Below are 72,089 nucleotides of genomic sequence, written 5' to 3' on the forward strand. Positions count from 1 at the left end.
CGTATGTACAATGCACCCATTTAAATGTGCATTCCAGTGTTTTTTATTCATAGATTTTTGTAGCTCACCATAATCTGTTTTAGAACATTTTGAGCACCTTAAAAAAAACTGTACAAATTAGAAGTTATCTCCCATTCCTCCATCTATACTCAACTATAGAAAATATTATTCTAATTTCCATCTCTATAGTTTTTATTTTTCTGGATATTTCATATAAATACAATCATACAATAAAAGTCTTTCTAGACTGTCTCCTTTACAGGTTTAATATTAGTATGTACCAGTACTTCATTCATTTTGATAGCTGCTTAATATTCTAATATATGAATATACAATATTTTATTTATCTGTTCATCAGTTAAAGGACATTTGAGCTGTTTCCAGCTTTGGCAATTCCAGATAACACTGCCATGAAAATTCATATGCAAGTTGTTGGGCAAATAAATGTTTTCATTTCCCTTGGATATAACCTAGGAGTTAAATGACTGGGTCAATGGTAACTAAAGGCTTAATGTTTTGAAGTAGTGCTAAACTGTTTTCCAAAGTGGCTTCACCATTTTACCTTACTTCAAGCTAATTTAGGAATTTTATTACTGAAAACATTATAGGTAAGGTCACAGAAAAGGAACCGCCAGAAGCTGGAAGTTAATGGAATCCTGAAGAGAAGGGAAAAGCCAGGAAAAGCCATCACCTGCATTGCCATGTTACACAAAGCCAAGGACCAAGGATCACCAACAGCCAGCCTCAGAAAACCACAGTCTTCTGGGAGAAATCATTGTCTTGATGACACCTTAATTTTGTTCTCCAAATAAATCCCCAGTGATCAAGCCAACCCATTGCACATATCTGTTTTGGCAGCCAGGAACTACCTGTCAACCCTACATTGTCTTAATTCCAGTAGTTTTGTGGTAAGTTTTGAAATTGAGAAGTTGAGAATACTCCAACTGTGTACATCTTTTTCAAGATGTTTTAGCTATTTTTGGTCCCTTACAGTTCCATATGAATGTTCAGGTTAGTTGTCAATGTTGCCAAAGAAGCTGGATGGGATTTTGATAGCGAGTACAATGAATCTGTAGGTCAAGTTGGGGATGATCGATATATTAACTATACTAAGTCTTCCTTATCATAAACCTGGGATATCTTTATGTTTATATAGATCTTTTTAAATTTCTTTCAATGATCTTTTTACTTTTCAGAGAATATATTTTGCACTTATTTCTTTAAGTTTACTTGCAAATACTTCATTCTTTTGAGGCCATCATAAATGTATTTTTAAAATTTCATTATTATTATTGTTACTCTATAAAAACACAATTGAACTGTATGTATTTATTTTGTATCTTATAAGCTTACTGAGTTTTAAAGAATCATAAAATGCAGAGTTTCTAAAACATATGAATTATAATGCCCAGTATACAATTTAAAATTTACAGAAGATAAACAATAAATATGACCAATCATCAAAAGGAAAGAGCATCCGATAGAAATAGACTCTGTAATGACCCAGACATCATTTAGCTGGCTAAAATCAAGGTGTTGATTAGGGTTACAATCTCCTCTGAGACTTACAGGTCCCCTACCAAACTTCCTGGTTGTTAGTAAAATTCAGTCCCTTGACGGAGATCCCAGTTTTCTTGCTAGCCATTGGTCAGAAGTTTTCTCAGCTCTGATATATCTTTTGCAGGTACTCACCACATGGTCCACTCCACAATGTGTCAGTTTACTTCTTCAAGGCTGACAGGAGGGCATATCTTTTGCTTTGTTTCTAAGATTTTCCCCTCCCTCTACCGTCTAGATTTTCTTTTAAAATTCTCCCTGATTAGATCAGAGCTACACAGGATAAATTCCCTTTGATTAATTTTAAATCAACTGATTAGGTACTTTAATTACATTTGAATTTTTTCATCTATGTCAAATAGCATAATCTAATCACAGGAGTAATCTTCAGTTATACTCACAGAGTATGCCTAAACTCAAGGGGAGAGAATTGTAGAGATCATACTATTAGAAGGCAGGAATTTCAAGAGTCGTCATAGAACACTGGTTACTACATCCAATATATTATACAGGAAAAAATATTGGTGAAAGATGAACAGAATCACAATGACCTGTTGGAAACTTTGTTGGACTAAAAAAATGTGTAATTGGAATATCAGAAGAATAGGAGAAAGAGAGAATGGGGGAGAAGTACATATTGGGATATTGACCAAAAATCTTCCAAATTTGATAGAATATATAGATGTGTAGATCAAAGAAGACTAGAAATGAGATATGTAATGATAAGAGTGTATGAAATAAAAATTCTTTATTATCAAATGAAATGATTGTTTTTGAAGAAAATACCAAGGGATCTATAAAACAACTATTAGAATTAAAAAGCAAATATAGAAAAGCCACAAGATATAAGATTAATTCTAAAAATCAATCGCATTTTATGTAGAAGTAGCAAATAATTGGAAAATGATATTATCAGTAATTCCATTTATTATAACATCCAAAACCAGGATATTTTGAGAAAAAAAGCAACAAAAACTATAAAAGTCCTCTAAACCGAAAATTATACTATAGTCCTGAAATAAAATTAAAGAAACCCTAAACAGATAGAAATGAATACAATGATCATGGACTAGAAAGCTCAGTATTGTTAAGGTGCTAATTTTTACCAAATTGACGTAATGATTCCACACTATTGCAAAGAAAAGAAGAGAATTTCAATAAATATTTTGTACACATTAATTCTAAAATTTACATAGAAAAAATAAAGAAAAAAAAGTAAGAAACAACTCAATCCTTGTAATGATTTTACCAAATTGACATAATGATTCAACACTATCGCAAAGAAAAGAAGAGAATTTCAATAAATATTTTGTACACATTAATTCTAAAATTTACATGGAAAAAATAAAGAAAAAAAACAAGAAATAACTCAATCCTTGTAATGAAAAACAAAGTTACAGGACTGATTCCAGGGTTTACTATAAAGAGGCAGTAATAACTCCATGTTATATTGGAGGCAAACATATCTATAGTACAAAATAGTCAGTCTAGAAAGAGAATCAACTGATTTTTAACATAAATGTCAAAACAATATTAAGGAAATTCAATAGAGAATGAAAAGAAATTTTAATCAATTATGTTGGGTAAGTACTTTGAGGAAAATTATAGCTCAACCTCCTGCTTAATACATCCAATAATTTATAGATGAGTCATAAATCTCAAATAAGAAGTATTTGTAAAGTTCCTTTGGGGAAATGACAAGAAAGGAGGAAAATTCAACTTCCCCATTTGGAGAATTCCTGAGAGTCTCTCAAACAGTGAGGACAACCAAAACAAGAGATCAAGCCCTCAATCTTGGGGTTTGGTCATATGAAACTTATCCCTACAAAGGTAAAGGAATAAAAAATTTAAAAAAATCTAAATCTAAAAGAAAAAGTTATAAATTTCCTAAAGTAAATCATAAGAGAATATTTTCATGAAATGTTAGATGCATAATGATTTCTTTTAGAAGACATAAAAAGCATTAAGCTTAAATGAAAAGAATAAGAAATTGGACTTGCACAAAATCAAAAAGTTCTGGTCATCAAGAGACACAATTAGAAAACAGAGAGGTAAAACACAAAAGGAATAAGGTGCTCTCAATAAGCATATCTAGCATAAGACTTGTATCCAGAATATATAAATAATTTCTGTAAATCAGTAATAAAGGCAAATGAGTCAATAAAACTGGAAAACACTTTCAAGAAAAAAGAAGATTTACAAATGAGTAATGACCATATAAAATCACCCAACATCCTTTGTCACCAAAGAAAATGCAAATTAAAGCACAGTGAGATACCATTCCATGCTTACTAAACTGGACAAACTTACGAAGAATGAAAATGCCAGGTTTTGATGAGGATGCAGGCAATGTAACAATTGCTTTGGGAAATGATGTTTGCCAATTTCTTATAAAGTTATATGTAGAGCATCCATATAATCCAACCATTCCGTTACTCAGTATTTGTCCCCTCTAAATGAAAACCTTTGTCCACAAAAATGCTTACACAAGAATATTCACAGCGACGTTATTCATGATAGCCCAAACATTTGGAATCAAGGCAATGTCCACCCTGAATAGGCTGACTAAAGAAACTGTGGTATATTCATAAAATGGGATACAGCTCAGCAATAAAAAAGAAGGAATTGACTATTTTGAACTATAGATATTGTACTGTAGATAATGATGCAAGTAACAAAATGGATGAGTCTTGTAAACATTAAATTGTGCAAAATGCATCATAATAAAAGATGAAAACTATATGAGTTCATCCATTTAAAGTTCAAGAAGAGGCAAAACTAATCCACAGTGATAGAAGTAAGAAATCTATTTGCCATTGGATGGCAGGGATTGACTGGAAAGGAGCACAGAGGACTGTCTTTGTTCTTGGAAATTCTGTATATCTTGACCGTGGTTTTGATCACAAGGATGTACAGGTGTGGATTTTAAATAAATCAATAAGCAAACAAAGTAAAATAAATAGTAAATAAATTTCCATTGAAAAGCAATGAGAACAAAAAATCCTACATATGCGTTAAGAAGAAACAAAAGGAAACACTGGGTAAATATGGACTTTGCAAAATTAAGTTATAAAATCTTTAAGAAACCATTCTAACAGGCTTATGCAGTTTTCTATATGATTCATTATTGAGAAGCATTACAGAGTTGTTCCCTGGAAAAGGGAGATCTTATCTCTGTGTCTGTATTCTAATTGCAAGATAAATTAGAAGAAACTACCTACCTACTTGTGTTATATTGCTTACCACATAATTGATCAGAGTGGGCTGAATGGTAAGAAAGGGCAAATTAAGCTCTCAAGAACATTTTTATCATCACTTAACAAAATTATATCCATCCCTCGTAACTAAAATGGCATAAATACCCAGATTTAAGGCTTGAACAATAAGGTCAAATCTTCTTGCTATTTTTCAAGGTCTTAGGAAAACTATGCTATCATGGTCAGATTCGTGTGTCAACTTGGCCAAGTGGTGGTTGGGCAAATGCTGGCTTGTCTGTTGCGATGAGGACATTTCATAGAATTAAGTCATGATCATGTCAGCTGCATCAACAGCTGATTCCATTTGTAATCAGCCAAAAGGGTGTGTCTTCTGCAATGAGTGATGCTTAATTTAATCACTGAAAACCTTATAAGGAGGATTCAGAAGAAACAGATTCTTCCTGTTTCGGCTGGTGAACCTCTCCTGTGGAGTTCATCCAAACCCTCCATCAGAATCGTCGGCTTCACAGTCTGCTCTGCAGATTTTGGACTCTGCATTCCCATGGTCACCTGAGACACTTTTATAAATTTTATATTTGCGAGTGTTCCCTGTTGATTCTGTTTCTCTAGAGAACCCTAACTAATGCATATGCTGAGTGAAATATCTTGAAATATCTCGTGTTACATAATAGAGTCCAATGTTCCTTCCCCACACTGTAGATCCCACTGCTGCTACTCAAAGAGGAACTTGACGAGTGACTGCAGCTGAGTACTTTCAACTTTAAGGAGTTCACCACTCTGTATCTCTTTTCTTTTTTTTTATTTTTTAATTTTTAAAATATTTTTAAAAAATACCAAAAACACCAAACAAACGCAGACATTCTTATTTTGATCATTCCATTCTACATATATAATCAACAATTCACAATATCATCACACAGTTGCATATTCATCATCATGATCATTTCTTGGAACATTTGCATCTATTCAGGAAAAGAAATAAAATGAAAACAGAAAAGAAATGTATACATACCATACTCCCTACCCCACCCTTTCATTGATCACTAGCATTTCAAACTAAATTTATTTTAACATTTGTTCCCCCTAGTATCTCTTTTCTACCCTTGAGAACTTTGTTGGGGAGGCTCTATCTCCCCAAGAGGCAGCATTGTGTTTCATAAAATTTCCACTGATGAGGTTCTTTTTCCATTTTGCCTAAATCTAGTGATTTGTCTATCCTTCAAATCAATCCTTTATATCCAACAATCTCGAAATCTTATAAACTCACTGATTATTTTCGCACCATGTGCTAATGGGATAATAAAACAGATTAAAAGTCACTAATTAGAAGCTAAACCAGTTTTCTAATGTTCACAATGTCTCAAGACATTTTATAATTTAATATTTCAATACATAATTACATTTTAGGGCAATATATGTTTGCACATAGATTAATTAATGATAGTTTTTCAATGCAGAGTATGTGTTCCCTTCTGTAGTCTTATACTGTCTGATTGCATGGGTAAATATGCCTAATTCTAAGCTGTTGTAAGATCTCAATCGGATTTTACTGGCAATACAGTTGATGTGTTGCCTTCATCTTTCTATTCTGTTGTATTCCTAACTAAGTGAGAGAAAAAGATTTGTATTTCTATAGAGCTCTCTTTTTTACCTCATAAATTACAAAAGTTTCCAGATATCCCAGAAAAGAGCTGATGTATGTTGAATAATGTCTCTTGCAAACCCTCCCCCAAAATATGTCCAGGTTCTAATATCCAGAACATCAAAATGTGATCTTATTTGAAATATGGGTTTTTGCAGATGTAATTATGGTAAAGATTATGGTAAATTTGCATTATCTTAATTTTGAAAAGGACAGAAGTTCACCAGCACTAAACAAAGCAAGATAATGGAACAAACTTGTTTTATACCTTTGAGAGTGCTATTAGACAAAGAAATTGAAAATTCCAGGAAGACATGGTAACACATTTATTCTGATGCCTATTCTACAAAAAAAGAGTATTGAGTACAAAGGATACACCAAACATTGAAAATTATCACTAATATCACCCATATTTGGAGAGGTATGGATAAGGGAGGGCATGAGTAGGAAACTTATAGAAAATTCTCCAGAGTAGATACCCCCCATACAAAATCATAAAATCATGAGATGAGCAGAAGAACTGACTGCTACCAAGGCTTACCACATTAAAGAATTCAGATGGTGAGGAGGAGTGGAAGCTCCCAAAAGCATAAAAGCCATGGTTTTATAAACTGAGCCCAGTTGCAGAATTTTAATAGGCTATCAGAAGAGAGAACAGACTCTGAGTTCCTATATGAAATCTGCTCAAGAAAAATGTATTTAAAGTCCTAAAGGAAAAAATAATAATACATGAATGTCATGCTAGTGATACTACATTTGTCAGTCCATCCATTTATCCATCTGTCCATCATTCTGTCTTTCTGTCCATTCATTGCCCATTCATTCATCCCTTCATCAGGCCATCCATTCTTTAACGGATACTTAAGTAGATATTCACTATGATACCTAGCAAAGTTTCACTATGTACTCAGTAAATATTCACTATGTACTTGGAACTCTCTCTGCTCACCTCCCTATCTCTATCTTTCACCCCCTAGGAAACAGTTAAGTGTATGAAGCAAAACACACAGTCCTCAGCATGTGACCCTGAATGGAAAAAATATATACCTAAATTAAGGAGGAAAAGATATCAAAGGTATGTTCTCAGAGTAATTAAAGAAGGTCTCATCAGACCTGCCCTAACAAGATAATACAGCCCTTTTCAAAAGAAATAACAAAGCATATAATGCAATGATGAAAATACCCTGTAGAGGAGACAACATAACATAAGAAACAGAAAAAAGAATATTGGGTTGATTCATACTATAGGAGGTCTTAAAAAAAAAGGAACTTTTGATCAAAAACCATTCAAAGAGGAGAGGATGAACCAACAATCTGTAATCAAATGACAATACACAGTTTAAGGAAGAAAATTACAGAACTAACAAATGGTTTCAAAGAAAGAAATAAAATAAATATTCCTGGAATTTATATTATTGATATGTTGCAGGGAAGTGATAAGTAAGATAATCAGCAAAAGCTAGAATTAAAATGAATAAAAAGCTTAATTGAGATTTGACCACATAATCTTTCAGCATCAGTTGTCTATGGAATAAGAAAATATGATTTAAGATTATTACACACTGAAGAGCCTTCAATGGATGTAATTCATCCATTTATTCATGCTAAAAAATCTGTACTGAGTGCTAAAATGTGCTAGAGGGCGGGCCGCGGTGGCTCAGCGGGCAAAGTGCTTGCCTGCTATGCCGGAGGACCTCGGTTCGATTCCCGGCCCCAGCCCATGTAACAAAAACGGAGAAACAGAATACAATAAAACAAGAAAATGTTTAAAAAATGTTTCCCTTTCTTCCTTCCTTCCTTCCTTCTATCCTTCCTTCCTTCTCTCTGTCTTTAAAAAAAAAAAAAAAAAAAAAAAAATGTTAAAATGTGCTAGAAATTTTACAGATGCTATACATCAGACAAAGTTTCTGGCCTCAAAGAGTTAATATACTAAGGTCAAGGAAACGCAAATAAATTAATAAATAGTATGATGTCAAGTAGTAAATAAGTAATATAAAGGAGAGCCAAAGTAGATTAAAGAATTTCATGGAAAAATGAAGGAGAAAACAATAAACAACAACACAATCTTGGTAAAGAACAAAATCGGAGAACCCAATATACCTAATCCAGGTTTTACTATAAAGAGGTAGTAACAACTCCATGTTCTATTAGAATAAAAGAAGGTATGGGGGGGGCGTTGTTTTTTGCATTGTTTTCTGCAAACATAACATTTGAGTAGAAACCTAAATGAAATAATGGAGAACATGGAACACATATTTGAGGGGAGAGAATTCCAGTCACAGAAACAGCATCTCTCTCTTCATTTTCTGGAACTCCCATAATGTATATACTGGTATGTGTGATGGTGTCTCAAAGGTGTCTTAAGCTATTTTCACTATTTATAATTCTTTTCTCTTTCTATTCATCAGCCTGACTCATTTCAAGTACCTTGTCATTGAGTTCACTGATTCTTCTGCCAGATCCAGTCTGCTCTTGAAATGGGAATTTTTCATTTCAGTTATTGTGGTCTTCGACTCCAGTAGTTCTGCTTGGTTCCTTTTTAACATTTTTATCTCTAGTAAAATTTTCTTGTTGCTCATTCATTGTTTTCCTGATATCCTTTAGCTCTTTCCCTGAATTTTCCTTCATCTCCTTAAGCATCTTTAAGATCCTTTTTTAAAAGTCTTTGTTGGTATGTCTACATTCTCATCTTTGTTCATTTTTTTTTCTGGATTTTTATCCTCTTCCTTTGGATGGGCCATCATTTCCTGTTTTTTTGTTTTTGTTATACCTTTTAGCTGCATACTGTACATTTCAATATTTTAAGCTGTTAATTCTGTGATTTATTCCCTGCTGCAAAGTCTGTTTCTTGACTTTGTAGCCAGCTATTGATAAGATAGATTGTCTTTTGTTTTAGCCGTCCTATCAAGAAAGTCTGCCCATAGGGATGCAGCATGAAAGGTCCTCCCCATTTTTTCTGGGCCTCTGCCTTGTCCTGTCCTGGGTTTGTGCTTTTTAGTTGTTTTTGTGTCCCTCTATTTACACGAGTTTGAATACCCTATTTCCCAAAAGACAAACCTTCATCTCTTAAGGTATTTTAATCAGGCAAGTCCTTACCCCACACTGTCTGCCTCTAAAATTTCTTGCACTCATTCAGTAGTCTCAAGATGATTCTACCTAGAGGGCAGATTCTGGGAGACAGGGCATGCCAGAGAGGAATTTTCCAAGTTGGTCTTTCCCAGATGAAGCAGAGCCAGAGACTCATGATGGGATGCAGGCTGATTTCAAACTGCCTTGGGGAAGGTTCCTGAAGGACTCCAGGAGCTTCTTCTGTGGCTCCCCAAGCAGAGCTTTCTTGACATGGTTAGTAGATGCAGCCCTTGAACTGGTCCCCTGCAGCTCAGAGGAAGCACAACATCTTTGAGTCTTTTGCGCAGCTACCTTTGTTGGAGGTGGGCTGGAACAATGGACACCTTAGACCTGGGCCTCCAGCAGTCTGAAGTTTGGTTTTGGGGAAGAGGATTTTTACATTGCTTTCTGTTGCCAATGAGCTAGCAGGGACTGGACCCCATGATGGCCTATAGTGAGAGTGGGAGATAGAATCCAGTAGCCACTGCACAGAGAGAGCAAATTGCTCTGTACCGTTATTTACTAACCTCTCCCTCCCACTCTTCCCTGGATGCTATACAGTCTTCCACTGACCTCTGGAGTTTCAAAATGGTTGTTTCATCAGCTCCTGCCTGTTTAAAGTTGTTCTGGTGGAAGGACTGAGTCCTGTAGCTTCCTACTCCTCCATCATCCCACAATCCTCCTGTTTATTCATTTTTATCATATCATAGTTTTCTGTTGAGTGTTTATAGCACTAATTTATTATCCTTTTTAAATAGACATTTAGATTGTTTCCAGTTTATTATTATCATTATTATTATTTTACAAACATTGAAACAGTCAACAGTGCTGTATATATTTTGCAGATACAAGAGAATTTCTCTAAGCCAATGATTCCTGAAATGTGATCCACAGATCCCTGGGGGACCCAAAGCCCTTTCAGTGGACCTGTGCACTCAAAATCATTTTCACAATAATAGTAAAAGATTATTTGCCATTTTCACTATATTGAAATTTGCATCAATAATGCAAAGCCAATTATCAGTAAACTGCTGGCTGCTTAGCAAAAATCAATGCTGTAGACCTTTATTTTAGTAGTCATTTTACTTTTCACAACCACAATTTCACCATAAAGGGAAAAAAAGCCAAATTTCACTTATTGATGCCCTTGATGAAACAAAAAATAATTTTTTAAATTTCATGAAAACTTAACTCTTGAATATAGAATAGCTTTCTGCTATTATGTGTGTTATAATATGTGAAGCACACAAAAAGAACTTCTGATGCATATCTTAGTACGATAGTTCTCAAGTTCGTTTACCTAGTTTAGAAATTAGCAGCCCCATGCAGTGTTATGTCAAGTATATGAAACAGGTGGTTGCTTCTACTTCCCTTATTCTTTAGCCATATTCTTATCATTTGGCAGCATTCTTTATTAGGTAAATAGCTGTCCTAAGTATGTCAAATCAAAAGAATTGTCATAGTCAATTGACTATGGCATATTGAGCTAATTCTATAGATTCAACTCCTTTACCAAGTCTGCAAATTTGAGAGAAAATTCAGTTCTGAAGACCAGGTCTCTCTGTTTCTGGAGTACTTCTTTTCACAAAACCATGAAAATTAAGTTCAGTATCTCCTGAGTTTAACAAAATGATCTCTGGGTTAAAGAACATTTTTGTGTTTGGCTTATATCCTATAGGTTCCCTCTTTTCCTTATATTTTAGCTGAATGATAATCATCATATAAATAGCATAAAATATTAACCAAGTTCAAAAAACTGATTTTATAATTGTATAACATTATATTGATTGGTATACTCATTTATTAAATTTATATTTTATGCTATATTCTACTATAATAAACACTATCAATTTTTAAAATGGTATCCATCACTTTTACTTTTTTCAGTGGGACAGTCTGACCACATATGTAATGTTACAAACAGATAGAAAATGTTCCAGAGTAGGGTTTTAACAAGCCAGCATGTGGTCCTATTTGCACTATTAAGAGATAATTCCAGCTACCAGGTGGAGAATAAATTAGAGAAGCAAGAATGAAAATGAGGAAACATGTTAGGAATTGTTTGCATCTGTCTAGGTGAGAGGTGCTGTTGTCAGATGAAATACTACATAAACTTATTTGGCATGAAGATAACTTGAGATTTTGGATTTTGCTTTCCATTTCTGCTAACTATTACCCATAGATGAGTAGGATTTTCCTGTTCCCATAAATAGGAGCATTAGTATAATATTAACCATTAGAATTCTGGCAACTGTTGGAAGGTCTCTCACATTTTTTACAACTTTTTAGCAGATTTTTGTTCCAGACTGTCAAGATATTTTTTATCAAACAGACTTGGGAGATAGAGACAGGGTCTCCTTCCAGAGTAGAAACAAATGTGTCCAAGATACTACCTCCTTTGAGGATAAAGTTTGGGAAGGTTTGTTAGAACCTCTCTGGTAGGGGTTTCCTAAATGTAGGTTTCTCAGCTGTAATTCAAACCCCTGTATGCCAAGCATTGCCCAAGATAACTCCATCTCATCCCATGGGCTAGGGAAACTGTTGCAAATATGGATCTCACGCTGCCTGCTGAACAGTGAGTAATACAGTCCCTCACCTCTGACACTGGAGTCTTGTGTCTTCTGCCAGTTCAGGTTAATATGTTACCTTAAAGTAGGGCAAAATTTCCAACCCTTTATAGCTCTTGACAATATTTGTTCCCTTTTATTACCTCATTGTGGGAACAGAGCAGTCAATTAGCACACTACACATTAGGAGACCCCAATATGCTTCCAGTAGGTACAATTATGCAATACTGGGCTATAAGCATTGTACTATTCATGGAAGAGAAATGCTCACATTCCCCCTTGCCATGATCAACAGTAGGACAAGAAGAAAGAAATAGAAAGACAGGGAGAAAGAGAGAAAGTGGGCCATAGAGCTCTCATTATTGTTCAATGGACTGAAATTAGCCATAAATCCTACATAGGCTCAAAGGATGGGCTTGCTTTGAATTAGACTATATCTAATTTTACTTAAAAAATATGTTGAATCAGAGTAAAATAAAATAAATCAAATTGTCTCCTATAGATAAATTGTGGTCCAAATACAAAGTTATTAACAACATTTATTAGAAAAACAAAATGATCTCTATTGTAAACACGTTGTCTCTGAGGCACTATAGTATTTGCCATTTACAGCAGCTTGAGATAAAATGATGCCAGTGGAGATGGAGAGAAGTGAACCATAATTTAAGGTGATGGAGTGAGAGAAAGATGAAGAAGAGATAAGTATGGCACATATGTATTAGGTGGAACCAAGAGTGGGTCAAAATTTGAATTTAAAAAAATGAGGGAAAGGTAGAAGTCTGGAGTTATGCAAAATGTAATCTCTCTTCTACAATTTTATAGACAAAAGTATTTCATGCAATGTTGAAACTAGAAAGGATCTTTGAAATTATCTGGTTCCAAATGTACACTCTGCAAATGAAAGAAATTTCTAAGGTCCCACAACAAATTGCTAAGTGATGAGTTTGAAACCAAATTGTGACAGCTCTAACTCTTCATTAAACCTTCAGCTTTCCATTTACTTGCATCATATTTTCTGATTATCTTTTCTTAATTGTTCTTAAGTAAATTAGCATGATTCTTTTATGTATTCTTTGATGGCAGAAGGTGTGAGAGGAGAGGTTGGACAGATTCAAAGGGCTAATAAAATATCAAATACATATATCATTGTAAAAAGCAATCTATACAATTTATCTGTTAGTTATATAAGAGTAAAAACAATCTATATGATTTATCTGTTATTTGCTTAAGAGTCACAAAGTAACTTTAAATGAATGAGCTTATTTTAAGGTTTTACAAATTAATTTAGTTAAGAAACTGGAAATTTACACATCACTTAGAAAAACAGACTCAGTTTAAATTTGGGATATTTCCAATAAGTTGCTAAGAAAGGTAAGTATATTTAAAAAATTTTATAATTTTTATTTCGTCTTTGTTTTTACCTGAAGACATGATAACAGCTATCTAATTCTTAGTGAGAAAATCAATTATATTTTAAAATATTTTTAGTTCTGCAAACTGTTTCTCTATATGCTCCCTTCTCAGAGAAAATACCTGAGCCTCTTTGTTCATCAGGAAATGATGGATGAGTAGGAGTTTGCTTTCTTCTCCATTATGGAACACACATAAGTGGTTTCCCTTTTTGGAAACCACATTAGTGTAAAGATCAATGCAGTACTCTAAATTGCTTGTTCCATCATCATCATCAACTGAGTTTATGAAGGAGCTACCCATGTCTAATGGGACAAATATTAACTAAAACTAATCGGAATCCAATTATGATTCATTGAACAAAGTTTTCTCACTTATCACTAGATTAAGAGCCTGTTTAAGCCCAATCCATGATGCGCTATTGAAAAAAATGGGTACTTCCAATGGCATTCAAGCAGAAGCAAGCCACTTAGAAAGAACAAAATTCAATACTTGGGTGATGTAGTAAGACACAAATATTGCTTTTCACAGACCGGAGTTATAGACTTTCAATTTTAAAAGGGATGTGAAAAGAGGTTTCATGTTAATATGTTAATACACAAAGCTTAAATTGCCTCTGAAACACAGTCAACTAGCCATGTTTTTTTCCATGTGCATATGTCCTGTGTTCTCACCTAGTCTCTTAGACAATAGTCTTTGGCCTGTTTCTCATTAATATTTAATCTTTTAATCTCCCTTACTTGATTTAGCAATAAAATTTAGCTGAGTAGAACCAAACAAATTATTGTAGCCAGTGTCTATGAATGAATCTAAGGGAAACTTTACACTTCATGGCCTCATTTTGCCTTTTCAGCCGACATGCAAGTGTGCAAACAGAAATCAATTAAAAATCTTGCTTAATATCACAGCATTTTGAATTGTAGAAATTAAGGACAGAAAATCCCTATTCAGTCCATTTAATCTCATCCCACACATTTCTTAATTGACAGAAGAAGCATTAAAAAAACCTTGATAACTTCTGTTGCTTATTTCTCGAAGAAACTCAATGTATGACATTTAAAAATCCCTTAAACAACCAGTCATAAGTCTTTCAAATCCAAATGTTTATCACACAATAGCCTAGAGTTAGATATTCACCTTTATTTCACAATATACACCTTCTATTTGTGGAGGGAAGACAAAATATTTAAGGAACATTTTACCCTGGAAGGAATACTGTTGACTCTATTGAGACTACTCAGGCATAAAGTCAAGACAAAGATAAATTGGTCAAGAAAGAAGGTTCTGAGATATCTCCAGCATGGATAAAGTAGTCTCCAGTGATGCAATGTGTTGTATAAAATTGTTGCCATGAATGACTAGCCATTGCCTCATTGCTGTTACATATTTTTTATATCATCCATTTATGGCATGACTCCAAAGTTCAACCATCCATTGTCACTTGATTCATTACAGACTCTGATCTATCACATCTAACTTCAGTTTATCCACATTCTATCCACACTGTACACAGTTACTGTTCATCTTTTAACAATTAATCTCAAAACTTTTACTGAAAAATAAAATAAAATTTAAAAAAACAGGCTTATTAAGTTGGACAGAGCTTTTCTATGTGCCCAAGAAAAGGGCACATAGAGCCTGGGACGCATATATTCACGTACCAACTCCAGCTATTGATTGGCAAAACTTTGAATTAAGAGTTCATGCTTTGAAAAGGCATTCTTTTAAAATTTTCTTTTAACTTCTCAACAGCTCATTAGTTAGAGCTTCAAACACTCTCAGACTCTAGCACTGCCCTGGTCAAGAACAGAATTAAGGCATGTCTGAGAAACAAAATAAATAGCTGAAAGGGGCACTTCTCTAAAGGATGTATCTCCTCCAAGAAAAGGGGGTGGGGGTGGGGTGCAACGTTCTTCAAATGGAGGCCTTCCTCAGAGAATTAAGGCTCAGAGGCTGAAAAACTGAAGCAATCAAAGCCTGCCTACTACTACATCAACCTGGGTCTCAACCATGCACCTGGCAGGGAGAGGATGATGAAATTAAAAGGCACTGCATCATTTTACGCTGGTAAGAAGCTATACATTGACAAGTACCATGTGCTGGACAGTATAGAAAAAGCACAGAGACTAGAGATTTCATAGGAAAGTCTGACAACCTGTTGGATCTCACCTTCAAGGAAACTTGATACTGGCAACTCTCTCCTACTGAAACATAGGCCTCTCTAGTCTGGGAAAATCTGACAGGGGTCAATAATATCTAAAGAAACACCCCTGAAAAAAAGGCTCCACATAGGCAGGACAAGGCACAGAAAAATAAGAACTAAAAAAATCAGTTACACAGAACCTATGCTAGTAGTCTAGAATAAGTTGAATAGAAACACAAACAATAGATAGAGAACAAAGCCAACCAACAAGAAAACCATAGGTTATATAGAGAAAACAACCTCCAGAATAAACTAATTAAGGACATTAAATGCCTAAATACCAGCAAAAAATAATGAGTCATTCAAGGAAAATTGAAGCTATGGCCCAGAAAAAAAAGAACAAATCAATATTTCAAATGTGGTACAGGATTTGAAACAACTAATTCAGGATGTTCAAACAGACAGGTAAAAGCTCATCAAAAATCAGATTAACAGGTTGAGGGAAGACATAAAAAAGACATTAAGAAAAGATAAATAAAAACCTGAAAGTTTGAAGAAACAAATTGCAGCAGTTATGGGAATGAAAGCACAATAGAAGAGATGGAAAAAACAATTGGGACCTACAACAATAGATTTGAAGAGGAAGAAGAAAAGATTACTGAACTACAGGATTGGCTATCTGAAAACTGATACTCCAAAGAAAATATAGGGAAAAGAATGGAAAAATATTAGCAGCTTCTCAGGGAATTGAATGACAACATGAAACACACAAATATAGTGTTTTATCTTCTCTCCAGAAAGAGAAGATAAAAGAAGAAGAGCATAAGGACTAATGGAGAATACAATCACTGAAAATTTTTCATCTCTTATGAAAGACATAAAATTACAAATCCAAGAAGTACAGCATACACCAAACAGAATAGATCCAAATAGACATACTCTAATAGGCACTTACTAATCAGATTTTAAAAAGAGAAAAAAATAGGTATGACATATAAAATCCAAAAGAAAAAATGCTAGAAGAAAGTACAGCCTTTATAAAATAGCATAAAATGTTAATGGAATAAACTCCCTGGTCAAAAGCACAGACTGGCAGAATGGATTAAAAAACAGGATCCATACATATACTATCTACAAGAAACTCACTTTAAACCCAAGGAAATTATAGGTTGAAAGTGAAAGGTTGGAAAAAGATATTTCACACAAACAGCAATCAGAAAAAAGCAAGTGTAGCTATAGTAATATCTGACAAATTAGACTTCAAATGTGAAACAATTAAAAGAGTCTAAGATGGAAACTACATATTAATAAAATGAAAAATTCAACAAGGAGACAAAACAATCATAAATATTTATGCACTGGGCCAAAATTCCCCGAAATATATGAGACAAGCACTGAAAACACTCAAGTAGACACTTCTACAATAATAGTTGGAGACTAATTCCCTTTTCTTATCAATGGATAGAACATCCAGACAGAGGATCAAGAGCTTTTGAATAATCTGATAAATGAACTAGACTTAACAAACATTTACAAAACATTACATCCCACAAGAGCAAGATACACATTTTTCTAAAACACTCATGGATCATTCTCAAGGATAGATCATATTCTGGGTCACAAAGCAAATTTCAGTAAATTTAAAAAGATTGAAATTTTACAAAGCAAGTTCTCAGACCATAATGGAATGAAGTTGGAAATCAATAACAGGGAGAGGGCCAGGAAATTCACAAATATATGGGAGTTAAACAACACTATCTTAAACAACCAGGGGGTCAAGGAAGAAATTACAAGAGAAATCAGTAAATACCTCCAGGTAAATGAAAATGAAAACACAACATATCAAAATTTAGGTGATGCAGCAAAGATGGTGCTGAGAGGGAAATTTATCATCTTAAATTCCTATATTTAAAAAAAAAAGAAAGAGCAAGAATAAAAGAATTAACAGTTCACCTGGAAGAACTAGAGAAAGAACAGCAAACTTACCCTAAAGCAAACCAAAAGAAAGAATAAGATTAGAGCAAAATAAATGATATTGAGAATATGAAAATAGAGAAAATCAACAAAACCAAAAGCTGATTCGTTGAAAATCAATAAAATTGAAGATCCCTTAGCTAGGCTGACAAGAAGAGAGAGAGCATGCAAATAAATAAAACCAGAAGTGGAAGAGGGGACCTAATCACTGACCCCAAAGAAATAAAGGAGATAATGAAAAGATACTATGAGCACTATATGTTAACAAACTAGATAATGTAGATGAAATGGACAACTTCCTAGAAAAGCATTAAAAACAAACGTTTACTTGAGAAGAAAAAGACAACTTCAATAAACCGATTATAAATAAAGAGATTGAATCATTCACCAAGCAGCTCTCATAACAGAAAAGTCCAGGATATATGAAATCAGCTTCACATGTGAATTCTACCAAGCTTTCAAGAAAGAATTAGTACAGATCCTACTTAAACTCTTCAAAAAAAATTGAAGAGTGAAATCTACCTAACTCATCCTATGAAGCCAAAAATCACCCTAATACCAAAGCCAGAGAAAGATGCTACTAGTAAAGAAAATTACAGACCAATCTCCTTAAAGAATGCAGTTGCAAAAATCCTCAAAAAAATACTTTCAAATTGACTCCAGAAGCACATTGAAAGAATTACATACCGTAACCAAGAGGGATTTATTCCAAGTATGCAAGACTAGTTCAATACAAAAAAAATCAGTTAGCTTAATACACACCATATCAGTAAATCAATGTGGAAAAAATCACAAGATCATCTCAACTGTTGTAGAAAAGGGATTTGACAAAATTCAACATCCTTTCTTGATGAAAACACTTCAAAAGATAGAAATAGAAGGGAACTTCCGCAACATGATAAAGAGAATATATAAATAGCCCATACTAACATTGTCCTCAATGGGGAAAGACTGAAAGATTTCCCTCTAAGACCAGGAACAAGACAAGGATACCCACTGTCGCCATTGTTGTTCAACATTGTGGTGGGATTTCTAACCAGAGCAATTAGACAAGAAAAATAAATAAAAGGCACTCATATTTGATAGAAAGAATTAAAACTCTCACTGTTTGCAAATGATATGATACTATATATCAAAAATCCTGAAAAATCTACAGTAAAGCTACTAGAGCTAATGAATGAGTACAGCAAAGTGGCAGGGTACAAGATCAACACTAAAATCAGCAGTGTTTCTCTACACTAGTAATGAGCTATCTGAGGAGAAAATCAAGAAAAAAGTTCCATTTACAATAGCAATCAAAAGAATAAAATACTTAGGAATAAATTTACCTAAGGATACAAAAGACCAATACACAGAAAATTATAAGAATTGCTAAAAGAAATCATGGAAGACCTAAATAAGTGGAAGGACATAGTGTGTTCCTGAATTGGAAGACTAAATATAGTTAGGATGTCAATTCTCCCCAAATTAATTTATAGATTCAATGCAATACCAATTAAAATCCCAACAACTTATTTTCAGAAATAGAAAAAAAATGTCTGAAATTACTTGGAAGGGTAGCATGCCTTGAATAGCTAAAAATATCTTGAGAAATAACATGAAGTATGAGGTTTCACACTAAGTCATATTACAAAGCTACAGTGGCCAAAACATCATGGTACTGGCTTAAAGATAGATATACTGGCCAAAGGAATCAAACTGAGTGTTCCCAAATAGACCCTCTCATCTATGGCAATTGATCTTTGGCAAGGTGGTAAAGCCAACCCACCTGGGATAGAGCAGCCTCTTCAACAGAACTGGATTGAAGAATTGTCTTGAGAACTGGATATCCATATGGAAAGAATGAAAGCTGATCCATATATTACATCCTATACAAAAATCGATGCAAAATGGATCAAAAGCCCAAACATTAAAGTTAAAGCCATAAAACTTCTAAGGAAAATATAAGAAATACCTTATAAATCTTGTGATAGGAGGTGGTTTCCTAGACCTGACACCTAAACATGAAATGAAATGAAAAAAGAAATAGATAAATGGAATCTCCTCAAAATTAAACAATTTTGTGCATTAAAGAACTTTCTCAGGAAAGTAAAAAGGCAGTATACACAATGGGAGAAAGTATTTGGAAACCACATATCAGATAAGAGTTTAGTATCCAGAATATATAAAGAGATTCTACAACTCAGAAGCAGAAAGACAAACAACCTAACTAAAAAATGGGCAAAAAACATGAACAAACACTTTTCGGAAGAGGAAATACAAATGGCTAAAAGACATACAGAAAGATATCCAGTTTCACTGGATATTAGGAAAATTGAAATCAAAACCACAGTGAAATATCACCTCACATGCATTAGAATGGCCATTATCAAAAACACAGAAAATGCCAAATGCTGGAGAAGACGTGGAGAAAGAGGCACACTTATCCACCGTTGGTGGGAATGTAAAATGGTGCAACCACTCTGGAAGGCAGTTAAATACAGAATTATATTTAACTATATATAGAATATATATAGAATATTATAGGAAGCTAAATATAGAATTGCCATATGATCCAGCAATCCCATTACTAGATAGATATTCAGAGGAACTGAAGGCAAAAACACAAATGGACCTTTGCACACCAATGTTTACTGCAGTATTTTTTACAATTGCCAAGAGATGGAAACAGCCCAAATGTCCATCAGTGGATGAGTGGTTAAGCAAACTGTGGTATATACATACCATTGAACATATGCAGCTGTAAGGCAGAATAAAGTCCTGAAGTATATAACAACATGGATGACTCTAGAGGATATTATGCTGAATGAAGCTAGCCAGAAACAAAAGGAGAAATTCTGCATGGTCTCACTAGCATGAACTAACATTAAGGAGCCAACTTTTATAGTTAAAGTTGAGAACACAAGCTATCAAGAGATAGACATAGGGTAGCAATTGGGCATTTGATGCTGAAGGAGTACAGAGTGTGCAACAGGACTGATGGTAAAAATTTAGAAATAAATAACACAATACTACCTGATGGTAGCACTATAATATAAGTACACTGAATGAAGTTGAATGTGAGTGATTGAGGGAGAAGGGCTGTAGGCATGGATGAAACCAGAGGGAAAGAGAGGATAAAGACTAAGACAGTATAATTTAGGAATGCCTAGAGTGGACAATGATTGTGAATAAATGTACAAATAAAAAAATATTTTGGCATGAGGGAGATCAAATGAATGTCAACATTACATGGTATAGGAAATACATGGCATATGGGAAAAAGTACAGTCAATGCAAGCTAGGATCTATAGTCAACAGTAGCATTGTAGTATGCTTCCACTGAATGTAACAAAAGCATTATGCCAAAACTAAATGTCACAGGTGGGGGACATGAGGGAGGGGCATTGATTCTTTGTGGAAGAAAAGGAAATGTCTTCATATAGATTATGGTGTAAAGGTGTGTCTTTTAGATTGTAGAAAGTGTGAATAAAACTAAAAATGAACAGATGCATCTATTAATCTGTGCATTTACTGAAGTTTCCATTTTTAAATGGAGCTTTTGGAGTTGCAGATTATTTATTTCAATATCATTTTAAGCTAATCAATGAAACAATGTCACCTTACTCTTCATCAGTAATTTTATCAATTGTAAGTCTGTAATGAAGCATACAGCCCTAATTGGTATAGTCACATTTTTGTTGAGTTTTTAAATTTCAACAAAGCTGTTAACTTTCTGTGTCAAAAAAGTTTATCAGTTTCATTATGAACAATTTTGAAAATGTTTGTCAGCTATGAATGAAAGCAATATTATAACTGAAAAATCAGGATTTAAGGGATGATTTTGATTACTGAATCATTATATTCATATTCCTTTTTGCTTTCTGGTGTATGGGAGTAGACAGAGGGAAATTCCTGAAATCTCTAAACTGTAATCTAGCTGCCCTAATCTCTGATAATGATTGTATTGCCCTTATCTTCTGCCACTGTGATTGTAAAAACCCTGTGTCTAACCTTCATTTCTACCCAGTTATCCAGTTCTTCAACTTTAGAGTCTTGAAATCACCAAAGATAGACCCTAACATTAGTTAATGAAGGGTCTTGGGCCAGCCCAGAGCTAACCCACCCTAAGTTCAAAGTTATCTTGGTGACTGAGCCTGGATCTAACCAAAGTGGGCCCTCTTGACATGCACAGTAGCTTGGACTTTAACCTACAAGTCACCTATACCTCATTCTGCCATTGTCTTAGATATGTTCTGTAAGCATGTAATCAATCTGTGCGTGCTCAATAATAAGATCACCTATAATTACACCATCTGGGGCCACTGTACTCATTATCCTAAACCCTGCCCATCTTTTTCTCTAATAAAGCTATCAGAATTACTGCAGTTCGGGAGAAAAGTTTTGGGCTGACAGGCCATCTGCTCTCCTACTATGTGCTTAGTAATAAGCTATTTTCTCTCTTTTAAAACCCTGGTGTCTCAGCAATTGTTATTGAATGTGTTGGGTGAAAGATTGCATGATCTTTATCTGGTAGCAATATAGATTACATGTTTAAATTATATTGCAAGAAATTCTTTGGCACATAACAACACTGAATTTATTAGGAAAATGGATGGAGGACTTTAATAGAAGCTTTTCAGTACACATTCCATTGTTGAACCATTTACCATAAATACTAGAGTTTTGTGATTCTGCTTGTCTGTCACATTGCCTTGTAAATGAAGACCTTATCATTTAAATGCCTTTGCTTTAATTTTTACAAATAGGTATTTAGAATAATGGAACTAACTCTTGTCACTAAAAAAGTAATTGAAGAGATTGCCTATACTATATGGGGTCTAATGGATATGTTGTCACTAGAAAAATAAATAACTTTGCATTGTTTTATTGGGTAACCACTAATTTCTGACTCTAGGTAATTCAGTGTTTGAAAGCATGTTTATAGGGCTTACCTGTCTGAGTGCACTTTCAATTGGTCTGAAATAGAGTAGACACTCAATGAATACATATGAAATGAATGAATGTTTTAAACTATGATACACTGAGTATTTTACATTGAAAGTGAGAAATATTTATACTAATAAACCTCTTTAAAACCTTTTCTTGCTATTGTTGTTTGGGACATTTCTTAGCATTGTCTACCATTGTAGAAAATGTATCTTTGATGAAAAGTTATTTATAGCATTAGAATTGCCAATTATACACAATACACCAATATCATTCCGCATTTGTAATTGCTGAATTCAGTGTGTCTGCTGTTATGTGTGCCTCTACTTCAATGTCTTTTCTAGAATAGTAATGTCAAGCATTTATGTATTAAAATACAAATTATTTTATTCTAAGTTTATTTCCTCATATTTCTCTTCTGTTTTGGAGTTAAAGCATTGTACCAAATTTGTACGAGACATGGAAGTTTTATAATCTATAAATTTCACTTTAAATACTAAAGTAATAAAAAGCGTGCTGCATTTGATAAGGCTGAAAATCACTGGTCTAGAAGATTAAAAAGAAGCTTACATTAGTCAGGTTTACTTTTTCAAACACATGTACATTCCTCCAGGGATCTAATTTACCAAATACATTGGCTTTGCTGTGAGAAGTTAAACATGGGTACAATGAATATTGAATGAATAACAAATGAAAGCAGTGTCTCAAGGTTGCAGAAGGACGATTCATGTCCATGGAAATAAGGATCAGTGAACATGAGGCACTTATTAAGTGCATCAAGCTTTTAAAGCTCCTAGAAATCAAATTGATGACAGATGAAATAAGTTTGAATTAAGTGGAAAAATTATGTGAAAAAAATTATGACAGAGTAGTGAATTGAAAGAGCAAAGATATATTCTGTACCTTTTCTTTCTTCCAGGCTTAAGAAATTAGATTGCTGAGTCACTCTTCGTGTTTATGACACCAGGTGGAAGAAATGGTCCCAGAACTAAGAAAAAGAATTAAAAGTAACTACCAGTCAATTACATATTCACATAAAGGCACAAATAGTATAAGTAATATCCTGATTATTATTTTATTTTTCTTTAAGAATTCCAGAAGACAGATCTTGATCTTAGCTTCTAGTAGTGACACCTGATTTTTTTTTCTTTTGGTATTTGCCAGATGGAAGAGAGCAAGAAGAGGTTATTTCTAGAGTGTATTTTTGTTTTTGGCTGGAGAAAAAGGTGCTAAGAATAAAGCTCAGAGAGGGATGTCATGCTGACTTCTAGATCAAGGAAAGAGCTGAGATTCCAACTGCCAGCTGATGCTGGAAGTAGAGTATTTCATGACTAATTGCCTTTCATTTATCAAAGAGCTAGAATACAGGCTATCAGTAGGACATATAGCAGAAGCTTCAGAAGAGCTACAAGATTAAAATTCTCCCAGTGCATCCAGGGAAAAGAATGATAAGAATGGGCATTTCAGAGAGTGAGATTGCGTATAAATTTTATTTTCTTTATATAACCTGTTGATGTTATGTGACATGATATGAGATACTATATATTTATGTTGACAAGTCCTGTTTGTTTGTGTGTGATGTTATCAGAATCAACTATATTTAAAAATACTTAGCAGTGGTTAAAATTTGTAAGAGGTCCTAAATCCCTTTATTTTCTCTAAACCTCTTAGGAAGTACATTTAAAAGCCTAGTTAAACTTATTTTCATATGCTACAAGTTCAGTCTACCTGAGATAATATATGGGATCAAAACAAAACAAGAAAACAAGCAAAGAAAAAACCTTTCTTTCTTACATTATTTTAGACAAGAGTTTTGTTGATCTCATGCAACACTCTACTGAAAACACATTAGTGATTAGTCCTCAAGAGATTAGGAAGGCATTTCTTTCTGTTTCTGAGAATTTACATTCATTCATTTTTCATTCTATATTCTTACATTCAATATTTTCCCCTGAATTCTTACCTGGTTATAAATGGGTTGCCCCATGTAACCCTAATTACTTGTCTCTGTGAATTTTAGCAGCATTTTTGCTGGTGTTCAGAAATCGCAGCCCATAGCCATCTTCACTTGGTTGAAACCAGGATTTCTGAAAACACTGCGCACATCATCATGACATGGGGTTCCAGCATCAGAGATGGCAGGTATTGAGAAATTTATTAGACTACATGTGACTATGCGGATGAAAGCTACAAAAGTGTAGAGCATTAAAAATCATAGAAAAACCAGTTTCTGCATGCATCCCTTATCAGTTATCTAGTTAAATATCTGTTTATAGCTTTTATTGAAATGATGAGCTCAGATATTCCCAGCTAATGATTTTCCGATATGATGTCCCTGTGAAATTATGGAAGTTTATTGAGTCAATTGAATTGAATTGAATTATTCAGGTATCCTCCATAGTTTCTGACTGTAATATTTTGGACTAATGTTTCTTTCTTTCTCCATTTACAAATTACAAACTACCACCTTTAACCATTCTGAGTTAAGAGAATTAACCATTTTTCTCAACCTGAAAAGGAGTCCATAAATCAGAGAAGTCATAAATTCCTAGACAAAAAAATAAACCATCTGTAAGTGCTTCATAAAATGCATGTGCACATTCCAAAACACAACAGCTATTCTATACTAAACTACTCCTGCTACATATCATAACTTCAAATAAACATGCTTACGAGATTGTAAATTCAGACTTGGTCTGTGCCTTCTTTGTTCTTGTGTATAAAGCCCTCTGCAATGCCAGGGGTATATGGAGCACTGCTCTGAATGTCCTGCAGCCTCCCAGAACCCACTTCCCAATCTGTAAGTTCCCTAATAATAAGACCATTTTTTGGTCATAAGTGCCCATTGAATTTCAGCAGAACCTATTCTGTAAGTTCACTGCCAGACAAAAGAAACAGATACACTTTTTGAATTACTGGAGCTTAAAGTTCTGCAACTGAAAAACCTTCCATTTTCCACTCCATTCTCATAATAGTAATTATCTAGAAAAATTAAATGCCTAGTAAATGTTTTGTGCAAATGATTATTTCATCTTGCACATGGTTTTTCTTCTTGTCCATTACTTGCTGTACCAAGAATCTGTATGTTTTCTATGTTAGACATGATAAGAATCATCCCTAAACCTGAGTCTGGCAGGTTTCATTTTTCGTAGCTTATGGACTGTCCTGGATACATACAGTGATGGTGGTATACAAAGAGTAGTTAGGATAAAACAACAGAGAAAAGAGAAAGTACATAGGTTCAGAAACTAGAGAGGGAAACATAAAATGTTGAAGTGTGAAATTTTCTAGTTTCATTTTCTGTGGATCTTCATCTTAGATCAGAGAACTACAGAGGCACCAAATCTTCCTGTCATTCAAAGTCATGTGACAAAGAAAAATCTAAACATGAACCCAGCAACGCTGGCTCAGTTTCTCATTACTCACAAGGAGAGAGTTCACTTACTTCTGCTTAAAGCTGAAAACACCACAGACCACATATCTCTTTGCAATGATATTACTTATAAATTGAAAGAAAGACTAGGACCCCTCCATCTCCATTTCTTTGTATCCCTCCTATCCAATACATGCTACTGCCATATCTAAACATGTTCAGATTGTGATAACTGACACAATGAGGAAAAGTCAATAGGGGTGTTTAGTTTATTTTTTTAATTTGTCTTTATTACTTCCTCAGAAATCTAATTCAGAAGCCAGAATTCCTCATGCTTTTGATTTTATAATCTGGACAGCACTTTAATAACAAGTAGTTGAAAAGTCCTGAGTGGAATAGGCAAAAACAAAAAAACATTCCTGGATTCTCACTCTTCATATAATATTTCCTTTGCTAAAACACTCAAGGAAGAGAAAAGGAGTCTCATCATGAGACATTTCTCTATAAAAAAGCAAATGAGTAGCTTCTACCTAAGAGTCAGTGGCAAGAAGTTTTCCCTCCATCGTAGTACATTGCCCTAACTCACTTTTGCTTTTCCACATATATCTAAACTAGTAGAACAATTCATAAGCACAGTTATGATGTTAAATATTGTCCTACATCTTTGATTTACTGTCCCTGGCCTTCACATTTCCTTCACAGAGTCTGTAGGGAGTTGGGAGAGAGGGTTATGAATTAATGAGTTATGTTGGCCCAGAAGTTTGCAATCTCTTTGTAGCAAAAGGAATTTACTTCATCGTTTCCCTCAATTGATGGAGTGTACAAATGTTAGGCTTCAGTTAAATGATGCCATTAGCAGATGGCACTGAAACAGCCATGTTTTACACTCCCTGCTGTAGCCCTTAAGCCCATGAGAGATCTATAGTAAAGTAGTAAATAACATTTACATGATGTCTTTGAATAGGTCACAACATAGCCTGAGAATGGCAAATGAAAATGAGCATTTACCTAGTTAATACCCAGAGATGATCCTCAACAAAGCTAATTCATCTGATCACAGACAAATAACAATTTTCTTCCATCCACTTCTCAAGTGCTGACACTTTTATCTTAAATGTGAATGGTTATTGGGCTGCATTTTAGGAGTTGAAGAAGAGATATTCTTTGGAAGAAAATGATAGGTTAATGTATGTTGCATCCTGTGCTTATTACTGCTTTCATTGCCTCCTGCTAGTTCACACTTCATTGATTCCATTTGTACTCTATATTTGATGCTAACACTTGATCAATTACATCTAAAATGATGATCATGAATACAACAGACCTGAAAGGCACATTGCCTCCCACAGATAAGTCAAACATAGTTTTCAATTTTAAAAGAATTTCTTAAGAAAGCCTTATGGTACTTTCAAAAATCCATTTTGGCCAGGTTTTATTTTTAAAAATTAACTACCGAAATAGAAAAATGAATGCTTTTAGATACTGATTTACTCAGATTTTTTCCTGAAATATTTCACATGGATAAAAAGATTTATATATAAACATATATATACACATTAATTCTTGAGATTTGATAAGAAAATTACCATGGCTACAAACAGACATCAATTTCATATTATCCCCAAACCATTCTTTTCCCAAAAGGGAAGAAATAAGAGTAGATGACAAAATGAAATTGATATCTTTTCTCTTTATCTCTAGGGTTTTCATTTTTAATGTAAAGCTCCACATAAAATCAATGCTTTTTCTTAATATGTACTCAGTGCTAACTGATATATAAATAGTGTTACACCTACTAATAATGTTTGTGTGATATATGCTCCGATGTTGGACAGAGTCAATGCTTTTATACTAGTTCAACAATATTAAACCACTTAATCTGTTTCAGACCAAATAAACTTGGAAAAGCATCTAAGATACAATGCTTAATATATTCAGAAATATTTTTGTAATATTCAAATGTAAATCATGGACTGTATAAATTAATCTTTGCATCTATAGAATTATAAGATAATCTTGCAATTTTCTTAACATAGTTATTTTGATTAGCTCCAATATGTCTGTTGTGAACAGCATGATGTAGTAAAGAATATAGACTCATGAGTCAAAAAAATTCAGAGCTGGAATTCCAACATCAGCTCTCTGATAAATAGCTGTCTTTATGTTTGTAAAATATGTCAAGATGTTTAGACTCAGCAATGATTCAAATAATGTAACTTTATTTTACATTCTTGCATGGACTCTTAAAAACAGGCCTTTCTACCGCAAAATTCTATTTGAAATAGTTTCTTAGTCTACTTACTCTGAAAAATATTACATGTACAATCTATTTTTTAAGTACTGTCTAGGGTTAAATGATTAGGTATGAAAACAATAATAAAATATGTATATAAAGAAGAAATTGCTATAATTTATACTGACCCATAGTAGGTGTAGTCATATGTAATTCCTTTTCAAATGCATTTCCATATTATTCATGCTTTTAATCACTTGCATAAAGTTATAAAATTCATACATACACATTTAGAACTCATTATTATTTACATTTAAGCATATAGCCTTTTAGGCTTATATATATATACGTATATCTGTGCCTGTGTATGTGCTTGCATACATCTCTCCATCTCTCTATGTAAATGTACATTTTGACTCACAGAGTGCATGCCTTGTTAAATGCTACTAGACTTTATACTCACTTTATTGTTTTTCTGCACAATTGAATATGATTGAATGTTATTTTTCAGTATAAAGAATTTGAAACTTTTCTTATAGAGAAGTTGGTTCCAGGTAAGGAAGCTCCCATATTCTTTTTTAGGTGTGGCTTAGAATTTTCATATTGGTTTGAGGAAACTGATATATATATATATATTTTTTTTTTTTTTTTTGCATGGGCAGGCACTGGGAATCAAACCCAGGTCTCCAGCATGGCAGACGTGAACTCTGCCTGCTGAGCCACCATGGCCTGCCCTGAATATTTTTAATCAATTCTTTTTTATATAGCCATGCAAGCAATACAAATAAGACAAGTAAAACTATGTTAAAGAGAAGTGGCATCAGATAATTGAGGAGATGATTTTATTCAAGTTATCACAATAGGGAGAATACTCATTAATGAAGAACATCTCAGAGAAAATGGAGGGTGCCTGGGGTTTTACAGAGGCAGATAAATAAGTAAATCAGTAGAAAGAGAGGAGGTGGTCTTATGAAAAGCATTTGGAGATGGGGAGAAGTGGGTATTAGCAGAGTTTTATGCATAAAGTGTGTCGTTTTCCAAAGCACACAAAAAATTGTTTTCCAAGATTACATGAATCAAACAAAATTAACATTGCTAGGTTGCACTAGCATAGGCATCAAAAAGAGAGAACTTGTAAACTTGTGCAGGGAAAATGCTGATCTGGATAATTTTGGTCACAGTAGCTGTTTTTTCTTAATTCAGCACTAAGATTATAGTGAAGCAATTGACTACTTGTCCCAAATATAAACTATGCATTAGTAATCCACTCCCAACTCTCATGCATTAGCAAAAATGTAGCTGAGCTCATCAGCTACTAGGTACAAGTGAAGACTTATTATCATGTAAACTTCAAATCCAAGGAATTGATCATCTGTCTAGTATAAAAGTGAGATTTAGCTCACATACCAAAATCCCCATTTCTATCTGGAATCTCAAAGGAATTGCACATGAATCTGTACCATGTTCTGAGACCCAGAATCTGTACCATGTTCTGAGACCCAGTATCATCTGACTCTGCATGCCATTCTACCTTGCCCCCAGGCCACCCCCCGTACATACGTGTTATCCCCACAATTCTAAATCTCCCAGTAGCCTTTCCAGGCTATTGGTACCATTACACCCCTCTCGCAAATGCAGAACCTTCCCTCCCCTCCTTTCACAGATCTGAGCACTGACTGAAACATTTGTCAAGACTTCACTGAAAGCTCAGGGGAAGTAGAGGAGGACCACATTTTAGAGAGTGACTTCCAACTGCTGGTGTGAAGCTATTACGGAAGACACTTATTTTCATAAAATGGCCAATTCATTTGGTGTTAAATATGTGTCCCCAATACTGGGGCTAGCTCTTTTTCTTTCCTTCTGCTCAAACTCCTCAAGGAACTTTGCTTGCAAAAGGATGTCCTGAGGGATGTCTTTTTTTTTTTTGGAAACAGCTGTCAGCATGGAATAGATGTTTCAAAAAAATCAGCTATGGAAAATTCAAACCAGTTACTGGTTAATTACTCTGATATGATCTATATGGGATCCATATGTCTCAACTTTCTATTTTTAGATTTCCCCTTTTCAGGGTTAAATGAAGTTATTCCAGTTGGGATATGCTAAACTAGGAAGTGTGGTACAGGGCCCCAAATCTCAGAGGTTTAACATATTAAAAATTCTTATCTCAAAGCACCTGTCTTTTGCGTGTCAGTTCAGGACTCTTCTGAACCTCACCCTCACCCAACGACCCAGGTTGATTTGTTATCCTCCAGAATTTGTTATGCAGAGGGAGAGAATGAACCATCTCTGTCTCCTCTGCTTTCATTGCATTGACTAAAGAAAATCAAGTGGACCCAGTAAAGTGAAGGGGTCAGAGAGTGGTATTTTTAATTATTAGACCATATAATGTCTATCAGCAACACAAAACCTTTTCAGTCCTAATTGATGATGCCACTTCTTTGAATCTTTTATAAATTCCCAACCCTGTCATTACTACTGAAGAGTTTCTTTTGACTCCCATGGCAATAAAACCACTAAAGGTGAGCTACCTTATCCACCTGGAACTCTAGTCAGTGTCACCTACCTGCCGGCAGAAAGATACTGAGCCCCTCCCCCATTGATTGCACTGACAATAACTTTTTGATAAATTTGTACTAGAGACACTTAGCTCATTAACCACCTAAAGTTGCTCTCTTTGGACCAGAAATGATTGGGCACCTGCTTATTGGCTCAGAAGACAGACCCACTTCTGCAAAACAGTTGTCTCAGCCGACATTCCTGGATTTTATCCCTGGAATAATTTACTTCAAATCCTGTGCTGATTTCATGCCCTACCACATCTATTCTAACACTATTCCAGTATGTTTCTTTTGATAATTTCATACATAATAAATAAAAACAGATTTTAATTTTTATTCTTAATGCCATAAATCCCAGCAAATGGAAAAGCATCCATAGTTTAATTAAGTTGCTACAAGTTAATGAGGAACTTGTCAGTTCTTCCTATGCTTAACTATATGTTATATCTGACTTTGAATTTCTGAGAAACCAACCAAAGGTAGTACAGGCAGCTGAATGAATCAGTAAGACATCTGTCATTTGGCTCTTTGGAGTGCTCCACAAGTGATCTGAGTTTTCTCTCTGTATTTTCAACTGAAAATCCCATATATACCTTGCTAGTCAAATTTAAAGGAATCTTATTTGCAAACAGGGATCTGAATGGGTGGGAACATGCCATGCCATGTGATTCTCTGAGGTCATTATTATTTTTCACCTATTTTGCAAAATTAGAATACAGCCTAATACAGCTAAAGGTATCAGTAATCCAGAGGTTAGAGACCGTGATATCACTAAGACCACACCTGGTGTTTGGCCAGGTGAGCTTTGGGGTGAGCTTTGGGGATTGAGTCACGTTCCCACAAGAGACATGTTCAAGGTTTTATTCTCATTCCTGTGGATGAGAACCCCTTTGTGAAGAGGACCTTTGAAGATGTTATTGGTTAAGATGTGGCCAAAGTGAATGAAAGTGGGCCTGAATTCAACTTAGTTGAAATATTAATTCAATAATGGATGCAGAAGCCCTAAAAGCCAGAAGTAGGAGAAGCCTGTGCATGAGAGAGAACAACATATAGCAGTTGCAGGACACTACAGCCACCGGGATAAGGTCAGTCCTGCCACGACCTTGAGGTTGGACTTCAAGCCTCCAAAACCATGAGGCAATGAATTGTTGTTGTTTTAGACAACCCAGTATGTGGTAATTGTCATAACAGCCCTGGGAAGTGAAAGCTGTGGGGAATCTTGAAATGAATATTCTTACCTTTCAAACACCATTAAACAGCTCCTGAAGTCATCCTTTACTACATGTGCTGAATAGGATCACTGATCCTATCTCTAACTCTGTTTCTATTCCAGCAAGCTATGGTATAGCCACCAGAACTGTGCAATGCCATTCATCTGACTAACGCTTCTTTCTTCAAGGTCTCTTTATCTCAATCTCCAGAAGGAGTTGCGTCTAAAGTTCTGCTTAACTGTCCATTCCCCCTTTTTTGCCAAAATGCAATATGGCTATACCACTAGTCTTAGAATTATTTTGAGTCATCATATTTATGTCCCTTCATGTGGTTGGCTATCAGTCAGTGGTCCTTGTTATGGGTTGAACTGAATCCTCCATAAAGAAATGGTCAAGTCCTAACATCCACCCTGTGAATATGGCCTTCTTTGGAAAGAGTCTTTGAATATATGATTAGTTAAGATGAGGACCAAGAAGGGGAGAATTGTACACAGACAGACCGATAGAGGGGAAAATCCCACAGGACCACTGAGGCAGAGATTATCATGGGTTGTTGGCAAGCCACACCAGAAGCCCAGAGAGAGGCTTGGACAGATTCTTCCCTTCAGACTTCAGAGGAATGATGGCCCTGCCAACACTTTGATTTCAGATTTTCTACCCTCCAAAATGTTGACAATAAATTTCTGTTGTTTTAGGCCATCTAGTTTGTGGTGTTCTGTTGTGATAATATAAACTCTGAGGTCTTTCTGGTCCCCATCTCCTGCTTAACAGTTTACCTTCTCATACAGCCATAGAGCCAGGGTCTGTATTCCATGCTTAATTTCTAGGCAGCGAATTACATGGTGACATGAAGGGTTCCACACACTCCTTTATGGAAGTAATTCCTTAGCTAGGCAGAATACAATCCCCCATTCTCCTGGCCACATGTCGGATTTCCTTTGAATACAGATCCAGAGAGCAAGAAGCACTCCATTCAGTGCAGAGGATAGCAAAGTCAGTCTTCTCCAGGTTGTTGTCAAAAAATCAACAAAAAGCCAGAACTGTGCCTCACCTTTAAAAAAATGCTAGATGGAACTCTATTTTATCACTGTAGTGGGGGAGAAGGGAATGGACTGTAGTTACTTTTCCCTGATCTGACTTCTGATCTCTAGGCAATAGAAAGTTTGCATATTCTGTGAGCATTTCAATTTAATATCTTCATTTCTGTGAGAAAAATTGGAATTTTATGCAAGTGCTTTGTAATTTATGCAAATTTATTCTGAAAATTTAATTCATTTCTCAAGAAATTTTTTAAAAAATAAGAAGGGTGGGATTCGCTGTTCTTTTTCACTCCTCATTCAACACAAAGGAATGGGAGAAATGTCTTTCATACAAAAGTGATTCAGACAAGCCATCCCTGAGCATTATCTAATTTCTCTGATAGCAAATCTGGGGAATTTTATAACTCAATTCATACCGGAAAAATGTTCACATTGATTCAGCCAAGACTTTTCCTCTGTTCTTAACCTGAATTTTAATCAAACTAGACTGTGGGTGATAAAGTTCTGTTCATATGAGGGGAAAATATCTTTTGAGAAGGGAATTGACTCTATTTCTGAAAATGTAAAACATGCTTATTTTTCATCAAACAATCCATCTCTGGAAATTTATTTATTTTTTTTTATTTATTTTTTTTTTTTTAAAGGAAAGACAGAGAGAAGGAAGGAAGGATAGAAGGAAGGAAGGAAGGAAGAAAGGGAAACATTTTTAAACATTTTCTTGTTTTATTGTATTCTGTTTCTCCGTTTTTGTTACATGGGCTGGGGCCGGGAATCGAACCGAGGTCCTCCGGCATAGCAGGCAAGCACTTTGCCCGCTGAGCCACCGCGGCCCGCCCTGGAAATTTATTTTAAAGGGAGTCTAGAAGAGATGAAAGATGGAAATATATAGATGTTCATTGTCCCATTTGTTCTATTAGTTAAAACTGGAAACAATAATAGCAATAAGTTATACTTACTGATTGCATGCCATGCCAGTCACCACTGTAAGCCCCTAATATTTATTAACTCACTTCAATTAATCCATGTGACTCAGATGTCTGGTTGTAGAACCCTCACTTTCCACCACCTACACCTTTCTGTCCCTCATATACACAATTAAAGTATGAGTTCAACACCCCTAAAACAACACAACAAGACTCTTTGGGGAAAGGATGCTATAATAATCATGGGCTGAAAAGGATAGCAAAAATAGTAAAAAGGGTAATATCCAGTCTGACCTCTGTACACTATAAAGGAAGTGATTATTTTCCCATTCAGTCTTAGAAATAGAGCTATTAAGAGAGAGAAGAGACCCTACATCAATCTAGGGAGAAAGAGAGATGCAATTTATAATTCAGAATTTTAGCCCTCAAGTTCTGAAGGTCTTACCTGCTTAACTTTGAACCCCCTCAAGGAGTTACATAGTGAAGCTCAATCCCAGAGGAAATGGGCCTCCCCTGTTGAATGTAAGCACTATAGAAGATCTGCCTCTCCCTCAGAGAACTGAAGAATTTAATATATTTTAAAGGCAAGCCAGCTAGAATAAATGCTGGGGTGAGACATAGCTTGCTTTTTTAAAAAAAGTTTTTTGTTTGTTTGTTTGAGAAAAATCCTATGTAGTTGAAAATAGGCATACTATTTGTGATGCATAAATAGTATTGTTGAAGTAAATAAACAAAAAGATTAATACCATCAATATAATGAAGGCTGTCTCACCTGAACAATAGTCCAGCTCAATGCATAAGATGTCTCTGAAAGATGAATCATATTAATAGTTGTCACAGGTAAATCTTAGTTGTGAATCCTGAGCTTTCCAAAAAAATGCTACCTTCTAATGTAGAGATAGTCACCAGGCTTTTATCTAAATTACTGGAACCACATAGGACTTAATTTGTAATTTAGGAGATATAATTTGTTAGAATGAGTTAGTCTAGTACCAGTGGCTTAGTTTGAATATCAGTGCAAATTCTGATTGAATTACAATGCCATAAGTGATTTTAGGCTAAATTGTCATGTGAATTTTATGCCAAAAGTGTCTAAAAGAGAATTGGAGAATTAATTATAAAAATGCAGCCTTGTCTTTGGATGCCTGACCCCTCTAGGAAGGGACTGTGACTATATCCAATTAGTGTCATTAATAAAAGGGCTTTTGGGTTCTCCTCTTGGGTCCAGTGATAGCACACACCCTTCACTCTGTGCCATTGACCTTACATGAGTTGGAAAATCCCTCAAAGTGGTATCTTTACCCTGAAGAGACAAGAACAATCCAGAAGTTCTTCCCAGGAAATGTAAGCAGCTAATACACTGTCTGTGATTATTTGCAAAGAACCATAGAATTTCCCACCTACCACTATCCCCCCCCCCCGCCCCGAAATAAAATTGACCCACAAACTGCTGGGAACAATGAGGCAATTCAAAGAGGGTTTCATATAAAATATCTTGAAATCATAATTTATCACTTAAACCAGTAGTTATCAACTAGAAGTTTTAGTAGAAAAAGAGGTTAGCTTGCAAACTATTTTATAGACAAATATTTATAGCATTCAAATAAGCTTTTTATTTCTTAAAAATTAATCTCAAAAATCTTAATTCTAATGAAGATTTTCTTATGCTATTTGAATGACAAAATGGCCAATTCGCATTTTCATTCCTAGGAAAATAGAAATACAATGCACCAAAACTATATTGAAGTTTCTACTTCCTGTAGTTTTCACCTTTGAAATGGTAGTGCTTTTAGCATATATAATTCTTACCAAGAATTAAAAATACAAAACAAAACAACAAAGGCCAAAGTCCTTGAGCTAAAACTCTATGAGAGACTAGGCTCAAACCAACTTGTTTTCCAACAACTCACAGTCCTTTCAGAAATCTCTAGCCAATGAACCAGAAAAGATAACTCAACCCTGAGATGCAGAAACAGAACCCATAAGGGAGTTGTTTAGTACTCTTTAGTTGTTCCGCTTGTAGACATATAGTATGATTGTACTTCCCTACCCTTGTGTGGCCATGTGACTTGTTGTCACCACCGAAATATGAGCATAATGTATGCCTAACACAAATGTACCAGTGCATGATTCATCACTCTCCTTGTTTAGGCCTTGGCAATTGTGAAGGTATATATTGAGAAGAAACCTCCTAGCTCTCTCAATGAGCAGAGACCACCCCAACCTGACACTAGATTTAACATATTTGAATTTCAGATAAACTGATATATCTGATTTATTAAGATGATAAGAAGACATACTAATATGTTTTTAGCATAAATATGTCCCATGCAAATTTACGCTAAAATATATATTCATGGTTTATTTGAAATTCAAATTTAACTGGGCATCTTGTTTTTAGTATGACAACTCTACCTCTTCCCCCAACACCCACTACTACCCCCCAAAATGTTTATTCACTAACAAATAAATGTATTGAGCAAAACCACTAAGATTTAGGGATTATTTACTAAAGCATTTTACCTAGACCCTCTTGCCTAATACTAAACATTGCTCTGTTGCACATCTTACTCCAGGAATTAATAAATTTTCCCTGTGCAGCTGGTAGCATTTTTTTATTACAAAATGATATATAGCCTTCACCCATCTCTTTAACATTGAATAAAATGTTTTCTATTAAACAGGAAAAGACAAAATTCTATGCTGTTTCCTTCTCAGAAAGTGTTTATGGGTTCCAGTCTGTTCAGTTTGAAAGTATTATGTACCCCAGAAAAGACATGTTTTAATCCTGATCCAATCTTGTGGGAGAAGTCATTTCTTTTAATTCTGATTCATCACTGTAGGTTGGAAACTTGATTAGATTGTCACCACAGAGGTGTGATGTGCCCAATTGTGGGTGTGGCCTTTAATTAGATGGAGATGTGACTCCACCATTCCAGGTGCATCTTGATTAGCTTACTAATTTCCTCCAAAAGAGGAAACATTTTGGAGAGAGTCAGAAACAACAGAAGTGACAGAAAAGACAGAGCCAACAAATATCAGAGCAGAGCTGACACAGATGTTGACACTTGGAGAAGAGAGATGCAGATATTTGGACGTGTGTGGAGCCCAGCAGATGTTGCCATGAGATGTTAAGCAAGCCAGAACCTGGAGATAGCCAAGGGAAGCCAAGAGATGAAAGCCAGCCCTGGGTAAGCAAAGTAAGGAGCCTCCAAAGGAAAAAGACTGAAAGAAATGGAGCCCAGGAACAAGGAACCAGCAGATATTGGCTGCATGACTTCCCAGCTGACAAAGCTGTTCAAGACCCATCAGCCTTCCTTGAATTAAAGTATCTTTACCTGGATGCCTTAGTTTGGACATTTTCCTAGGCTTAGAACTGTAAATTTGTTAACTTACTGAATTATCTTGTCTGAAAGTCATTCCACTTCTGGTATATTGCATTCCTGCAGCTTGCAAACTGTTCTGGTTCCAGAAATGGAATGGTTTTTAAACAGGGGAAATTTGATAGATTGCTAGTTTACAGTTCTAAGGCTAAAAATGTCCCAAATAAAGCAAGTATATAGAAATGTTCAAAGCCAGCCACCAACAAGAGGTTACCTTCACTCAGAAAAGGCCTATGAAGTTCAGGGTTTCTCTCTCAACTGGAAAAGCACATGATGAACATGGTGACATCTGCTAGTTTTCTCTCCAGGCTTCATGTTTCATGAAGTTCCCCTGGGGATGTTTTCCTTCTTCATCTCCAAAGATCTCTGGCTGTGTGGGCTCTCCCTCACAATCTCAAACCTTTTCCAAAATGCTTCCTCTTTTAAAGAAGGATTATCTCCCTGCAGATAATAGAGTCAAATTTCTACCCTATAGTACTGCATAGGGATTAAAAGAAACTGCCTCCACAAGACTGGATCAGGATTAAAACATTGCTTCTCTAGGGTGGAATCAGGATTAAAACATGCCTTCTCTAGGGTGCATAATCCTTTCAAGCCAGTACACAAACTAACACACCATCTTAGTGTAAATAATGGTTTTGCAGATGGAACAATTGCTATTTCTGATTGGTGGGTGACAATTAGCTATTGGAAAATATTACTAGCATCATGTAGGTTGTCTGGGAATGGAAATAGGATTCACAAAAAATAGTACTGACAAAAACAACAGCTCCAGATGGAATCAAGAGAAAAAGAGCACCAAGTAGGGCCCTTGTCATTAATATGTGTTGAATAGATAAAGACTGGCTTAGCCAAGAGAAACAATTAAAACCCTCCAAAATGGGCTCATATCATGCCTGACACCTACTGGTGTATAAAATATAAGAATAATGGTGTCATCTGACTTTCATTTATATTATTTTCTCTTCCTGACACTAAAGAGAATTAAAAATGATTCTTAATAACTGATTTGCAAGTATTTAGGGAGCAAAGGTATTCCTGCAAATCTGATACACTGAGCTGCCTAGCCTCCCCTAATTGTTTCCTATTCAAAAGAGCCAAACTTGTGCATTGCTTCCACCCACCACCCACAGCAAATTATTTCTTCCTACTGAGGAAGTAAACAACACACTCCAAGGGAGAGGAAAATTGAAGGTTTTATCACAATTTTCAGATCTTTTAAAAAGTGTGGGAAAATAACCTCTCAGAATCAGACAAGTCCTTAATTCTTATTAAATTCGACCATACTATCTGGTAAACTACCTGCTAAATGATAATATATTTCAAATGACAAAATTTTGTGGTAACATTTAAGGATATGTTGTGTTTTTCAGGAAATTAATGTACATGTTTTTCTATGCAGAGAAAATGTACAGTAATAAAATGGGACCATGACTGAAACAGGAAACAGGACCAAAACAGGAGATTGTATATCATTTAATCCTCATTTCCTAACATTCTCCCATCTTAAGACTCCTCACACATGTGCAAAAGACACATTGAGTTCCCTTGATTTAGAAACAGTGGTTGCATCAGAAGCAACTCTGCTTGGACTAGCTTCAGGTTGCTGACCATTGCTCTCTTAACAAGGATGAGTATGACTTAGCCTGATGGAGAGGTGCACATACTCCTACCCTCAGGCTGAAGATGCAGAAGTAGGGAAGAACCATCCTCAACAGAAGGAGCAATTCTTTGGAAGTGTGGTTGTGAGAGCAGGAAGGAGATAGTGGTTTGATACGAGATGAGTTTAAGGGAGGGTATTTATTTCATGGGAGGATTTCCTACAGGTTTCAATGCCAAAAGGAAATGATTGAAGAATAGAGTCTGGCACAAAATAGATGTCACTTAATATTCAATGAAGAAATTATTGAATTAATTAATAAATGATAGATAGTAGTAATACAGAACGGATAATATGAAAATCTTGAGAAAGGAGAAAAGCAGAATATGTGGCAAGATTGTCTTTAGATAGGAAGCAGGTAACTTGCCTTCTTTTAATGAAAGAGAAGTTGAGAAAGCTTATTGATATATTATTTACTGTTATTATTATTGACTTTTGTAGAAACAAAATCATCTGCTGGGACTCATATTAGAAGTCAGAGTTTAGGATCATGAGTACTACAAAGAAAATAAAGAACACTAGAGATTTGAGAAGACTGAAGAAGATTTGAAGTGTATGTCATATGGCAGTGGGATGGGAAATGTGGCTGGGAAGTTAGGAAAGAATAGAAAGATTGTTAGAGTATTAGCTTGAATATATAGCATATTGCATATTAGCCATTGTGATGTTTAGTGTAATCAGTGATGCCGATCTTCCCATTTGTGTGACTTTTATTTTCAGCACTCAGCTGCTGATGGGGTTATCTGTATTCTTAGAATATAGCCAAGGTTTAGTTAAGTATGGAAGTGTAGGGAGTAGCCAATGGTGACTTTAAAATTCAAATAGAACTTTATTGATCATGGAATTCCAGCTTGGAAGAGGGTGGGTCCTTTGGCAACTTTGAATTAAAAAGAAGCCCAGATGACTTATGGGGAAGTGAATACAGAAAAATCTGGATGACCAGAGGGAATTAGATTAAGGAAAATAAGAAGGGAAGAAGTGCAGTACAATCGTTCACTTCGAAAAGATCTAGAACTCAGCCTTCATAGTTGAGAGGAATGTATATGGTGTCAGGAGGGTAATTCCTTTTCATAATGGGCTGCAGGTTGGATGTTGGAAGCAGAATGAAAATTAATATTATTTCATCATTGTCTCTATGGTACAGGGGCAAGGTTTGTGGATGGCAGGGTGAACTATCAAGCTTGAATGCATCTCAGCTCTTGGAGACAGTTCTGTTTCTAAAACTGGTAAGTATGAAGACAAATACTTATTTTACTCTTGGTATAGATTTAAATCAAAGGGAAGGAAATAACACCTAAACATACATATTTTCTCCCTAAAAAAGAAAATCATATGTTCCATTTCCCTATCACCTACTGTTTTGTTCTGTGTGTACTCATCTCTATAAATTTGAATTCAATACAAAGCAGCGATTGCATTTTTTATAGAAAAGGGAGAATGAAAGTACTTGTCATTAAGTCTCATACTTTCCCAAGTAATTTATTAAAGAAAAGGCCAAGAAGTGGTTTGTGATTAATAGACATTTTCCTGCAGGTATGAGCATATTAATTTCTTTATTTTCTGAGAAAGGTAAAAGTGTTCTCATTTTGTTACCAGGGAAACAATCAGTAACATCAAGATTTCTTTATCTGAATTTTGTGCCCCCTCCTTCCTGAGCACAAAAAGAGTTTCTTAAAATACTTTCTTTAGACAATTTCATTTAGTCTTTCTTAATTTTGGGTGGGATGTACCTGCTCTTTGTTCACTTTAGACAATTAAGAAGAAAATAAACAACACATTTCCAATGTCCAGAAGCCATTTTACTAAATTTATTTTTTAATTTATTCTACCTATATTAAAAAACAAGAAATGAAAAACTGGGAGATGACAAGGTGCATATTATTTTACAGTTTGCATTCTCACTTAAGAAATTATTAACATGTTCTGTGTCATTACATATTTCCTAAAATTTGCCTCTTGATGGCTACTTTCTACTGTGTGGATGAGCTGTAATTTATGCATTAAATCTCATACTCTTGGGTATTTACACAGTTTTCTTTAGATATTCTAGAAACAGAAGATTTCTAATGTCAAGGTCATGATTTTAATTGCTTAACATTAAAAAGGTGTTCTTTTCTTTTTTTGAACTTTTGGGGAAATGTCTCAGTTGAGTCACCAGAAGATAAGGTTATGCTTTTGCTTCAAAATAAATTTATAGCATCTTATAAAAAATGTTTCTCCAGTCTGCACTGAGCTTTTTAAAATGAGAAATGCTTGTTGAATTTTAGCAAATATCTTTTGATATATATATCAAGATAATTATTTCTTTCTTAAAGCAATTAGGCTATTAACATTGATATCAAACATGGTGCACAATCGTTTAACATACTTCATTTACAAAATTTGACTGTTTTCCATTTGCATGCTTAAACTTGGTCACTTAAAATAAATTTACCTTTCTAAGATTTTCATTTTAGTGATGAGCTATATTTATAAAAACAATTTGCTGGTGTATTAGTTATATTTTGCTGCATAACAAATTACCATAAAACTTTATATCTTAAATCAACAAAAATACCTTATTTCCCACAATTTCTGAGAATCGGGAATTTGAGAGCACCTTTGCTGACTGGCTCTCTCAGGAGATTGCAGTCAAGTTGGTGAAGCTGCCTTCTTTTGAAGGCCAAACTTGGGAAGAAGAATGCGCTTCAAGCTCTATCAAATGGTTGTTGTCACTGCATGGACCACTTTGTAGAGTTGTTCCCAATATGGCATCTTGTTTCCCCCTGAGCAAGAGATATAGGAAAGAGACAGAGAGACTGGATCAGAGATACTGAGACAGGAGAAACAAAGAGAACCCGCATTAGAGGCCGAAGTTGTTTATTACCTAATCTCAAAGGTGTGACCAACTTCGTATCATATGCTATTGATACATTTGGTCACACGAACCAGCCTTGGCAGAATGTGTAAGGACTCTTTGAGTGTGAAAACCCATTAGTGGGAATTGTGGGGGGTTATACTGCAAACTGGCTACTGTAGGAAGCAATGATTCTGTCACTATGCTCTGGAATTTTAAAAGACAAGGAAATTTGGCCTTTTCCCCTTCTTCTTGTCCTCCCTCCCTCATTCCCTTCCTTCCTTCTTTCCTTCCTTCCATCCATCCATCCTTACTAGTCCTTTGTTAAATTTAAATTCACACTTTTGCTTGATAAAATTAAAAATATATACTTTTATAATTTTTCCATGCTTATTATTCTGGAACCTTAGTAAGCCATTTAAATCAGTATACCTGATAAGAGATTTTTTTAATTGTCATTACTGTTAAGATTATTCTTGCCACTTATCATGTCTGTCAAATGCAGAAATCTTTCTTTAATCTTATTATCGTCTATCTTAGAATTTATATCGCTCTTTTCCTCTAAAGGATCTCTTCCAATGTGCGCTCCACATCAAATATTTAAAGTCCCACAGTGCCTATTCTACTATTTATTACATCCCATGTGGATTTTAGTTCTTTTATTGTAGTTTTCTAATTTAGTTTTATTTCATTTTTATTGTATCCATCTCACTTTTCACCTCAGCTTTTTTATGGATTCGGTTCAGTCTATTTAATTCTTGTAATATCCCTGCTTTTTTTACTCTAGAGAAGGGTCATGTCTTTTTTTTTCATTGAAATCACTAGTTATCTTTTAAAAAAAATCAAAGCTTTGTGGGATCTTACCTTCCTCTATTTCAAGTCTTTGGTATGAAATCCCTTCTTGTTATTCTGGAGGTAACCCCACTGCCTCACTTTAGCTCCATGCTCAAATTTCTTTCTGCTCTATTAAATGGGAACATTTCTACCAAAAAATGCTTGACAGTGGTGGTGTGTAGATTTCTTCTGGTCCAATGCATTGTTCACTGGGGCAGCAAATAATATCACCATGGTGAACGTGTTTAGCCATATGTAGTTTCTAAGAGCCATTCATCTGGTGGAACTCTGTTGTAAAAATATAAATGTCTTCTCCTCCCACCCTGAAAGAAAACACCAATTGGATCCAAGATGAACTATAATTCAATTGACACATCGATACCATGCCTCTTGTTTGTCTGTTCCTGACATTTTGTTCTTTTTGTTGTACCACTGCCAACTTTCTCCATCAATACATACACACATACACATAATTACAGAGCCTCAAATGTTTATTTCTGTCAGTTGTTGTCCAAGAAGTCACTCATTGCACCATGGTGACATATAAATATATCATTAATGAATCTGAAAAATAGAAGGATGGATAAATGCTGATTAAGATAAATTTTGAGTCTGTTAGACATGAGCATTTAGTTACAGAAATATATTAAATATATGTATTCTTATTATATCATAGAATAATTTATATTATTAATTAAATTTTAAAATTTCTTCTTTTTCTATCTGTCTCTGTTTGATGATCTGACTTTTGCATCATAGTTTGAATTCTTGATGGTGGTAGTTGTATCTTTGTCTGTTGGTTTTTTCTTAATTCAGCTCTGTTTACCCATTATCATTAGAAGATTTCATCCAGATAATCATAACACACATTAATAATTAGCATTAGCTTTGACTATGTTATAGGATTTCTCAGTTTTCCATGTCAAACTGGTTTAAAGTGTTGAAAAAAAAACTGCATTATGTGGTTTGTTAGAACGCATTGCTAAATATCTAATATTCTTCTTCCTCACAATTTTTAAATCTTTCTCATCATCTTTACTGTCACAGGTTATTGATTTCTATTTTAAATCTCAATGCACTATATATCTGATAATTCCTTCTCATTAGCTAGTCCATCAATAACTATTGCCTCTCTAGTTTGCAACGTTTCTAAAATCATTCTGGTCACATCAGTAAAATTCATGGTCTTAGTTTTCCATAACAACATAAACATATTATTTACTTTGGAATATGATGTCTATATCCCAATTCCCAAGTCAATTCCTGTCCTGAAAAGCACCCCCTCAAATAAATTTTCATTTTATTTTTCAATTTATTTTTTAACAAGAGTTAAAAATATACTGGAACATCATCTTTATTTGTTTTCTTTTGAGATAATTATATATTCCCATGAAGTTATAAGAAAGAGTAAAGATCCCATGTACCCTTTACCAAGTTTTCCCCAATTATAATATTTTATAAAACTATACTACAATATCCAAGCCAGAAAATTGACAATCAAGAACAGAAAATTTGCATCACCTTAAATATTCTCCATGCTATTCTATAGCCATGTTTTTTTTCCTCCATTCCTACCTTCTTCTTAAACCCTGGCAACTACTTAAATTGTTCTCCATTTCTACAATCTTGTCCTTTCAAGAATATTACATGTATGGACTTTACAGTATATAACTTTTTGGAAGTAGCATTTTACTATCAACATAATTTTATGGAGACTCATTCAAGTTGGGGCATGTATCAATATTTCATTCCTTTTTTGGGTTTAATGGGTAGCATTCCATGCTGAAAGGCATCTGGGTCATTTCTAGCTTTTTAACTATTACAAATAGAACTGCTATAAATATTAATACATTGATTTGTGTTTGAATGTGTCTTCCTTTCTCTGGGATAAATGCCCAGGCAGGCAGTTGGTCGACCATAGGGTAGTCACATGTTTAGGTTCTCAACACTTGCATGTTTAGTTTTCCAGATGGCCATACCATTTTATAGTCCCACCACAATGCATGAGTTTTCTACTTCTGCACCCTAACCAGCATTTGGTGTTGTCATTAGTTTTCTTTTAATTTTAACCATTCTGATAGGTGTGCAGTAAAATCTTATTGAGATGCTTACATTTCCTTAATGTTTAGGATGATGTAGTGCCATCTGTATGACTTCTTCAGTGAAATAGCCATATTCTAATTAGATTGTTTTGTACTATTAGCTTTTTTCATACTGTTGAGTTTTGACAGTTTTTTAAAAAATACATCCTAGACACTAGTCCATTGTTCATTTGCAAAGATTATCTCTCATTCTGTAGCTTGTCTTTTCATATTTTAACATACCATTTCACAGAGCAAATGTCTTTGACTTTGAAGTCTCAGAACACTTTTCCTAGCCATAGAATCCAAAGATTTCCTCCTTTTTATTTTCCAAAAAACATTATAGTTTTACGTGTACATTTAAGTCTGTGATCCATTTTGAGTTAATTTTTTGTCCAAAGTATGACTTTAATCCAAGGTTTCTTTCCTTTTTTCCTCTATGGATGACTCCAGCCCCATTTTTTGAAAGGTCTATCTTTCCTCCCTTAAATTTCTTTTGTACTTTTGTCAAAAGTCAGTTGGGTATATTTATGTGAGTCTATTTCTGTTTTTTTTAATTTAATTCTGTTCCATTGATATATGAATCCCTCGGCCGCTATTACAATTTTATTCACTGAATCTATATAATATTTCTTGAAGCTTAGCACTGTTTCCTCATAATTTATCCTTCTTTCTCAAAATTATTTTAGGTCTTCCAGTTGTTTTGCCTTTCCATATAAATTTTAGAACTTTCTTATATATATATACAAAACATTAAACTAACTAGGATCTTTACAGAAATTGCCGCAAAGCTGTATATCAATTCAGAGAGAATTGACATTTTTATGTTGTTGAGTCCTCCCATTTATGTCATGATATACTCTCTATTTTTTTAGATCTTTTATTCCTTTCCTTAGCAATGTATAATTTTCAGTATAAAAGTCCTGTATGTGTTTTATTATATTTCTGTTTGTTTCATTTTTTGAGAGAAAATAAAAGGCATTTTAATTTAAAATTTTTATTTCCAAACATTTATTACTAGTATATAGAAATGCAACTTAAATTTGCATGTTTTTCTTTAATTATGTAACCGTGCTGAATGTACTTACTAGTTCTAGGAGTATTGCTTCATCTCATTTTTATGTAGATTTCTGGAGATAGTCAATGTAAACAATTATGTCATGTGCAAAATGGGGCCTTTTTATTTCTTCCTTTCTGATATATATGCATTTGTTTCCTCATCTTGCCTTATTTTCCAAGCTTGAACTGCCAGCAGTATGTTTAATAACAGTGGTTAGAGCAGATATCTTTGCTTTGTTTCTGATTTTATAAAGAGAGCTTTCAGTCTTATCATAAAGTATTTTGTCAGCACAAGTATTTGTAGATAATATTTATCAAGTTGAAGAAGTTCTTCTCTATTCCTATTATTCTGAGAGTTTTTATCATGAATGGACAAGGAATTTTCTAAAAAGCATTTCTGTATGGATTCATAGGAGTATGTAATTTTTCTTCTTTGTTGCTATTGTGGATTACATTGATTGATTTTCAAATATTTAAATAGCCTTGTGTCCTTGGAATAAACCCACTTGGTCTCGTGTATAATTATTTTTACATACCAATGAATTGTATTTGTGGATATTTTGTTAAGAATGTTTTCATCTATATTCATGAGCGATACTGGTCTATAGGTCGGATCCTTCTTTTTCTGGTATTGGTGAGCTTCAAAGAATAAATTGATAAGTGTTTCTTATTCTTCTTTTTCTAGGAGCTTATACAGAAATGGTGTTAATTCTTATTTAACTGTTTCATAAAATTCACCAGTGAATCAATCTGACTTGGAGATTTCTTTTTGGGGGAGTTTTAAAATTATAAATTAATTTGACCTAATAATTTTAGGGGTACTCAAAAATGTGTTTCATATTGAGCAAGTTGTGGCAGTTTGTTATTCAAGGAATAGATGTATTTCATTGAACCTTAAATTTATATGTGTTGGGTTGTTCATGATTGTTGGACAACCCAACTCATTGGGTTGTCATTATACTTTTAGTGTCCATGGAATATTTAGATATATTCCCCCCTTTCATTACTAGTCTTTCCATTATCTGTCTGTTATTTTTGCTAGAGTTTTATCAATTTATTGACCTTTCAAAGAACCATATTTTGATTTCATTGATTTTTCTGTGTATGTATTTTTTGTTTTCAATTTTATTTACTTCTGTTTCAGTTTGATTATATCCTTTATGCTAGCTTTGGATTTCTTTTACATTTCTTTCATAAAATTCTTGGATGGGAAGTTGGCTTATTCACTTGACATTTTTCTTCTTTCCTAATGTATACATTTAGTGCTAAAAATTTCCCTCTCAGTATTGCTTTAGATATGTTCTACAAATTTTGATAGGTTGTATTTTCATTCAATTCAAATCATTTTTGAATATTTCCATGGAGACTTTGTTTTTGATCCATGAACTATGAAGAAGTTTGTTGGTTGATGTTCGCGTGCGTGGAGATTTTCCTATTAACTTTCTGTTATTGAATTCTAGTTCAATTCAATATATGATCAGAGAACACACTCTATGAAATGCAATATATGGTCAGAGAACACACTCTCTATTATTTAAATTATTTTAAATTTGTTAAGGTTTGTTTTACAGCCCTGTATATGGTTTATCTTGGTATATGTCCTGGGAGCACTTTTAAAATAAAGTGTTTTCTGCTGTAATTGGTAGAATGTTCCATAATTGTCCATTAGATCCTGCTGGTCAATGTATTCCTGCGCTCTTTACTGTCATTTCTGATTTTCTCTCTAGCTGTTCATCATTGTTGTGAGAAGGGTGTTGAACTCTCCAGCTGTCATTGTGGAATTGTGTATTCCTTCTGTTTCAGTTTGAATCTCTTATGAACCCCTAGAAAAGCCATGTTTTAATACTGATTCAATCTTCTGGAGAAAGACATTTTTTTCTTTTAATCCTAATTCGATATTGAATGGAAGAAAGTTTTGATTAGATTATCTCCATGGAGATGTGACATGCCCAACTGTAGGTATGACCTTTTGGTGAGATGGAGATTGACTCCACCCATTCCAGGTCGGTCTTGATTAGTTTACTGGAGTCCTTTAAAAGAGGAAAACTCTCTTTGGAAAGAGTTCACAGCTGACAGAGCAGATGTAGATGCTGGGAGAGCAGTTGCTTCAGAGAACAGAGACACGGATGTTTGGAGATGCTTAAAGCTCAGCAGATGTTGCCATGAGATATAAAGCAAGCCAGAGCTAGGAGAGAGCCAAGGGAAGCAAAGAGATGAAAGCCTGCCCCAGAGAAGCAAAGTGAGGAACCCTTACAAGGGCTGAAAGTAATGGAATTCAGGATCAAGGGACCAACCATTACCTGCCATGTGATTTCCCAGCTGACAGAGATCTTCCTTGAATTAAGGTATCTTTTCCTGGATGCCTTATTTTGGACATTTTTATAGGCTTAGAACTATAAACTTACAACTTAATAAATTCCCTTCTTAAAAGTTTAACATTTCTGGTATATTGCATTCAGGCAGCTTAACAAACTAGTGCAGCTCTTTTTATTTTTAGTAGTGTTTACTTTACAGATGTTACAACTCTATTGTTTGGCATTTACCACACTTAGAATTTCTTAGTGGATTGACCATAATTTCATTATGGAGTATCATTATTCATTATTATAATTTAGTTAGTATTCACTATATAATATCTCTGTCAATTTGCTTTTCTCTGAAATCTACTTCATCTAATGTTAATTAGCCACTTCTGACATCTTATAATTTATTTCATATCATTTCCATCATCTTACTACTTTCAACCTTCCTGTATCATTGCATATGAGTTTCTTGTAGACAAAAGTTGTAATCATCTTTTCTAATTCACTATCTCTCTCTTTTAATTATGTATTTAGATCATTTACATTTATGTTGGGACTTAAGGTTGTCTAATTAAGTTTTTTTTTCAGATCGATCTGTTTTATTTTTATTTTTATTTCTCTACATGTATTAAAAAAAACACCAGAGACTGTTATACTATTTCTAATCATCAAAAATAATTTAAAAAATTCAAGAAGAGAAGGAAGTCTATTGTATTTCCCACTAATTTCACTTACTGTGTTCTTTCTTCCTGATGTCCCACGGTTCCTTCTTATAAGAACTACTTTTAGCTCTTCCTTTAATGTATGTCTGGTTGTGAAAAATTCTTTTCATTTTCATTTATCATTGAATGTGTTGATTTTCTCTTCATTGATGAAGGGCATTTCCTTTGGGTATAGGATTCTGGATGGAAACTTCCTTCTGGTCTTCTTGGTTTCTGTTGAGAAATTCTCTTCTTTCATTTGAATTGTCTTTCCCCTCTAGTGAGACATTCTTCTCTCACTTCAAGATTTTTCCTTTGTCTTTAAGTTTGCAGAACATAATTATGAGATGTCTTGGTATGGATTTCTCTGGATTTATCCTATTTGGTGTTCATTGGCTTCTTGAATGTCCAGGTTTGTGAGGGACCTTGACAAATTTGGGAAGTGCTCAACCATTATTTATTTGCGGCCCCTTTCAGCACCACCTTCTTTTTCCTGTCCCTTTAAGACTTTTGTTATAGTTCCACCAGTCCTTGAGATTCTGTTAAAAAAAAATTGTCTTTTTATTTCACAGGGGGCTTAAAGCAAATATCATGAAATGATTCAGCTTAAACATTGGGAATTTAGTCACTCACAGCTAGAGTCCAGGGAAATGTCCAAGTGAAGGCATCATCAAGGTGTTGCTTTCTTCCCAAAGATTGGCTGCTGGTGATATTTGGCTCCTCTGTCACATACCTAGGCACACTGTGGCATCTGATGGTTTTTCCATTTTCTTCTGTGTTTCATTGATTTCAGCTTTTGCTTCCATAGTTTTCTCTATCTCAGTCTTGCTTCTGTTTAAAAAGGACTCTGGTAATAGGATTAAGACCCATCCTGAATGAGGTGGGTCCCACCTTAACTGAAGTAGCCTCATCAAAAGGTCCTACTTATAATGGGGTTACACCCACCCAATGAGTTAGATTCGAGAACATAATTTTTCTCATGTATGTGCACTTTCAAATGACCACAAAGTCTACATTCTCTCTGCTCAAAATGAGTAATTTCTATTGTTTTATCTTCCAGTTCAATTCTTCCCTCTGCCCTCTCCATCCTGCTGTTGACCCCATCTACTTAGGTCTTTATTCAGTTATTTTTCCATTCTAAAATTTCAATTTTGTTCCTCTTTATATCTTCTAGTTCTTGTTGAGACTTCTATTTCTTTGCTGAGTATTTCTATCTTTTCATTTAAGAATGTATTTAATGGCTCATTGAAGTACTTTTGCCATTGCTGCTTTTAAACTTTGTTAGATAATTCTGATATCACTTCCATAAAGTGTTTTCATCTATTGATAGATTTCTTTCATTCCATTTTGAGATCTTCTTAATTCTCAGTTATTTATTTATTTATTTATTTATTTATTTATTTATTTATTTATTTATTTATGTACTTCTGTATTATGAGACTCTGAACCACACTTAAACTTTCTGTTTTAGTTGAAATGTATTGACTCCACTCTGGTAGGGAAAAGAAGTTCACTGCCACTTTGCCTATTGGAGATAAAAGTCCAAGTTCTCCAGTTGACCTTCACTAACACCCACGGGGCAAGGCTCCATATTAATTCTGGTGGGGTAAGAGTTCTGTCTCTGCCACTTTGTCTCCACTGGTACCAGCACTTTGTGCTGGCAATGATTAAAGTCCTGACCCTTCTGTTGAGAGCACCCCAGCAGGGAAGGAGAGAAGTGCCTGGTAACTGTCAGATGGGGGTGAGGTCCTGGACCCCAATTGGTGTCCACTAACACCATGCACGGGAAAAGGACTCACTTCTAGTCAGTCAGATTGACAATCCTGTCTCTACTTTGAAGAGGATCGGGGTACCTCATTCCAAGCTTGTGAGTATGAAGATCTAGGCTCTCCACCCAGCCTTTGCTGCCATGGATGCAACTAGAATTACAGATTTGTTTTCTATGGTATTTGGCTGGAACAGAGCAGCTTTCTAGGCAGCTTCTTCTTTAGTCCTTTAACAAGAGAGAGCAAGTTTGTGTGGAGCCTTTTTTGCCTGGACTCATTGGCAGTTCTGGTTTATCACACTTCTTCACCTCTATATTTGGAATATATAAGGAATATATCCAGGAAACTTGCCACTGTGTCAGTTTTCAATTCCTAAGGTCTCTAGCATGTCTCCTGTCTGCTTTCCACCTTTTAGAGGCTTCATATGCTTGTTTTGTATATAATGTCCAGGACTTTTAGTTGTACTTAACAGATAGAATAAGAAAAAAGTACATCTACTCTGACTTTACATTTTATTGAAAAAAAGCTAAGCCTCTATATTCATCTGCAAGTTTACCTTCTATTTTAATTAACTGAATCTTAAGAATTATAATGCTGGTTTTAACCAAATCGTATTGATTGTACTCCAATATATAAATCACTCACGCTTCTTCCTGACAAAAATCTTGTTTGTTTAGGTATTTATTATCATCTTCATGTGCATGTGCTTCACTGAAAACTGGTCATACTGGGCTGGGGGACATAGAATAAGCTCATATGGGCTAATTGATCTATGCCAGCCATTATGGTCTTTTCCCCTGGCAATTATTATTTTAGGCACAAACATTTGACACAATATGGTGAATTTCACATAAGGAGAAGTTGGTGGGAGGCACTTGGAAAAAGTTTTCTAAATCCACAAACAGCAACATGGATTATTGACAGGGGTGGATATGACTCTGGAACTGATTAGACCAATTTGCTTTAATGAAAAGGAAGGGAAAATGCAAAGGAATTATAGGTGAGAATTATAAAGAATCTGGTTTTGAGACATCATTTAGGTATGGAATTAATCCTCTTAAAACTGCCCTCTTTCTGGAACTTATGCTTTGTGACACATATTTACTGGATTTTGGGGACTTTGAATTGTTTTAATTTTTATTTTTTCCTTGACACAGATGGCTTATTTATCATTATAAATCTATTGGGCATTATCTCATGAAAAAAAGCCATAGTAGTTATACAGAAAGAATTCATAAAGATTGACATAATCAGTGTTTAGGATATCAGGCCCAGAATACCCACAACATTTATTTATTGAGTCAACTTTTTTTTATTGTCTAGGCACTGTACTTTTATGATACATATGCATGATATCAAATTATTCTCACTAAATTTTATAGAAGAGTTAAACTGGAGCTCAAGGAACAGAGATGTGTTTAAAGGGAGGCAGATTTAAATAGCAGGCTTGGAATTCAAGCCAGTGTTTATGATGTGCATCTGGTGATACTGGTTATAATATGTACAAATTCAGTTTGGTAGCAAATGTCACCACTGCACTTTGTGGTTGGGTCTTCTTCTACATAAATGCATGACCTGAGGATTTGGCATCAAAACAGTATTCTTCAGGGAGTCAGAATTTGTTTCCTTCCATAGATGGAGAGATGTTTTTATTTAATTGCTCTGTCCCTGCAGCACAGAACCTTGGGGAACTGCAAACTGTTCTTGGGGGGCATACAAACAGATGAACAGCTGGAAGTCAGTGTGATTCAGCAGGCAGAACAGCAGGTTGGAGGAAAGGGCCCACATTTACCAGTCCCATTTCCATTCCTAATGAGGAGTGACTTTAAGCAAATCCCTGTCTGGTATGTTTCTGCCCCAGGACAAATCAACACGAAAATTGAGAGCTTGGCTTGATGCATTCTGTATAAGTTATGGCTGTTTCCATGGAAATCTGCATTCATTTGGAAACCTGAATGTGTTTTGCCAATTGCAAATGTTTGTGGTATCGTATCCTAGTCCAATGATACCTAATCTTGTTTGGGTGGCATAAGGAAGAGACACTCTCAAAAGCTACTGTTTTAAAAATATGAAAGCAAAATTCATTTAAATTTACTTAAAAATTCAGAATTATGGAGGTGAGAGTTAGTGTGTTAGAAAATTACCAATGCCTAGTTCTGCTTCTCTCATTTTTCATTTAATTGCTAAAAAGAAATAGATGCAACACAGTAACAGTAAAGAAACCAGAAATACTGTTCAATAATATGATTGATTCTTAAAAAGATTTCCAAGAAACAAAATGCAAAATGGATGAGATGATGCCTTCCTAGTTGTCCCTTACATATTTGAAATAAAAGTATAGGTTTGTTGTCAAGAAAAAAGTGCTTCTGCTCCCTAAAAAGGCATGTTTCCATAATGTTTGTGGCACTATATTGTGTTGTTAAGGGGCCTGATTTAAAGTTAGGCTCTAATTTAGACCTTCACAACTTACTAGCAATTTGACTATGAGTGAGTCACTCAAATTTCTTTGCTCTTCTTCCTAGTCTATAAAATGAAAACAATGATTAGTGCCCACTTTAAGAGCAACCTTGCAATGAGGCTAAAACTACCCTGGAGATGGAGTGGTAGGCACAAACCCTGCTGCCACCACTTACTAAGTGCATGAATTCAGATACTTCCATGTTCAATTTCCTAATGAGGATGGTAACAAGACCTACATCAATGGATTTTGGGGAGCATTATATGAATTACTATTAACAAAGCTCCTAGACTAGTGTTTCAGTTTGCTAAAGCTGATGGAACACAATACACCAGAAATGGGTTGACTTTTATAAAGGGGATTTATTTAATTACAAATTTACAGTTAATTGGAGGAAAGGCAGCTGGCTCTCCTCTGGCTTCCTCTGTCATATGGGAAGGCTTCCCCTCCTGGCTTCTGGGTTCAAGTGGCTTTTGCTGAGGCAATTCCTTTCAGTATCTCCAAGTATCTGGGTCTGAGCTGGGTCCTCTCTTCTGACACCTCCTTTTAAGCATCACTCTTTGCAGAAGGCCCACCCCTTAGCTGATCACAGATGTAAGCAGCTATAGATGACATTCATATACTGATGGTTTAAGTTCACAGCAACAGAGCAACTCAGCACCATCACCTGGCCAAGTTGACATCTGAACCTAACTACTACAAACAGTAACTTACACAAAGTAATTAAATTAATTAAATCAATTTATAGCTATGTATATGTTTTACCCCCCTGGGTATCCAAGAATAAGATAAGCAGGATGAAGACATTTGAGTCTGGAAAATCAGTGTGAGTACATTTCTTGGCACATTAAGTCAACATTTAAAGGTGGGCCACTAAGACTTACTGGGATAATGAAAGACCGAGTTTCTGTGTATAACAAGATATTCATGTCAATGAGAACACAAGGCCTGCTGAGCCATTGGAAATAATATGCTAAACTGGGAAATCCCTGAGGGCTGCCTGAATGGTTCACTGCCTTATCCCAAAATTTCCACACTATCTAACTCATGGCATGCACAAACTAAGCACTGGTGAATGTATGTGCGGATTAATGTTAAAACAACTACAGAACTATGCTAGACCTATTAAAATTAGTGGTAATACTGCTAGGAAGCTCTGTTAGCAAGATTTGGTAGAAAGTGTCAACATTGAGTGGGTTAACAGTGAGAAAAACCTTACACAGGCAAGCACAATATCTATTTTAGAAGTAGATGATCCATAGAAAACTAGATTTAAAAAAATTTTTTTTTATGAACAAACCCCAAGACTGGGGGCTCAGCCTATAGCTTTGGTTGTCCACACTGCTTGTGAGAATATCAAGAATTCAACTTGGGGAAGTTGAATTTCTCCCCGTTCTCACCAACTAGATTTTGAGGCATAAATCATGACAAGAGATAAAAAGAATAGACCAAATAGACAAAAATATCTTTATTGAAAGATCTGAGTTTATAAAAAGTTTACAACACTAATAGCAAAACTGACTCAAGGGCCACATATGAAACTGCAGAAATGCATACTAGTTTCAGAAATACACAAAACGTTTTAAAAGTTGTACATAGACTAGGTCATAAAGCAAGTCTCAACAAGTTTCAAAGAACTAAAATCATTCAAAGTACACACGGCAAGAACTAAAAAAACAGAAAAAACAAATGAACTAGAAAATCCCAAAATCTGAACAGTAAACAATACTTTTGTTAATTAAAACATAGTCCAAAGAAGAAATGATAATAGTAATTAGAATATATTTTTAACTGATGAAAATGGTAACATAATATAACAAAAACTGTGGGATGCAGCTAAAGCTATGTTTCAAGAGAAATGTGTAAATTTGAAAAGCTGAAAAATCAATAAGTGAGAAAAGAATAGCAAATTATTTGGTGTGTGTGTGGGGGGCGAATAGTAAAAAAAAAAAAAAGACAGGAACCAGAAATTGAAACAGAACCTAATTAACAGAAGTTCAACTGAACAAAAAGTAAATTCTTTGGGGAAAAATAAAATTGATAAACTTCTAGCAAAACTGATCAAAGCAAAAACAGAAGTCACAAATAGGCACACAAAAGAACACTCAACATTATTATCAATTGGGAAATACCAATTAAACCCACAGTTAGATGCACTAATAGTAGAACTATTAGAATGGCTACAAATTAAAAATTCGAATCAAACCTGGCAATATCAGTGGTGACAAGGATGTAGAGCAATTGTGACTCTCATCCACTGCTAATGGGACAGCCACTTTGGAAAAGAGTCTGGCAGTTTCTTATAAAATTGAACTTTCATTTACCATATAACCTAAGTATGACCAACTGAAATGAAAACCTATGTTTTTACAAAATAACATGCAGAATATTTTCAAAAGTTTATAGCAACTTTATTTATAATCACCCCAAACTGGAAACAAACCAAATGTCCTTCAGTGGGGGACTGTATAAACAACTGTGGGAGATCCATATGATGGAAAACTACTTAACAATAAAAACGAACATACTCTTGGAACCTACAACAACATGTAGGAATCTCAAATGCAGCATGCTAAGTGAGAGATGCCAGACAAATGGCTACAGATTATATGATTCCATAAATATGACATTCTCACAAAGACAAAATTATAGGGAAAGAGAGATCAGCTTGAGGTTGGGTGACTTATAAGCAGGGCACAGGGGGATATTTTGGGGGTGATGAAACTGTTCTATATTTTAATTGTGCTGGTAGTTATACAACTCTATGTCAGAACTTTCACAACTGTGTACTAAAGTTGGTGAATTTTATTGTAAATTATACTACAATAGGAGAAATAGTGTGTGTGTGTGTGTGGGGGGGGGGTATCTGTATTTCCCAAATCAGGAAAGCTGTCCAGAACAAGGGCAAATTTCCAAACAATAAAATAAAGCCTGATCTTGTCTGATACATTAAAAGCTAAATATTTATGGCACAATTTTATTTACTCTAAAGACTACACAACCTGCTAATATCCCATCCCCGTTCCGGGGAAGAAAATGAGAAGATTTTCAATTTTTTATTTCTGCTCTTCTCTTTACTGGCATTACTTTTATAATCATTAAAATTATGACAGCTATTTCCAGTTATGCACATAACCTTCCCCAAAACTAAAACCTGGTCTTCTGCTCGCCGGAGCCCTGCCTCGCCTCACCTGACCCTGGTTTTCAGGTACTCGGTGCTGCAGCTCTCCAGGTTTTCCCGGTCCTTGGGCCTCGCCAGCCGCACTGCCCTTCCTCTCCGACTGGACTTGAGAGCTGCGAGCCTTTGAGAGGCCCTGGACTCTATTGCCAGGGACGAACAAATTCCTTTCTTGCTTCCTCGAACCGCACGTCGCAGCGGCTCTGCTCGGGGGCCACCGGCAGCCCCAGGAGCCCCCACCAGACGCACCCGGCACGGCCAGGGGTTGACGCAGCGGAGACTCCACTAGCTCGCAGCGCCTCCCGCGCCTTGAGTTCAGAGCTCAGGTACTTGGATGAAAATAGTAAAACTCGAAAGAAAAAAACAAAATGATACTGACGCACAGTGAGAATGGGGACCACTTTCTCAGCAGGTTGTTTCAGAGCAGCCCTCTCTCTTGGTGGTTTCGGTTTGCTGTCTATGGGAATCCCTAACTCACTACTGAGTCTCTCTCAGTCTTTTGAGGGTGGCTAAGCAGAACCGCCCTTCTCGACATGGCATAAAGCGGTTATCACTCCCTACTTCTCAAAATGTTCTTTTAAAGACATTTTGTCCAGTTGGCTCCCACAGCTATAGGTACAGTCCTATTTTGATTTCTAGGACCTATCTTCAGTTTAGAAAGAATGCTTTTAAGCACTAACCACAGAAAACTCCCCGGGTTAATACCGTGTTGCTTTTGTTTCATATTCAGACTAACATCTGAACTTATAGCTCTGCTGGGTTCCGAAGGTTCCTCCATCTGCCTCTCATTCCAAGGACCATAACCTATCAAACCGCTACAATCCTATTTCCTTTTGACTGAATTCATTGATGTCAGTTGTCTACAGGCGCTAGATATACAGGTGCTTATGAACTCAATAAAATGGCAACATGGAATAAGAGGTCCCTTCACAGAAACATGTGGACCCAATTTACAAATAAAATAAATTTCACATCCTTGTTGATTATTTGAAAGAAACATGTTAATATAACTTATGGATATTTTTTCAATATGATAAATTCTTATTGGAAAAATATTGATAAGTGCTTTCTAAAGTCTGAAGTGCTTTCTTGTTTGCCCCCCAAGAAGTGCAGTTAATTTTGTTCTTTTCTGTGTTCCATCTTGTAATTACCTACTGAGACTTCCATCCCGCCCAGCCATAACGAGCCATTGTGCCAAACTGAGCTGTCACTCAGAATCTGACTCCAACCCTGGGAAAGTGATTAAAGTGCCTCCCTTCCTAAGGGAGCATTGCTAGAATCATCTTTAAAGATAATGAGAGGTCAGTTTGTTTCCCGGTGCCTGCCCTTGCAAAAAATAAAAAAATAATGAGAGGTCTCCGTAGTTGTCATTATTGTATGTTATTATAATCTTTTGTCCAAGGCATGTGTAAAGTTTTCATAGACAGTGTGGACAGCCTGCTGATAATAAAGAAGCTTTAAACACAGTAAACTATTCCTTTTTTTGTTGCAACCTCAAGCTGTAAAATAATGAAGGCTAAAACAAATCAAGTCAGAGGTGATGAAAGATTCAAACAAACAGCAGTCACCTCATAGTAAGAAGGCAATGACATCAGAAGAAAGAAAAGCCACCAGTGGATTTTTATGGAATCAATGTGGGGAGATGCACAGCATTATCCAATTATTTAAAAGAAAATACACCTGTAGTAATCTATAGTAAATGCTGATATCCGATGGTAGATTACGAATAAAACAACATAATTTAATGAAATGTAAATGATTATTAGAAACTGTGGTACTTTTTTTTGCAGATTTCTAAGAATGTCAAAATAATGGCTCTAATGAGCAAATACAGTGAATTCTGAATTTATGATGGAGCAAATATCAACTATTTTATAATCAGGAAATAAGGACAAAGTAAACAGATAGTTAAAACTCATAGTTTTCCATTTTTAGTGTTTTATTTTATTTAGTGTCAAAATCCCATATGATATTTTTATAATGATTACAAGATTGTTGGGTAATCATTCTTCGTGGGTCTCTCACATTTCTATACATCTTGCAAGCAGAGACATTGAATGACTGGCATTTGTTCTAGATGATGTTTTCAAGGAGGTTTACATAGTGAACAGATTGGAAGACAGATGCCCTCCCACTTAAAGGGCAGGCATATTTACCACTAAGTATGTTAGATCCCCTAATGGTTCCCTGAGCTCAGGATTCCTCTTATGTAATACAATCCACTATGGGCATCCATCCAGACTCCTTATGTCACCCCATGTGTCCTTCATCTCTGACCTCCTAGTCTGTATCTTCTCTCGGCATCCATGAAACTGTGGCAGGCTGAAGGAGTATATTGTATGTAAGCTAAAATCTCTGATACTTGACAATTCTTAACAGTTTTGGCAGTGAAGAGAGTTGGCTAACAGAGAGTGACTTTCTGCAAGAGGAAAGACAAGAACTCCATAGGCATATTAAGGGATCAAACAAGATGCTCTGGCATCTTATAATAAATGTATTCATCCAAGTGGTGAGCAAGGACTGGGGAGATTGAAAGTAAGGACCCTTAACTCTTCTGTTTGTGAATTTTCAAAGGTTGACCGGGGAAGGGTAAGACTGAAACAAGCTGCCAAAACAGTGCCTTGGTTGCTGTCCACTCTCCTCTGGGCAAGTAGAGAAAGGGCTGCTGAATTGACAATGGGGCAGCAGACCCCACAGCCAGAGCCAAAGCCAATGCAATTATGGCTACTGGCCAAAGAGTCCCTTAAGCTGAAATCAACAGAGTCGGCAGTGAGGACCTGGCTGTTCAATCCAAAGCTTTGTGTAGACTAGAAAGCAGTAGAAGCTTCATTACTTAGAGATTGAGTAGTTGCTGTAAACTTCAGGTAAAATTGCATTGCTCACACATAGCCACTGTCTCCTTTTGTGTTTCCTTTCCTGTTTTCCGTTCACTCTGACCTCAATTACATTAAGGAAAGAAATGATTAGAGGTGAGGTCACCCCCAAAGAGGACCAAAGATCATATGCTCCCATTTGTGGAGTGAGTTGCTACACAGTGTGTCATGGGAGCACAGTCTCAGGACAGCAGAAATTTTCAGCAAGTGACCACTTAATTATTTACACAGCACAAAAGGACCCAAAAGAGAAGGAGAAGAGATCCTATCATGGCAGGCTCCCCAGGGAAGCCAACAGCTTGGATCAAGTTTGGCAGCTCTATACACCATGTTTCCTGTACTGTCCCAGTGTCCAGGGGAGAGGGCCTGCAAAGGAGTGAAAAGCATTCAGGAAGCAACCCCTGTGCCCTGGCAAAGAGTTGGGACTAGCTGAGCATCCCAAATCTCCCCAGGGCTACTTGTGTTCTTTTCCAAAATGGAAGCATAGTGAATATTGCCATGCAAACAAGAGGGGGGGAAAGAAAGGAGGTAGGTATGGGCTGGGAGATTGCGACTGAATGTGTCCATGACTTGCCCAATAATGTCCAGTTATGCTCATGAACTTCAGGAAGAAGAGCCTCAAACCATAGTGGCTCCTTTGGCTATAGGCACCCTAATCACTGCACCATTCTGAAAGGAGAGAAGGCACCCAATTTCAACAAGGTGTTGAAACAATTTCAACAAAGTTTGCAGTGGGAAAATTTTTCATTTTCCTAAAGCTGCCAGAATACAATATGCGAGAAATGGATTGGCTTTTAAAAGGGGATTTATTAAGTTACAAGTTACAATTCTAAGGCCATGAAAGTGTCCAATTTAAGGCACCAACAAAAGGACACCTTTTTGAAGGACAAGCTGCTGGCATTCAGGGTTCCTTTGTCACATAGGAAGGTACATGGTGACATCAGCTGGACCTTTTCTCCAAAATGTGTCTGGGTGTTTTCTTTACCTCTTAGGTACTCTCAGCTCTGAGCACTCTCAAAATATCTCTCCCTTAATAGGCTCTAGCAAGCAGATTAAGATCCAACTTGAATAGGTGGGGCCACATCTCCATCAAAACAACTTAACCAAATGTCTCAGCCAACAATAGGTCAACTCTCACAAGATTGGAATAAAAGAACATAGGCTTTTCTGGGGTACATAAAAGACTCAAACCAGCACAGGAAGGAAAGTTGAAATAATCTTGTAGGTGGATCCCCTTGGGTTGACTCAGGATACTGTTGTGCCTTCTGTTTCTGAATGTTTAAGAGGAATGGATTTGTTCTATGCTTTAACTCCCTGTTCCACGTGTCAGAGGGAATTCTCGCTAGTAACAAAGGTCTGAATATAGAGAAGTGATTGTGTAACAAATTTCTCTGACATTGTCACAGTCGTTGGGTCGATATTCAGTGCAAGTGCGTCTTTACTTACAGGTCCAAAGATTTTACTATATAGATGATGTTCCACTGCTCAGCAAGTCAGTAGCCTGAGTTGCAACAAATTTGACAGCACCGTTAGCAAACCTTTGCAAACAGGGGTTTCTGATAAACCCCAACAAAAAGCAGCAGGTCAGTAGCAAAAAAATGTTTCTTGTAACTCTGTAAGCATATTCACAACATAAAGTCTTTCTGGCCATCAAGGCAAAACTCCTGTCTTTTTAATCAAAACCCCAAAAAGTAGATTCAGCACCTTATTGTACCCTGTGGGTATTGGACATACTATGTGTCTCACTTGGGAATTCTTCTTGGTGCTTCATATCAGGTAAGATTCAAATAAGCTTCTTTCAGGTGGGGACCCAAAACAACAGGCTCCAATAGAAGCTAACCAGTAAGCTGTTGCATACCGTCTACATTTGGCGTCCAGCAGGCCCTTTAAACTACAAGTCTCTGAGACTGATGATTCAGCTGATTAGAGTCTGGCGGAGGGAGGTAAATTCTACCCATGGTACTCCTTGAGGATTTGGACTTGTTACCTCCCAGATATAGCTACCAGGTAAACCCATTTGTAAAAAGTGTTATCTAACTGCTACTAGCCTCTTGATGAGGCTGTATATCTGACTCATGCAAGCCAGATATTTTGCTTTGGAGTGGGTCAGCTTGGATTAAAAGACCAACAAGTTTCTGTTGTCATGTGGAAATAGGAATTTAGAAATCATGCTGCTAAGCCCTCACAGGTCTTCAACTTTACATTAAAAAGCAGTAGTTCTCACTCTGGAGCAAACATTTTTCCTCACTCCACAGCCAGAGGCAAGGCCACTGGATCAAGAAGGCCTTTAATTCAGAGGTATGTGCTTAGGCTCTTTGATGCTTCAGGGAAACTGAAGTACAGTCTACTAGACTGGCTACAGATGTTCACCCTAATGCAAGCCATTCAGAACAGAAAATGGACATGCCTTTTCCACTCAGTGGAAAAAATCAAGACTTTTATCATAACACAATCTAATAGTCCCATCAATAAATCTTGTTATGTTTTTACTGACCTTTGCACTTCTTTTGGCAATGGCTTAGATATTTAGTCTACCACTTGCAAAACCACAGACTGGAAGAATGAAAACATTTCTTTTTGCCTATGAATGATTGAAACAAATCGTGGTTGCTTATTGAACTCTCTTGATCATGCACGTAGATATCCAATATAAGGGTTTGTTCCCTCATGAGACCCATCAGTTTCAACTTGTTAGTTGAATGTACACTACTCAAATTGCTGCCATTGCTGTCTGATTCCATCATCATTCCAGACATGGAAGTAAATCTGCCATCATAGACTGAATGCAAAGTAAAGAACTTTTTGTTTCTGATGCAGAGAATAGCATTGCATTGTCAGACTTACAACTCCTGCAAATGTTGAATTTATGACATTTTGAAGATGGATGCCTTATAATGCTCTAGGATTCTCCTGGAAGATTGACTCCATGAGAACTTTAATGTATTCCTGGGATCATAGGGGTGCCTCACAATTGTTAACATTGTTTCAGGTTAAGATGCTGTTGCTCTAGAATGACCAACTGACTACAGACATGCATATGTGATACTTGAAAATAATCTGTGCCATTTGGTTGACTTTCCAGACTATTTGCAATCTAACACCAATTGGCAACAACCACTCAACAATGGACTAATAGATAAGATAGGCAATGGACCTTCCAGGTTCCTTATCATCCACACATATTAGAATGGCATTCTCAAAAATTTACCCCAAACATTTCTAACTCTACTTGATTGGCTTCCTCCTGGCTCATACACCTTAGGAAGACAGTTTGATCACCAAATGTGACTGTGCCTAGAGAATGATCCTCTTCTCTCTGCCACTTCCTAGTTAATGGTCAGGATACGGGATAAAAGGGATGGGTTTTATATAGACAAATTTTGAGAATTCAGAATTTCAACCTGAAATACACTTGGGCGTGGTGCTTTTTTTTTCTTCTCCTAATAGCAATTTCAGATTGGCCTGATTGGCAATCACAGGCAGCAGCACAGCCAAAGGAGGCTTAGGGAATTTGAACTTAAAGTCTGGTTCAGGTAGCTGGACTCTCTTGTTAGACTGATGGGGTCTTAGGTCATAAAGATAACTATCACTTAGTTGAGTACACTGCTTGCCAAGTTCCTCTACAGTCATTATGATAAGCCAGGATAGGAGATATAATGGATCTCTGTACATTTTATAAAAATGCCACTGTCTTTCTCACATCTGACCCCTCTGGATGAAAGAACTGGGTGCAAATAATGATAACTTTTAAAGTAGCATAAAGAAATAGTGAATAGAATGGGACACCAATATTTTGATGGTAGAAGGAAAGCAACCTGCCTGGCACCTGAGAGAGAACCCTTCAATACTGGAAGGTAAAAGGAGGGAGGGAGATTAGTGATCTTTATTTTTTAGAATAGGTTCTGGGCCTTATCTCATGAAGAAAAATACCTTGGTATGACTCTCCAAATCACGGCAAGCCCATTAAATCTAACTAACTGCTGGGTCTTCTATTCCCCAACCAATTTTAACTATGCTTGTATGGTCAGTTCCCTTACTCTTATTTAAATGTCTATCAATAATAGCAAGGGATGACCCCAGCATTTGCAACTTCCACTCTACAGATGTGACAACATCTGTAGCAATTTCATAGTGGGGTGGGAAAATGTCATCCAACTCATGGTATGGAAAAACAGGATAGGTTGGGCCAAATGGTCTAATTAGACCTCTCCTAAAACAAGGCCTAGAGTCAATTATTCATACTGAACTGGCTTACCCAGGACCTATCAGCTATACAGGAAACTACTGTAGAGGCCCAATCAATGTATGCTGACCTAACTTAGTTAGGCATCACCCATGGGCCCTAAAAAAGTAAATAACACTTTTTTTCCCCAGGATTTCATGTGTGCCTACGATAGTACATCTTGAGTGGAACCAGGCATTAGTTTGCTTTCTCATGATTAAAACAGTAAACGACCAACTTATCAGCCTGAAGCTATAGAAAAATGATTTAACTGTGTGTACTGGTTTGAAGCTATTATGTAACCCAGAAAAGCCATGTCCTTAAATCTTCTTTGAATATTGATGGGTGGGACATTTCTGATTATTTCCATGGAGATGTGACCCACCCAATTGTGGGTGGTAACTTTTGAGCAGATGGTTTCCATAGAGGTGTATCTCTACTTCTTCAAGGTAGGGTTGCTTACTGGAGCCCTTAAGAGGGTATCATTTTGGAAAAAGCTACAGAACCAGTAGAGCCACAGTGGTCACCAGAACTGACAGAGCCAACAGAACTGACAGAACCCTGGGAAAGCCAATGGAGATTCCTGGAAAAAAAGCCAGCAGATGTTGTGATGTGCCTTTCCAGCTGAGAGAGAAACTCTGAATATCACTGGCCTCCTTGAACTAAGGTATCTTTCCTTCGATGCCTTAATTTGGACATTTTCATAGCCTTAGAGCTGTAAACTTGCAACTTAATAAATTCTCTTTTTCAAAAGCCATTCTTTTTCTGGCATATTGCATTCTGGCAGCTTGCAAACTAAAAAACTGTGCTAGGTTTAAATATGTATCCCAGAAAAACATCCTCTTAATCCATTTCTAAGAGTATAAGCCCATTATCAGTAGTACCTTTGAAGATTTATTTTTAGTTAACGTGTGCATCAGAATGACTCTTAATCTTGCCATTGGAGGCGTTATAGAGAAGGCAGGAAGAAAGTCAACTTGAAGGAAAAGAAGTTGAAAGTCAACAGAACCTAGAAGAGAAAGAAGAAGATGCTGCCGTCTGCATTTCCATGTGACTGAAAAGCCAAAGGAACCCACAGATGGCAGGCAACCAGCTCAGAACACCGCATTTTGGGGAAAGTAACATTGCTATGCCGATATTTTTTAAAAATATGTATTTTTATTGACACATCTTAGCATACATACATTCCATGCATGGTGTACAATCAGTGGCTCACGATCTCATCACATAATTGTGTATTCATTACCATGAGCATTTTTTAGAACACTTGCATCAGTCCAGAGAAAGAAATAAAATGAAAAAAGAAAAAACCATGCATACCGTACACCTGACCTCTCCCTCTCTTCAACCACTAGTATTTCAATCTACCCAATTTATTTTACCTCTTATCCCCGCTATTATTTATCTATTTTTATCCTTATTTTTTTATTCATCTGTCCATACCCTGGATAAAAGGAGCATCAGACATAAGGTTTTCACAATCACACAGTCACACTGTATACTTTATGTCTTTATGCAATCATCTTCAAGAATCAAGGTAGTGGAACACAGCTCAGCAATTTCAGGTACCTCCCTCCAGCCACTCCAATATACCATTAACTAAAAGGGATGTCTATATAATGCATAAGAATAATATCTAGGATAAACTCTCAACTCTGTTTGAAATCTCTCCACTGAAACTTTGTTTTGTCTGATTTCTCTCTTCCCCCTTTTGGTCAAGAAGCTTTCTCAATCCCTGAATACTGGGTCCCAACTTATCCCTGGAGTTTTGTCCCACAATTGCCAAGGAGATTTATACCACTGGGAGTCATGTCCCATGGGGGGTGGGGGTGCGGGGGTAGTGAATTAACTTGGTGAGTTGGTTTAGAGAGAAGCCACAACTGAGCACAAAAGAAGTTCTCTGGGGGTGACTCTTAGACCTAATTTTAAGTAGGCTTAGCCTATCCTTTGGAGGGATAAGCTTCATACAGGCAAACCCCAAGATCAAGGGCTCAGCCTATTAATTGGGTTGTTCCCATTGCTAGTGAGAGTATCAGAAATTCTCCAAATGGAGAAGTTGAATATTCCCTCATTTCTCCCCAGTCCTCCAAGGGAACCTTGCAAATACTTTACTTACTACCCAGATTACTCTGGGATATATTGAGGCATCACTCTAACCAGGAGAAACCAACTAAATCACACGCCCTATTCATGATTCCACATACTTACAATGTTCAATTAAACTGACCATACGATTTAAATTAGGTAATGCATTACCCAAAATATAAATTTTGCACCAAGTAAACATCCCTCCCTTTGGTCTCGCATAGAAACTGAAGTTTGAAAATATGGACAATATCATCCTTTACCTTGTATTCTGCTCTACCACAGTCCTACACAAATCAGCTTCCTTCATATCTCTACTTCAAGTCTGAACCCTTTTTCAACTTTTTAAACATTTCCTATATGGGGTACTGCTAACTTTCAGAGCTTCAGAGCTCTAACTCTGAGACTCAGGTGTCACATAAATACCCAAGTTTGGGGGAAGGACCAGATTATATACAAACAGCTCAGTATCTCAGAATTCAAAAATAACAGCTACAACTCCTGAATGTATGTGTCTGCTAAGAGTGTACAATCTAAGACCCTTTATAATGGACCCCAACCTGATAACCCATATTCTCAACTTCAGTTATATTATAGTTAGTCCATATAAGTGAGGTGTGATAATATTTTTCTTTTCGTTCCAGACATTTCATTCAACATACAGTCCTTAAGGTTCATACACCTATTTGCACGCCTCACAATTTAATTCCTTCTTGCAGCCTCTCAGTAGTCTGTTATATATATATATATACACCACAGTTCCCCTTTCCATTCCTCAGTTGTTCCTTTAGGCCACCTCCATCCATTGTGAATCACGAATGCTGCCACCATAAACACCAGTGGGCAAATGTCCATTCATGTCCCTATACTCAGTTCCTCTAGGTATATATTGAGCAACAGGGGGTCATATGGCAACCCCACCCCTAGCCTCCTGCAAAACCACCACACTGCCCTCTAAGGGACTGCACCTTTCAATGTCCCTATCGATAGTGAATAGGTACATCTCTTTCTCCACATTTTCTTTAGCACTTGCTTTCTTTAACACTTTTTTCTCTCTATTCCTTTTTAAACAGTTTTATTATACATCATACAAGCCAACCTCAGTATGTAGACATGCCTTTTCCACCGTAAACTGTATGAAGACATTTCCTTTTCTTCCAAAAAGAATCCATACCCCTTCCCCATGACCCCCACCTGTTGATGCTGAGTTTTAGCATAATGCCTTTGTTACATTCAGTGGAACACATATTACAGTGTTACTGTTGACTATAGACCCTAACTTGTATTGATTGTACTTTCCCCCCATAACATATATTTTCAACACTTTGAAATTTTGACATTCACTTGTTCTCCCTCATGCAAAAATATTTTTTTGTACAATTAATCACCATTATTGTCCACTCTAGGCATTCCGTCTTAGTCTTTATCCTCTCTCTTTCCTTCTGGTTTCATATGTGCCAACAGCACTTCTCCCTCAATCGCACTCACATTCAGTTTCATTCAGTGTACTTAAATTATTGTGCTACCATCAGGTAGTACTGTACTATCCATTTCTGAATTTTTACCATCAGTCCTGTTGCACATTCTGTATTCCTTCAGCACCAAACGCCCAGTCTCTACCCTATTTCTATCTTTGGAAAACCTGTTTTCTTAACTCCATCTCTCAAAGTTGGCACCTTAATATTAGTTCATATTAGTGAGACCATACAGTATTTGTCCTTTTACTTCTGCTAATTTCACTTAGCACAATGTCCTCAAGGCTCATCCATGTTGTTACATGCTTCATGGCTTTATTCTGTCTTACAGCTGCATAATATTCCACTGTATGTAAATATCAAAGCTTGTTTAGGCACTCAGCCATTGATGGACATTTGGGCTGTTTCCATCTCTTGGTATTCATAAATAATGCTGCTATAAACACTGGTGCACAAATGTCTATTTGTGTTCTGACTCTCATGCCTCTGAATATATATACCTAATAGTGGAATTGCTGTATCACACAGCAATTCTATACTTAGCTTCCTGAGGAGCTGCCAAACTGCCTTACATTCCCACAACAGTGTGCCTTTTTCTCCACATTCTCTACAGCACTTGTCATTTTATGTCTTTTTGATAATGGCCATTCTAGTGGATGATATCTCATTGTGATTTTGATTGGCATTTCCATAATAGCCAACAAATTTGAGCATCCTTTCATGTGCCTTTTAGCCATTTGTATTTCCTCTTCTGAGAAGTGTCTGTTCATGGCCTTTGTCCATTTTTAAATGGGTTGTTGTATTCTGTATACTAAACCCTTATCTGATATGTGGTTTCCAGATATTGTCTCTCAATGTGTAGGCTGCCTTTTTATTTCTTCAGAAAGTTCTTTGATGTACAAAAGTTTTAACTTTCAGGTGTTCCCATTTATCTGTTTTTTTTTTTTTTTCTTTTTTCAATGCTCATGCTTTGGGGGTAAGGCTTAGGAGACTGCCTCCTATTACAACATTTATGAGATATTTCTCTATATTTTATTCTTAAAGTTTTATGGTCATAGCTCTAATGTTTAAGTCTTTGATCTAATTTGAGTAAATTTCGTATTGGGTATGATATATGGATTCTCTTTCATTCTTTTGCATAAGGGTATCCAGTTCTCCAAACTATTTTGAAGAGGCTGCTCAGTCCCAGGTGAGTTGTCTTGACTGCCTTATCAAAGATCAATTGTCCACAGATAAAAGGCCCTATTTCTGAACATTCTTTTTGATTCCATTGTTCAGTTTATCTATCTTTATCCCAGTACCATGCTGTTTGGGCAATTATAGCTTCGTAATATGCTTTAAAATCAGGTAGTGTGAATCCTCCCACTTCATTTTTCATTCTCAAGATATTCTTAGCTATTCAGGGCAGACAACCCTTCAAAATAAATTTTGTTTTTGGTTTTTCTATTTCTGAAAAGTAAATTGCAAGGATTTTAATGTTTATTGAATCTATAAATCAATTTGGGGAAAATTGACATCTTAAATTTATTTAATCTTCCAATCCATGAACATGATATACCCTTCATTTTATGTAGGTCTTCCATGATTTCTTTTAGCAATTTCTTGTGGTTTTCTGTGTATAGGTCTTTTGAATCTTTAATTAAATTTACTCTTAATATTTGATTCTTTTTGTGCTACTGTAAATGGATTTTTTTTTTATTGATTTCCTTCTCAGGTTGCTCATTACCAGTGTATAAAAACACAACTGATTTTTTTTTTTTTTTGGTGCTGATCTTGTACCCTGCAACTTTGCTGTAATCACTTATTTGCTCTAGTAACTTTGCTGTTGATTTTCATTATTTTTGATCTATAGTATCATGTCATCTGCAAACAGTGAGAGTTTTAATTCTTCCTTTCCAATGTGGATGTCTTTTATTACTTTTTCTTGTCTAATTGCTCTGGCTAGAACTTCTAGCACAATGTTGAATAACAATGGTGACAATGGGCATCCTTGTCTTGTTCCTGATCTTAAAGGTAATGCTTTCAGCCTGTCCACATTGAGAATGATGTTAGCTGTGGGTTTTGCATAAAGTTCTCTTATCATCTTGAGGAATTTCCCTTCTACTACTATCTTTTGAAGTGTTTTCATCAAGAAGGGATGTTGAATTTTATCAAATGCCTTTTCCGCATCAATCGAGATGATCATGTGGCTTTCTGCTTTCATTTGTTGATATAATGTATTACATTAATTGATTTTCTTAAGTTGAACCATCCTTGCATACCTGGAATAAATCACAATTGATCATGGTATATAATTCTTTTAATGTGCTGCTGGATTCAATTTGCAATTATTTTTTAAGGGGTTTTTCATCTATATTCATTAAACAGATTGGTCTGTAATTTTCTCTCCTCATTGTATCTTTGTCTGGCTTGGGTTTTACGATAATGTTGGCTTTGTAGAATGAATTAGGTAGCTTTCACTCATCTTCAATATTTTAGAAGAGTTTGAGCAGGATTGGTATTGATTATTTATTGAGTGGCTGTTAGAATTCCATGTGAAGCCATCTGGTCCTGGACTTTTCCTTTTTGGGAGCTTCTTGGGTGACTGATTTAATCACTTGTGATTGGTTTGTTGAGAAGTCAATTTTTAGGAAGTTGTCAATTTCCTGTACATTTTCTAGTTTGTTGGCATATAGTTAAACAATAATATCCTCTCATTCCCTCCTTTATTTCTGTGGGGTCAGTGTTTATATCTCCTTCAATTTCTGATTTTATGATTTGCATCCTCTCTGTTTTTGTTTTTATCAAACTAACTAAGGGTCCATTGAGTTTACTGATTTGCTCAAAAACTAACTTCTGATTTTATTGATTTTCTCGATTGTTTTCATATTCTCAATTTCATTTATTTCTGCTCTAATCTTCATTATTTGTTTTCTTTGGGGTTAGTTTGCTGTTCTTTCTCCAGTTCTTCGAAGTGAACAATTAATTCCTCAATTTGCATGCTTTCTTTTTTAATATAGGTATTTAAGGCAATAAATTTCCCTCTTAGCACTACCTTTGCTGCATCCCATAAATTTTGATATGTTATGTTTTAATTTTCATTTACCTTGAGATATTTACTGATTTCTCTTGTAATTTCCTGCTTGACACATTGGCTTGTTAAGAGTCTCTTTAGCCTCCACATATTTGTGGATTTTCTGTCCCTCTCCCTGTTATTAATTTCCAACTTAATTCCATTATGATTCAAGAAAGTGTTTATATGATTTTAATCTTTTCAAATTTGTTGAGACTTGACTTGTGGCCCAGCATATGGTCTATCCTTGAGAATGATCTGTGAGCACTTGAGAAAAGTGTGCATCCTGCTATTGTGGGGTTTAAAGTTCTCTAAGTATCTGTAAGTATCTGTTAAGTCTAGTTCATTCATCATATTATTCAAATTCTCTGTTTATTTATTGATCCCCTCTCTAGATGTTCTGTCCATTAATGAGAGTAGGGAATTGAATCCCTTCAGTGTTGTCAGTGTTTGCCTCACAAACTTTGGAGGACTCTAGCTTGGTTCATAAATATTTAAGATTGCTATGTCTTCCTGCTGAATTGTTTCTCTTATTAATATATAATGTCATGGCCTTCTTTGTCTCTTTTAGATATTTTACATTTGAAGTATAATTTGTTGGATATTAGTATAATTACTGTGCTCTTTCCTGATTGTTGTTTGCAAGAAATATCTTTCCCAATCTATCAATTTCAATCTACCTTTGTTCTTGGGTCTAAAATGACTCTCCTATAGACAGCATATAGTTGGCTCCTGTTTTTTAATCCATTCTGCCAGTCTACGTCTTTTTTTTTCAGGCATGTGCACACTTCATTAAATTTACATTCTAAGATATACATAAGGTTAGCATTTCACAAATGTTTTATTATTCCAAAAGCAGTTACCATGACACAATGGTTATATCATTCAGTCAAGCAAAAACAGTATGTATAGGAGTTTCTTTTTGTTTCCTCTCTTACACTTGTTTTTAAATAGAAGCCTGAAATATATATAATATTAGAAGAGAGTTTTGCTTTATACCAATGATCACATTTCAAATATTAGACTTTATATAAAAATAAAGGAGGCACTGCCAACAAAGCTCATCTGAGGAACAACAGCCAGTTCTCTCCCCTTTTTCTTCACTTGTTAAATCTTTTCTTAATAAGTTTTTGGTTATATAACACATTGTACATACAAAGCAAAGAAATAGGAAGCAATGGTTCCCATACAGCTCCTCCACAAGTAGTTCCAGGACAGATCCCAGAGTTTGTCATGGGCTACCATACAATCCTCTTAGATTTTTCCTTCTAGCTGCTAGGGAATATAGGAGGTTAGAAGGTATAAATATTATTTTATCATTGCAATAGACATTTTTTCTCTTTTGTGAAAAATAACAGACATGAAAAAAGTAATATAGTTCAAAGCACAGCACCACAATCAGTTGTAGAACATATTTCAGCGTTTGATATGGGTTACAATTCCACAATTTTAGTTTTTTATTTCTAGCTGCTCTAAGATACTAGAAGCTAAAGAAGATATCAATTTAATGATTCAGCAATCATATTCATTTTTTAAACACTATCTTCTCTGTATAACTCCATCATCACCTTTGATCTTTCTATCCCTCTCTTTAGCAGTGTTTGGACTAGGGTCGTTCTAATTTTTTCAGGTTGGAAGGGTCTGTCAATAATTTGGTGTAGGGAGATGGAACTATCTGATGTCCTGGAGAGGCTGGGCCCTCTAGGTTTCAGGATTTATCTGGTCCAGGGTCCAATCTGGAGGTGTAGGTTTCTGGATAGTTATACTAGTGCATTGAACCCTTGTGGAATCATATATATTGCCCTAGGTGTGCTTTAGGATTAGCTGGGATGGTCCTGGTTGGGATTTGGCAGGTTATGATAGGTAGCAATGTCTAACTGAAACCTGCGTAAAAGAAACCTCCATAGTAGCCTCTCAACTCTATTTGAATTCTCTCTGACACTGATACTTTATTAGTTACACTTCTCTTCCACCTTTTGGTCAGGACGGAATTGTTGACCCATAGTGCCAGGGCCAGATTCACCTCTGGGAGTCATCTCCCATGCCACCAGGGAGGCTTTCACCCCTGGATGTCATGTCCCATGTAGGGGTGAGGGCAGTGATTTCACTTGCAGTGCTGGGCTTAAAGAGACTGAGGCCACATATGAACCACCAAAGAGGTCCTCCTGAAGTAATTCTTAGCCATACCTATAGGTAGGCTAAGCAGCTGTGCTGCATACATAAGCTTTACAAGAGCA

The sequence above is a fragment of the Tamandua tetradactyla genome, chromosome 2, assembly GCF_023851605.1.
Source record: "Tamandua tetradactyla isolate mTamTet1 chromosome 2, mTamTet1.pri, whole genome shotgun sequence".
NCBI lineage: Eukaryota > Metazoa > Chordata > Mammalia > Pilosa > Myrmecophagidae > Tamandua > Tamandua tetradactyla.